Source organism: Crocuta crocuta, unplaced genomic scaffold, assembly GCF_008692635.1.
Source record: "Crocuta crocuta isolate KB4526 unplaced genomic scaffold, BGI_CrCroc_1.0 scaffold15, whole genome shotgun sequence".
NCBI classification, from domain to species: Eukaryota; Metazoa; Chordata; class Mammalia; order Carnivora; family Hyaenidae; genus Crocuta; species Crocuta crocuta.
In genome coordinates, this window is record NW_027530508.1 from 854,940 (window position 1) to 927,028 (window position 72,089).

A 72,089-nucleotide genomic window follows, 5' to 3' on the forward strand; every position below is an offset into this window, starting at 1 on the left:
ATTCCAGGTATTGATAACCATTATGAGAAATACATGCAAAAACTGGTTCAGAAGCTATGACTCCAGTAGGGCTTGGTCAACAGCCATGGGGAATAACTAACCAGGACATAGCACAGAGAAATAAACAAATGGAAATACAAAAAGACAGATTGGACATAAACATAATGGATTAAGAAGCAGCAACATATTGCTAAATAGGAGTTGCTTTACTTGTCTATATAAATTTCATTATTTTATTATTTATTTATTTTTTAAATTATATTTAATTTCTTTTTGAGACAGAGAGAGACAGAGCATGAGCAGGGGAAGGACAGAGAGAGAGGGAGACATAGAATCTGAAACAGGCTCCAGGCTCTGAGCTGCCAGCACTGAACCCGATGCGGGGCTGGAACCCAAGAACTGGGAGATCATGACCTGAGCCGAAGTCGGACACTTAACCGACTGAGCCACCCAGGCACCCCTATTTTATTTTTTTAATGTGTATTTATTTATTTTGAGAGAGAGTGTGTGAGCAGGGAGGGGCAGAGGGAGAGAGAGAGAAAGAGAGGGAGAGAATCCCAAACAGTCTCCATGCTGTCAATGCAGAGCCCCACGCAAGGCTCAAACTCAGGAACTGTGAGGTCATGACCTGAGCCAAAATCAAGAGTCAGACACTCAACCACCAATCAGGCGCCCCTCCATATAAATTTTAGAATAATCTTGTCTGTATGTACGCAAAAAAATCTTGCTGGGATTTTGATAGATATTGTGTTAAACTCGTATATCAATTTGGGAAGAATTTATGTCTTTACTATGTTGATTATTCTAATCCATGAATATGGAATATTTCATCACTTATTTATATTTTCTTTGACTTCTTTCATCAGCATTTATAATTTTCAGCCTTAAGTCTTCTTTATGTTTTGTCAGATGTAAGCCTAATTTAATTGTTTCATTTTTTGAGCAATTGTAAGAGGAATGACATCTAAAATTTTTGTTTTCCATATATACATTACAAGGATGTGGAAATTAAATTGATTTTGGGGTGTCAATCTTGTATCTTGTGAAATTGCTACATTTACTTATTAGTTCTGGGAGGTCTTTGGAAATTCCCTGGGATTAATATTTATTTAAGCCATCATGTCATCTGCAAAGAGAAGCTGTTGTATTTCTTCCTTTCTGATATTTTATGCCCTTTATTTCTTTTTCTGTCCTTACTGTAGTGGCTTAAATTTCCAGGATAATGTCATATAGCAATAGCTTATGTCTTTTGCCAAACTGGGAGATTTTCAGCCATTATGTCTTTGGATACTTTTTTCAGCCCCACTCTGTGCCTCTTCCCTTCTGGGATTCCCATGGCACGGATACCACAACTTTTGTTATAATCCCACATCTCTTTGAGGCTCTGTTCATTATTGCCAGTCTATCTTCTCTCTGTCATTCATTTTGGGTAATTATTCTTGTTCTATCTTCAATTGCAACCAATCATTCCACTGCTTTCTGCATTATTCTATTAAGCCCAACTATTACAGTTTCATTTCAGCTATTGTAAATTTCAGTTGTAAAATTCCCACTTTGTTTTTCTTGGTTTCTGGGTTTTTTTTGTTTTTTGTTGGTTTTTTTTGTTTTGTTTTGTTTTGTTTTTTGCTGAGACTTACTACTTGTTTTCATTTGCTTCAAGCATGTCCATAATTGATCATGAAGCATTTTTATGATGGCAAATAACCAGATAATTCTATCTAATCATCTGTGTCAATTCAATATTGGGATCTGTTGATTGACTTTTCTCATTCAGTTTGAGCTGTTCTTTTTCTTTTCTTTTTTTTTTTTTAGTTCACCTATCTGTTTTCTTTTTTCTAAATGTTTTATTTATTTTTGAGAGAGAGAGAATGCGTGCATGCATGAGCATGGGAGGAGCGGGGGGTGGGGGAGGGGAGGGCGAGGACAGAGGATCCAAAGCAGGCTTTGTGCTGACAGCAGAGAGACTGATGCGGGGCTTGAACTCACAAACTGTGAGATCATTACCTGAGCCAAAGTCAGACAGACACTCAACTGACTGAGCCACCCAGGGGCCCCTAATTTGAGATATTCTTGATTCCTAGTATGATATATGTGATTTTTTTTTTAATAGTTTATTGTCAAATTAGTTTCCACATAACACTCAGTGCTCATCCCCACAAGTGTCCTCCTCCATGCCCATCCCCCCCTCCCCCCACATCCATCAGTCCTCAGTTTTTGTCAGCATTCAAGAGTCTNCAGCACTCTCCACAATAGCTAAAACATGGAAAGAGCCTAAGTGTCCATCAACAGATGAATGGATCAAGAAGATGTGGTTTATCTATACCATGGAATACTACATGGCAATGAGAAAGAATGAAATCTGGCCATGTGTAGCAACATGGATGGACCTTGAGGGTGTTATGCTGAATGATATATGTGATTTTTAAGATTGATCTGGACATTATGAGTACAATTTTTTGAGACTAGATTTTATTTAAATCTCGTGTTTTAGCAGGCCTCTGATGACACAGCTCTGGTGGGTGGATGGGGTGCCGTCTCCTTGCTCCCAGTCAGGTTTAGAAATCCAGGCCCTCCAGTCAGCCTCCAGTGACACCCAGGTTGGAAGCCATGCCTCATTAACACATGGTGAGGGTGGCAGTCTAGGCTGTCCACCTCATTTCCACAGACATTGGTGGGGGGAGGCGGATCCTCATTACAGCTGAGCAGTGGTGAACATCTTCACATCCTATTATATCTCCTCTGACACCACACTGGCAGGGAGGGACAGGGCTGCCTCGATATTGCCAGGTGTAGAGAGTCTCCATGTGATATCCATTGGCAACGTGGAGGGGAGGAGTTGTTAACCTCAAGTCTAGGCTCCCCATTTGCTCTTCTCCAAAGCGACATGGTAATCGTGTGACACATAGGAACACCAGAAGAGCTAGACCATCTCATAACAACCTTTCAAGGGTACAGTCTAGAGACTTTTCTGGCAGTGGTGGAGGTGAAGACATATCAATTTATCTGATCAAAATACAACGAAAATAGCCATCAGCAACCACAATAGCCTTCAAAACACAGAAAAGAAATTCTTTATATTTAGACACTAGAAGGCACAGTTCTAACTGACTCATTGCTTAAGAGAAAAGCACCACGCCGATCATCAAATATTTAGGAGTGAATGACAGTGGAAGAAAGCAGATCTGTGAGGAGGCAGCAATGGAACTTTGGGACTGATTCTCTCTGGTGCTTAACTGTTCTTTTTATCAGAGAATGAAGCAATATGTCTCCTGTCTCTATTCTGGGAAGTTTCCAGACACGATCTTCACGTTTCAACCATTACATTTTCTTTTTTGCTTGTATTTTTACCAATCACAGATTTCACTTCCAGAAATTCTTTTTTTGTTCCCTAATTGTTCTATTTAAATAACAGCTTGTTCTTATTTTATACTTGCAACATCCTGTTATGTGTTTCTGTTCATATTAACTTGAGTGTGGTGGAAGGCACGGTGTCTTTAACACTAACTCTGTTTCATTCACGGAATTACTTGTTTCCCCAGGAGTCTGTTATGTTTTGCCCTCCTGGGTTTCCATTTTCATACTGTTAGTTTTCTTCATATGTGTCTTAGTTTGGTTATCTCTGAAAGCAGATCTTGAGACAAGGATTGAAGTGCAAGTAGTCCGTTTGTTAACCAGCCAGCCACTGCTGAAGGACATCTGAGCCGACTCCGGTTTTGAGCTATAACAAATAAGGTTGTGACAAACATTTGTCTGGAGGATTCTGTGTGAACATAAATGTTCATTCCTAGGGACAAATTCCAGAGTGTCATTGCAGAGTTACATCTTAATTGCACATTACTTCTGTAAAGAAACTATCACATGGCTTCCAAAGTGGCTAAACCATTTTATATTCCCACCAGCAATGCACAAGCGATGTGATTTTTTGCACCCTTACCAGCATTTGGTGTTGTCACTATTTTTGATGTTAGCCATTCTGGTAGGTGGATACTGATAGCAGTTGTGGATTTTTTCTAATTATTTTCTAACATTTATTTATTTTTGAGAGAGAGAGAGTGAATAGGGGAGGAACAGAGAGACACACATACAGAATTCAAAGCAGGCTCTAGGCTCTGAGCTGTCAACACAGCCGGACGCAGCACTCGAACCTGTGAGCTGCAAGATCATGACCTGAGCCAAAGTTGGACGCTTAACATACTGAGCCACCCAGGTGCTGCATCAGTTGTGGTTTTAATTTGCATTTCCCTGATAGCTAACAATCCTGGACATCTTTTCATGTGCTTATAAGCCATCCATACAACCTCTTTAGGGAATTTTTCATGTCTGCTGTCTATTTTCTGATTGAATTGTCTGCCATTTACCATTGAGTTTTGCACATTTTTTTTCATATATTCTCCATCCTTCTGCTTTGTCAGGTCAATGGTGCACAAATATTTTCTCCCAGTCTCTTTTCAACTCATCACATGAGCTTTCACAGAACAACAATTTTTGACAGTATATATATACATATATATGTATATATATATATACACATAGGATCAAACACTATGTAATATTATGGGAGATAATTTTTTTGCACTTAATATTTCCATGATTCATCAAATTGTAGCGGTGTTACCTTTATGTTGACAGCCATATGATACATTATTGTGTGAGAACGTTGCATTCTGTTCATCCAATCCCCAATGATGGGCATTTAGGTTGTTTCCAGGCTTTGGTTGCGTGAACAATGATGAAATGTACATCTTATACATACTTTCTTCTGTATGTATGAAATAATTTTTATTGGCGTATGCCTAGGAATGGAATGATTCATCCATAGAATGGGTTCAAACTGCGGATGGGGCTCAGCAACCTTGTCATCTGTGGCCATATTTACCTCACACCCAAGCCTTTTTACTCTTTCTTATGCCTCTACTATTGACACTTTGCCACCTCTATTTTTCATTATTTTTTTTAATTTTCACATTAGTGAAAGCTAAGACATTTGGAAGACTAACAGATGGTGATAAAATGCCTGTTATCCTCTGTTGCCGTCATTTAATAAAAGAAACAAAAAATGAGGAAGACTCTAATCTCAGGATGAAGGATGGGTCTTCCTAAGAAAAGATGGCTGGCACCCACACTCACATCTAAAAATGAAGATATTTGGGGCACCTGGGTGGTTCAGTCTGTTAAGCATCCAGCTTCAGCTCAGGTCATGTTCTTGTGGTCTGTGAGTTCGAGCCCAGCATCAGGCTCTATGCTGACAGCTCAGAACCTGGAATCTGCTTTGGATTCTGTGTCTCCCTCTCTCTGCCCCTCCCCCGCTCATGCTCTGTCTCTCTCTTTCTTTTTCTCAAAAGTAAATAAACATTAAAATAAATAAATAAATAAAAATGAAAATATTTTAATTATTTGAAAACAGAAAAAATACACATTTTTAGTTTTATTTTTATATATTTAAATTTAAATTTTTTTTAACATTTATTTATTTTTGAGAGAAAGAGAGAGAGAGAGAGACAGGATCTGAAGCAGGTTCCAGGCTCTGAGCTGTCAGCACAGAGCCCGAAGCAAGGCTCGAACTCATGAACCATGAGATCATGACCTGAGCCGAAGTCATCCACTTAATGGACTAAGCCACCCAGGCGCCCCTTAAATTTTTTAATTTTATACTTTAATGTTAGTTTTATACTATGTATGATATAATTTTTTCTTGATGGAAGTGGGCCAGTGTGTGGCAATATATTGGGCAATAGAAAACATATTACTGATTGAATTTTCAACTTCTTTAGGTAAATAGTTTTTAGCCCAGTCATTGTCAAAAATGGAGTTTCAGGTTTCCTGGGTAGTTCAGTGAGTTGAGCATCTGACTCTTGATTTCAGCCCAGGTCATGACCCCAGGGTCATAGGATCGAGCTCCGTGTTGGTCTTCATACTGGGCATGGAAACTGCTTGAGAGTCTCTCTCTCTCCCTCTGTCTCTCCCTCTACAGCTCATGCTCCCTCTCTCTCTCTCTCAAAAAAAAAAAAAAAAAGAGTTTCATATAGAAACAAATGAAAAAGATGGAATCAACACTCAAAGTCACTTCAATGTTTATGTGTCAACTTGCCTGGGCCACTAGCTGCCTAGATACTCATTCAAACATTATTCTGGATGCATCTGTGAGGGTGTTTTGGGATGAGTTTAACATTTGAGTTGGTAGACTGAATAAAGCAAATTGCCCTCCCTCACCTGGGTGGCCCTCACCTAATCCATTGAAAGCCCAAATAGAACCAAAATTCTGACCTTCCTTGTGAGTAAGAGGGACCTCCTCCTGCCTGGTTGTTCGAGCTGGGATATCAGTCTTTTGCTGTCTTTGGACTTGAACTGAAACATCAACTCTTCCTAGGTTGTGAGACTATAGCTTCCGGACTGGAACTTACACCATTAGCTCTCCTACTTCTCAAGACTTCAGATCTTTAGACTTCGCCTCCATAATTGTGTGATCTGATGCGTATAAATAAATAAATATGGAAAGGTATACATACATAATTTGCGTATGTATACATATTTATTATAAAGAATACATTTGGAGTGCCTATGTGGCTCAGTCGGTTGAGAGTCCAAATCTTGATTTTGGCTCAGGTCATAATCCCAGTGTCGTGAGGTTCTCTCTTTCCCTCTGTCCCTCTCCCCTGGTCAAGCTCTTTCTCTTTCTCTCTCTAAAAAAATAAAATAAAATAATAAATTTGATTTATTATAAAGAATCACCCAATTATAGAGGCTGAAAAGTCTCAAGATCTGCAGTCAGAGAACCAAGGGAGCTGATGGTGTGAGTTCCAGTAGGAACTATATAGAGATATACAGATACCCCCTTGGCTCTGCTTCTCTGAAAAACCCTGGCTAAGCTACCATCTTAAGCCATCTCATTCAATTTGGAACATTCTAGGTGCTCCAGAGAAATAGGGAACAATGGCCCTGTGGTCCTCCTGCCTTTCCCCAGCAGAGCTGGGAACTGAGAATGAGGAGACAAGTCTGATATTCCACTTGGGAGGCTACTGGGAAGATCTTCAGGGCTCCCCTACTTCCCAACAGCCCATGAGGTCTGTGAGGCTGGGGTCCCATCTGCACGATGCGGCGTGTTCAAAAATATGTTTGAAAGGGTGCTATAAGCCTCTAATACGCAGAAGGATATTTGGAACTCGTTGCTCCATTGAGCGAAGGCTACTTCAGGTGACTTCTTATCACCTCCAAATCATCAGCGATAAGAACAGAAGCTTCCTGCTGTCGTGACTTGACATTAACATATACCCGTAAGTGGAGATACACCTCTGTCTACCTCCTCTTCCCATCCAGGCTGAGCTGCGACAGCCTCTGGCAGACCTCCAGCATCCTGCCTTTTTCAGATTACTTCCTACACTATTTTTCTAGAAACTGTTTTCTCAAATAACCTAAATCCTTTTGCCCCATACTGGTCTAAAGCACCATTTAGACTAAGTTTTCAAACAGAGCATTAAAGTGGTTTCATAGCAACATTACAAAATTATCTCTCAGACTGTCTGATAATTGTCATTTTGGTCCAAGGGAAACCAGAGACATTACCCAGGGACACAGAGGGTGGGCGGCTAGGAGAGAATCTTCAAGGCCAAATTCCTGGCTCGCAGTTCTGAATTTGACACACCTGACCTAGCTGCATTATTTCAGACAAGCTCAGCTCACACTTTCTTGAATGGTTTTTGCATCCCTTGGTTTAAAAAAAACAACCTAACATTCTTCAGAAGGAGCCCTTGAAACACAAAGCTTCTCAATTCTCCCTTGGTGGGCAGTAATTTTCCTATTCAGTTTGTGCTATGTGGGGAAAAATCGTTACAGTTCTAGAAATGACCATTTTTAAATGCCAGCACCGTGCTGGGTATTAATTGAGGCCCTCTGAACAATGGATACACCTGGATGCGGGTGGGCACGGCAAGGAAGGCTGCTCTTAGAGTCCTGCTCTCAGATGAAAGAGCAAGTCCAAAGCGCTTGGCACCAGGAGGCTATGGGGAATGTGTTCCCAACCTCCAGAATGGTTTTATGTTAAAACCATTAGGTACACAAGACTCTGATGTGTCACCAGCATGCTCTCAAAACACTCAGGGAAAGCTGCTTCCCTCTTCTCAGAAGATACAACAAACTTCTAAAAACTGATTTTCTTACTGTTAAAAAAAAAAAAGACTAACATGGAACGCAGAGTCATAGACTCCAGTGTCCTTGGGGGTCTGGACAGAAGCTGGAACAATGTGGCAGAGTCAGGTATAAGACAGTGGATCAGTCCTTAGGCGTGTGACCAGTAAGCCCAGGTCTGCTGTCACCTACGGCCAGTACCTTGAGGCTGGAACATCTTGAGTCTAAAATAGCTTGCGCCAACATCATGGCGACCAGCCGCCCCAGTTTCTGGAATACCTTCCATTTGCATTGTGTCTGAACATTCGCTTCAAAAGCTTTTCCTTGAGGAGAGAAAAGGGGAAGCAAAAGGTGGGAAGTGGACGGGAAGAATGGTGCATTTTCAGAGACCCAATGGCAGCCTACAGTTTTGCTCTGATGGAGGGATTTTAGGCACAGGTAGCAGGTGCGGTAGGGAGTCGATGACTTCTGCCTGGAGTTGGGGGGGGGCATATTAACTGCTCCCTAAATTCTCTGAATAACCACCAGTTGCCCTCTCTGCCTAAGCTAGCTCCAAAGGGTGGTTGGGAGGAAAGGTGTTTTACAGTGCTGCTCAAACACACGCATGCACAAAAATCACCTGGAGGGCTCGTGAAAACACACATTCCTGGTCTTCACCTGTGAGTCAGCAGGACTGGGGTGGGATCTAGGATCCAGGGTCACAGATGATGCTAATCCACGGACCATACTCTGAGGAGCCCTAGAACAGGGGTCTTGGGACATTGCTCACAACTAAATAACGAGGGGCCATCTCTTTTGTGGACTCACCATGCTGTCTCGCTCTGTCGTCTTTCTTCTGTCCTCCTGTGGCTAGAATCTCATATATTTGCCTCCTGGCGGTTGGAGAAGAGAGAAGAAGAGAGGGTGGAAGGAGGGGAGGGAGGAAGGGTGGGAGGGAAGGAGGAGACATCACCACGCTTCATTCTGGAATGCTGCACCTCATTAACAGCTTTCACTTCAGGGAAGAGGTGGCCCAGCTGAGGCCTCTCTACCAAACAGCGGAGGTCAGGGGCCATTTCTTTATGGGAAGCGTGTTACTACCAGTGGCTTCTTCCAGAAAGATTAGCTTCTTCATATTCAAAAATATTTTGAGCCCTCTTTAAAAAAAAAAAAAAAAGCATCAAAACTGTTGGCAAGCCAGAGAAAAGGCAGGGTGTTGTCTTGTTTTTAAGAAATCACCATGTTTTCATACTGACTAGAGAGCTGGGAAAGAGGAAGCATCCTTCTAGGAAAGTCCTGCAAACAACAAAATGACAAACTGGGTGAGGACTGTAGCGTCCCAGACCTGGGCTGTGGGGAGACCCAGCTCTTGCTCCAGAGAGTGAGTGCCAGTAAGGAGAGACAACGACTGTCAAATGAAGAGTGGGTGACCACAACAGGCCCAGGACCTGCGACGGCCTTGAGGAGGTGCAGTGGGGTTGGGGTGTGTTGTCCAGAGCCACACTTCAGGACCAAGGCACTTGCTCCCTCAGCTGCCAAGACTGTTGACTGATGATAGCTCACACCTGAGCCCCCCTCCCTAGGACTTGGACTCAGGGCCATCTCCCCAAAGGTGACATCCCTCCTCAGGGGCAGCCATTTCTAACGGCTGACCAATGCAGGGCTTCAACGACTGGATCCCTGTGGTGGTTCATTTCTTGTGTCATCGTGGCTGGGCCACGATGCCCAGATATTGGGCCAAACATTATTCTGAATGTTTCTACAAAGGTTTTTTTTAAATGCGCTTTTCTTTTTTGGATGAGATTAATATTTAAATTGGTGGACCCCATGTTTGAATAAAGCAGGTTGCCCTCCATATTGTGGGTGGGCCTCTTCTAATCAGTTGAAAGACTTAATGGCTGACTTTCCCCAAGCCAGAAGGAATACTGCCAGCAGACTACCTTTGGACTTGAACTGCAACAGTCCCCTAGGTCTCTAGCCTGCTGGTCTACCCAATCAGATTTTGGACTTGTAGCTTCCATATTAGGGCAATTCCTCCAATATCAATCTCCTTCTTTTCTAGAATACTTATTCTTTTCATCCCCAGCCTGAGGGGTATATTCCATGTCCTATTCTGGGATTCTGAAGTTAAAATGATACCAAAGGCCACACCCCTCGTAGGAGTCACTTCATGACAAAAGCGTGAAGGAAAAAAGTTATGCTCAGGGCCATCTTTCCTTTGCTCATCTCCTCCTGGTTCAACGCCCCCTTCATCCATTCAGCCCAAACATCCGCTCTTTTCATGAGGCACATGACTCACACAAGGAAAAGCAATCACAACCAATTCATACCATGGAATGCATATCCCTTCCAGAACTTTATATAGCTTAACAAAAAAAATGATGCTTCATCCAAAGCAAGCTCTTCTAACAGATGAACTCAGGTTCTGAGAGGAGCTGAAGTAGACACCCCGGCCTTTCTCTTTTGGTGGCTTACATGTCTGTTCCCACTAAACTCATTTTCCTTCAGGGGACCCGATGCTTGGGAAGTTCTGATGTTTCTTCACAAAAACACCCATGGTCCTGCCTTTTTTCTAGTCTCTGTGCATGGTCGTTTTTAAGGAACAGAACCCAGCAGAAAGCCACATCAAGGAAAAATGCAACTTATGAGTTCAGGGAATGCAAAAGCCAAGGGGTGAGGCCGAATGTTTCTATCCTGGCTACAGCCAGTTTCAAGGAGACTTGAATACCTGTCCCCCTTTCCCCATCTCTCTCCCTATTTGCCTCTGGGGTGAATTCCTTTTCCTGCATTCTTTCTTCCTGCTACAAAGCAACCTCCCGTGGCCTTTCCACCTCCTCAAAGTGCATCTCAGAGGACCTAGAGACCCTTTGTCGTTCACAACCCACATCTACCTCAGCAAGGATCTCTGATTCGCTAGGTTATACGAACAATGTTCTGATTGGCCAGGTTGAGTGCATGCTCCCACCCCTTGGCTGACCAAGCTCTCCAGGAACACCTTGTATGGAGGAAGGGCAGTTTCCCAAAGAGTGGACCTGGAGATAGACGCAAGAAGAATATCTAAGCCTTTGTGACCAGAGAAACTGGCCTGTTTGGGATCAACGATGCATCATTATTTTCTTCCTCATTAGTGCTAGAGTGTGGGATATGGAAGCCTACACTGTTCTATCTCCCACATTTGTTCTTTCTCTAGTGTTCAGGCAGTAGGTCTGGGGCTGGCTGGGTAAGAGAGCTTAGGACTTTTTCTTCACAGGTCCCAACGTCTAGATTTGGAGAAAAGAGCAGAAAAGTCCTACGTTGGATTCAAATTTCCCGCAGCTTCTCCAATCTGACTGATACCAGAGAGTTCTGAATCAGGTGGACTGTTGGGTATTTCACAGCCATTGGTGAGGCTTTGGTTTTCATTTGTATCATGACCCTCCATCACCAGAACCCAGAACGGAGAGGGGGTGATTTGGGGGCCGACACCCCCAATTGTTTATTAGCTGATATCTTCTGTCTTTACTGCTTCCCTAAGAACAGGGACTTCTGACTTGGCTTCTGACTATGGCTCCCACTATACCCCTAGCACATAGCACAGAGTGGGTGCTCAATTATGTATACATTAACTAATGAACAAGTTTGGCCAGAAACGCATCCTTCAATTTTGTTTTCCTTCTTAATGGTGACACGTTGACAAACATTGGAAGCAAAGTGTGTAGCCCACTGGAAATAAAAGCCGTACCTTCCTTCTGCCAGAAATTCTTTGCAAAGTTTCCTTTGCCAGAGAGCCCTGTGTGGGAGTTTTCTGCAAAGCAATAAATAATAACTTACACCCACCCTCCACAGGCACATTTCATTTTATTGGCTAAATATAAACAAGTAACTGCAGGCTTCTTCAGGGAGGCCCACGCTGTATCTCTCCACCTTCCCTCGAAGGGGCTGTGCCCCTAGCCCTCCAGCCTCCTCACTCCCCAGAAACAGCCCCCATGGGACCAATCTCCCAGATTCCTGGGGTCAAAGGACCACTGATTCTATTAAATACCAACATGCTGTCGCTTGGACCACTGATTCTGTTAAATGCCAACATGCTGTCGCTTCATCTCATCCTGCAGATAACATCATTCCTTCACACACAGAAAGGCTATGTCTCAGAAGATCCCTCAGGGATGGCTCGAATTCCAAGTACCCAGAAATGAGGCAGAACCGAAAATTAGCATTTCCCAGAGAGACAATACTGCTGCTCAGTGAAGGGAAAACTCCCCCCGGCTTTGGTGCTGCTCTTCTCCTGTCACCTCCGAAAAAGCACCTCTTTTATCTCTTAAGCTTCAGCTTTCCAGATCTATTTTCAGAGAAGTTCCCCATGACCGCCCCTTCCCTCATGTGGAACGGCTCCTTGTGGACCCCTAGGCTCTTGACCTTGGAGCAGGATCCTTGGAATTGGTGGAATGTGTGTGTGTGTCTCCCCCAGCAGACTCTGAGAACATCGTAAACAGAAACCATGTCTTATTTATCTTTAAATCCCCAGAGCCTAACACATGGCAGGCCCCTCCATAAACATGCTCTAAATGAATGGCGGGTGCAAAGATGTGTACGTGCGCACATGAATGAACGCCCCCTCTCCTGTTCTTTCTATCCATCATATTGTTGATTCATCACAACAAGTCTACAAATAAGAATATCTGTCCCTATCATGTCCCCATTATATAGAAGGGAAGACTGAAATCAAAGACGTTAAACTACTTGTGTAAGTTCACCCAGTGAGAAAATGGCAGAATCATGATTCGAACCCTGAGGAGTCTGACTTCCAAACCAACCCCTCGTCATATCCCTCAAGAGATCTTCAAGCCAGTTGAAAGTTTTCTGGCCCCAGTCCTACCCAGTGGCCAGTTATTTGCTCAGAGGATTGTTTCTATACAGGCTCACCTGAACATCAGTCTTTCTAAGATGGGAAAGAAGAAGTGAGGAGTGAAGATGGGGATAATAGATGGGTAATAGATGGGTAAGAAGCAGGACTAAGTGCTCTCACATCCTGTAAGCATGCTGTAAAATAGAAATCTTGTGGGGCGCCTGGGTGGCTCAATCGGTTGAGCGTCTGACTTCGGCTCAGGTCATGATCTCACAGTTCGTGGGTTCGAGCCCCGCATCGGGCTCTGTGCTGACAGCTAGCTCAGAGCCTGGAGCCTGCTTCGGATTCTGTGTCTCCCTCTCTCTCTGACCCTCCCCTGCTCACGCTGTCCCTCTCTCTCTCAGAAATAAATAAAACATTAAAAAAAAAAAAAAAGGAAATCTTGAGTGAAGCTGCAAGGCAAGTTCATTACTGAACCACATGCAGCTGCTATGACCAGTTACTTAATGCTCTTCAGTGGTCGGGAGAGAGACAAGTCTTCCAGAGAAATGAAAACACCCTGATGGAAGAATGTGGGAATGAAACGGACTCAAAACACTTTCTCTGCTCCAAAAAACCACACACTGTAAGAAAAAAAGAATCACTGAAGATGCCAAGCTGTTTCCATTTCAAAACCGTGTCGCTTGTACCCTGCTCACCCCTTAGACTACACCACTGCCACCTCCATTAAAAAAATATTTTTTTAATTGACATACAGGATGTTTTTTAAGGTACATTTTGCTCCACTTGACAGATTAGCTCATCTTTTGAACAAAGTGTTAATCGTCTTGGGGGCTTCTTTGCATTACTTGCAAATTGAAGCCTCAAGAGCAGGAGCCAAGATTTTGAAGAATGACAGGAACTAGTGCAGACAAAACACTCACTTCCACTTGTCCCTCCCACACCCATAGCAGATCTTTCTAACGGAGCACAGCATTGAACTTGCACGAGGCCCCAGAGCTATTGTTAACACATTATTGCAGGTAGGCTCTAGTAATCTGCTAGAATACCATGCCAGACAATCATCCTACCATTGCAGGCAGCAGAACACAGGTCGACTTAGGAACTAGGGTGCCTGTGCTCCAGCTGTGGCTTTCATCGAATGGGTATAGGCCTGGAAACAAGTAATTGACCCATTCTGGCGTCATTGTTTTCATACATAACACAGAGTTCATAATAGCTGTACCAAAATTGGTCCAGAGAAATAGATGGCCCCAAACTGCAAGAAGGACAGAAAAAATATATACAATGAGTCTATCACAACCTGGAAAATGATACTGAGGCCACTTGGTTAAAAATGTTGACTAGAAGGTTGATGGTATCAAATCTATGAGGGGGAAAAAAAAAAGATTGTAAGCAACATCAGCCAAAAAACACGGGCAAAGAGTAAACTCTAGGAAAGCTGAGGCTTTAGAGAGCTCCAAGCCAGAAATTAATAGACACATGGAATGAGCGAGGGTTCTCAAGAATTTGCCAGTGTGGTTATTTGGGGAAGAGGGTGTTTTAGCTTCCTGAGGCTCCCATATGTACCACAAATTGGATGACATAAGCAAAAGAAATGTTTTTGCCTCACAGATCCAGAGGCCACAAGTTCAAGACCAAGGTATCAGCAAGGTTGATTCCTTCCGACGTCCATGAGGTAGAATCGGTTCCATGCCTCTGCCCCAGCTGCTGGTGGTTGGCCGGTGATCTTTGATGTCCATTGACATATGGAAACATCACCCTGATGTCTACCTTCATCTTCATGTAGTGTTCTCCCTGTGTGCATGTGTGTCCAAATTCCCCCTTTGTGTAAGGACACTAGTCATATTAGATTATGGCCCAGCCTGATGACCTCATCTTAACTAATTACATCTGCAATGACCCTATTTCCAAGTAAGGTCACACTCTGAGGTACTGGAGGTTTGAGCTTCAGCGTATTAATTCTGGGTGGGCACAGTTCAACCCGCAACAGGGAACTGTAGTCAGAGCCACTCAATAGCTGGGTCCTCCTTTTCCCCTTAAGTAACAACAGCTGGGTATCTGTCCTTGCACCAAAACGGGAGATTCCACAGGATAGCCAGAGGAAGCATAGAGTCGCAGGTGGTCACTGACCCCTCAGAGAGATGCAGAAGCCCCCCTTCCACGAAACAATCTTTTAGCAGAACTAACCCAGGACAGAGTCCCATCTTCCCTTTCACACAACCACCCGCAGAAGCCTATTCATCACAGGCATAATTTTAGAAAATCCCCCAGCCGTGTAATCATAACAGTAATAGTGGATCAAGACAAGCAGGGTTTATCCCAGGCATGCAGTGATGTTATAACAACTGAAAATGTATTAATATAATCACATGACCTACTACGGGTGGGAGACAGAGTCTACAAATATCTCAATAGATGCATATGATCAATTGCATTCCTCGTCCTGGTTTATATCCTTCCCTGTATCCACACTTCCTGCCATAGGAGTTTGAGTTGCTTCCTCCAGAGGCCAGGTATATCTCCCCCATCTTCACTGGGCGGGCTTTACCATGTGACTTGATTTCCCCACTGAGATTGGGTGGAAGTGAGTGTCCCAAGCCTAGCTCTCGGGTGGTATCATTTGTTTCTGCTTGTCTCCTCTTATACTTCTGCCATCACCATCCGCTGGCTAGGTCACTGGACCAAGAAGGATAAGAGACATTTGAAACAGTCTGGATTCATCCTGAAGCTTAGAGCCAAGCCAGTCAGGCTAGATTAGCCGCATCCTAGTCAACCCACAAATGTGTAAGTGAGAAATATAATTATTGTACTAAGCCATTAAGTATGGGTGATTCTCGCACAATGTTATTGTGCCAATAGTGGACTGATACGATGCAGAAAAGGCCTTTAATAAAATTCAACACTGGCCTCTGGTCTAAAACACACCCCCACACACAGTCTCACAACTAGCTGCCAACTGTATTCAGCTAATAGTAGAAAAAAAGCTGCCTTAATCTAAGAAAATTTTAAAGGCTTTTTTTTTGCAAGAAACTTCAAACAAGCTGAATGGTAAAACATTAGAAATAGTCACATAAAAGTCAGAGAAACAAGACAGAGATGCTAGCCTTCAGGGATACTTTGCAATAATGCATCCTAGACAAAGAATAAAACAAGAGAAAAATAAGAGGCATAGATATTGGAAGAGAAGTGAGAAAAAATGTCTTTGTTTACAATATAGCTGCTCATCTAACAAATATAAATCGGCCAAAAACCTTTTAGAACTAACACCAGAGCTGAGTAAATGACCAGACACAAGATCAATAGGTGAATTTCAAAAGTTTCCTTCTACATGAACAAAAACCAAAGAGAGAATTAGAAAGAATTATGTATATTTATGTACGTACATATTTATACATAAAGACTCCATTATTGATGGCAGTGCCTTCCCAGGCTGATTGCTATATTCAGTTCACTCCCAAGCATGGCCCCATATTATATTTCCTTTTGAGAGGAGCTAACATACCGATTCCAAAACCCATGTCAAAGAACAACATGTATGCAAAATGCCAAAGTAATGAATATAGTGGGGACAGGGGGAAAGGGCTCATGCATATCCCAAAATGTATTTAAGGAAAATTTTTTAATTAAAATTTTTTTAATGTTTATTTATTTCTGAGAGAGAGAGAGAGAGAGAAACAGAGACAGAGCAAGACCGAGAGAAGGGCAGAGAGAAAGAGAGACACAGAATCTGAAGCACGCTCCAGATTCTGAGCTGTCAGCACAGAGCCTGATGGCAGGGCTTGAATCCACGGACTGTGAGATCATGACCTGAGCTGAAGTCACATGCTTAACTGACTGAGCCACCCAGGCCTTCTTATTAAAAAACAAGGATGGGGGGCGCCTGGGTGGCTCAGTCGGTTAAGCGTCCGACTTTCGCTTAGGTCATGATCTCGCGGTTTGTGGGTTCGAGCCCCGCGTCGGGCTCTGTGCTGGCTGCCAGCTCAGAGCCTGGAGCCTGTTTCAGAGTCTGTCACTCCCTCTCTCTCTGACCCTCCCTTGCTCACGCTGTCTCTCTCTCTCTGCTAGAAATAAATAAAACATTTAAAAAAAAAAAAAAACAAGGATGGATTCTTTTCCAATCCAACTATGTTTTATTTACACTCAATATATATAAGGCACAGAAAGATTAGAAGGAAAGGAGAGATATAGATACAAGGCAAACAGCAAATAAGGAAAGCTTTATTAATACCAAACGCAATGCAGTTCACTGCAGACACCTTAGTAGAAATAGGCTTAGTGTGAATTAACGCAGGAAGAGAAAACTATTCCAAATTTGTATGCCTCGACGCCAAAGCTTAAGATGGGCATGCTTGTGGTGTATTTTTATGCCATTAACGGCAAGAGCAACCTCAATAACACAACTTGGTGTGACTTTTCCTCCTTAACACCCCCCGCCTCCCCAAGTCCCACTTCCCGAGGAATGTCTCCAAAATAAGCCGACTGCACCTGCAGCGTTTTCAGGCTCTGCTTCAGGGAAGCCAGGCAGGCAGAACCCAGAAGGGTGGGTGTTTTAGGAAATGTTCCTGAGGAGGGAAGACACAGCCCCAGAAGATTGGACGGGGTCTGGGAAGAGGAATGGAGGCGGCAGAGCAAGTACCCAAGCCTGGAACAGGCCTCAGGCAGCTCACTGGGGAAGCAGTCAGAGTTGGAGGATGTCTGGGGAAAAGGCAGCAGGGAGGGGCCCCCAGAAAAAGAGAAGGGCCATGCGGACGGCCCTCGGCATTCTCTCCTCCTGTCAACTCCCGTCTCTCTGAGGTCCTGACAGAAATTCCACCCCCTTCTCTTTATGGCTCCCACCCCACCTCACAGTCCAGCAAAAGCTCAGCCTCGTGCAGAAATGCCACCCTCGCTTTTGGGCACAGGTATGGCAGAATCAGAGGCCTCTAGAAAGCTGACTTGGCGTTTCAATTTGTTGCCATAGATAACTGGAGTCCCTGAGCAGCCAACACAGACTAGCAGCCACCGGCATCATCTTGGCGGGGCGGAAAACCCTGCCCCCACTCTCTGCCTTTCTGGACTAGCTTCCCTGTGAGGAAGCCCTTGGGCCCAGCGGCGTGGGTTCCAGCCCCAGCCGTGGATGGCCTCCTGGCTTGGTGACCCCGGGGTAGTCACGGACCCTCAGCCACGATTCCCCAGCTGTGCAGTGGGAATAAGAGCACTCAGTCCCCTCCCCCTCCCTCAGGGGTTTGCTTCTGTGAAGTCCCATGACGCCGGGGTTTGAAGTGAAAGCAAAAGGCTCTGTTGGGAACCTCAATTTATATACTGAGGTTCCTTTTTCCATTCCTAAAACATTGATAGATGCCCACTTGATGTTGGACTATACGCTAGGCATTGTGGGAAATTCCAAATGCGAAGGCCCCACAGCCAAGAGCCTGGCTGATCTGCCTCTCTTCACCTGAACAATTAGCTACATTCTCGCCCCTACCCCCATCCTACCTCAAGCTCTAACCAGGCAACCTTGACTCCATCCAGCTCTTCCCCCAGGGTATCGACCCATCTGCCGTCAGGCTCTCCAGCTGTACTGGCTCTTCCATCTCGTCCCCCAGTGCCCTCATTCTAAAGAAAAGTCTATCTTTATCTTTGCTTTGTCACGTCTGTCCCCAGCATTGTCAACCAAGCCATGCTCTTGGCTCTCAACTCAGTCCAGACCAGGAGACTGCAAGCTGCTTCTGCAAAGGGTTGGACAGTAAATATCTTGGGCCATGTGGTACTACTCAATTCCGGCATTACAGCGCACAGGCAGCCATAGACAAGACATCAACATGTGGGCATGTCTGTGTTCCAATAAAACTTTGTTTAACAAAGACAGGCTGGATTTGGCCCGCAGGCTGTAGTTTGCCGACTCTTGATCTTGGCAGTGCTTCTTAAATGTTAATGTTCACATGAATCACCTGGGAATCTTGTTAAAAAGCAGTCTCTGATTCAGGAGGTCTGGAGTAGGGCTCAATAGTCTGCATTTCCTTTTTTTTTTAATATTTATTTTTGATAAGGAGACAGAGCATGAGCAGGAGAGGAACAGAGAGAGAGGGAGACACAGAATCGGAAGCAGGCTCCAGGCTCCGAGCTGTCAGCACAGACCCTGATGCGGGGCTCAAACTCACGATCCATGAGATCATGGCCTGAGTCAAAGTCTGACACTCAACCAACTGAGCCACCTAGGCGCCCCTCAATAGTCTACGCTTCTGACAAGCTCCCAGATGGTGCTGATGAAGCTGGTCTCAGGCACAAGGCTCTAGATGGCTATGTTACAGGTACAGCCTGTTCGACTGCCATTCCAAGCCCCTCCTCTCGCTCCCTTCGAAGAGAGAGGCTGGAAAAGCCACATAAGCACTTTCTGGTCTTCCCTTATAGTCAGGGGGTCCATGTGGGCCAATTCTGCCAATATGACGAAATCAGAATGCTGGATGAAATCAGAATGCACCCTTCTCCCCGTCCTGAGTTCTCCCCAGTGTGAGAGTTAAGACAAAGAATGGCATTTGCACACTTGAAATATCACCCTTAGTACTTATAAACGCTGTTACTGGGGAAAGCATGGTTTATCGTGAAATGGGACTGTCAACTGAATTACAGAAAGAGGCAGACTGACCGGTCCCATGTGGATGGGACCCAGACCCTATCTGGGTGGAGAGACGGGGTAAGACTGATGGCCCAGAGGAGCAGCAGAGAACTGGTACCTGTCAACAGGCTCCCTCCCTAGGGGAAAACTGGAGTTCACTCTTCCCAAATTTAGCAACAAGCCGAATTCCACCTCCCCTGGGATAGGGTAAACAGAGGGCAGCGAGAAGCTGGAAGTGTATCCCAAGGAATGACACCATTTCAAGTGAGGCAAGCATATCACGCCCTCTCCAGCAGCCACCACCTATTTGTTCTATTAACGCGTTGGGCTTAACTATGATATTAAACCTTCAGCCAGGAGCAGGTGTGTGGTCTAATGGGGAAGCCCCACACCCACATTCACGAGACCGTCACAACCACTTTTCTCACGGGATGATGACAACTACTTCTTTGCCGTGGTATTTTCTTGGGAACCCCAGTGCAGAGTTTCCATGGTCCCCCACAGGGTCTGAAATGTGTCAGAAGAGTACGTGAATTCAACCTCAAGGTCATTCTGGACCCAGGACCCAAATTCATCCTCTATTCTATTTATGGCCCAGATTGTATCCATTCATGTTGTCCACACCACTAATCAGAGTTCATGGATTCATTCGACAAATATGTAATGAGCACCTGCTTTGTTCCAGGCTGTCTTTTAAGTGCTAAAGATGCAACAGTGAACAGAGATGAGCATGCCCGCCCTAACACAGCTCACATTCCAGCAAGGGGAATGGACAAGAAACAGTCATCATATAAATAAATTATATCACATATTTGACAGTGGAAAGCATCATCGGAAAAAAAAAAAAAGTAGAGCAGGGAAGTGGGATCAGGAACGCAGGGAGGTAGGGGAGTGTTGCAGTATACAAGGCAGCCAGAGTATACACTGGAATTAAATAAAATAAAATATTCTTTAAAAGGTAGGCAGGCTAGGTCTCTTCTTTCAGGAAGATTACATTGAGCAATTACTAGAAGTGTACATAATTAGAGAAAAAGGGGTGCCTGGGTGTCTCAGTTGGTTGAGTGTCCGACTTTGGCTCAGGTCATGGTCTCACGGTTCGTGGGTTCAAGCCCCGTGTTGGGCTCTGCGCTGATGGCTAGCTCAGAGCCTGGAGGCTGCTTCAGATTCTGTGTGTGTGTCTCTCTCTCTGACTCTCCCCTGCTAACGTGGTCTCTCTCTCTCTCTCTCTCTCAGAAATAAATAAAACATTAAAAAAAATAGATAATTAGAGAAATGAATCCTGTTCAGGGGGACAGCCATTGCAAAGGCCCTGGGGAATAAGCAGGTTTGACCTGTTCAGTGAGGAGCAGATTGGCTGGACTGGAGTGACTAGAAGAAAGGGGAGATCAGAGAGGTAATGTAGGGTCACATCCCAAGGGGTACAAATGACCCCAAGGAGGAGGCTCTTGCAGGTGAGAGAAGATGATAGCCTGGGCCAGAATGATTAGCAGTCGAGGAGGAAAGAAGAGACTGAACCCTGGATAATTTTTCAAGGTAAAACCAGTAGGATTTCTTGGCAGGCTGGGTATGTGAAAGGAGAGTCATGGACTCCATGGTCATCCTTGCACTGAGATTAAATGAAAATATTAAAAGATACTTGGTCTTGGGGACACCAGGAATGGCAGAGCGAGGAGCCTGGCAGACTCTCTCCACACAAAAACAATTATTTAAGTTGCAAAAAATATTTAAAAAAAATTTTTACGGTCTCTAGAATTATCTTAAGAGCATACAGTAAGTAGAGAAACACTGAAGAAAATCTATGAAATCTCAGTAAGGACAGCAGAGTCCATGGTATTTGAGCCACAACCTGCTCTCTGCTCCCCACCCCCTCCACCTGTGTTATGGAAACTCTGGTGAGTGTGGCCAAGAAGGCATGGTCTCCCTTCTCCCTCAGTTCCCAGACTGGGGCTACAGTTTCACTCTAGAAGGGCCAGGCTCCAGTGTTTCTTCAGCCCCGTGTTACAGAACCGCTGTTCTGGGTGGGTGCGGATGAGGGAGCCCATTTGCCCCATCTCACCCACCAGATGGAGATTCCATGCTGATAGGGGAAAGATAAGAAGACAAGAAGCTACCACCCCTCCCCAGGTCAGCCTGCAGAGCAAGAGTGTCACCCCAGCTCTAGGAGAAAAGGGCCATTGTCCTCACTCCAGGTTCAGTGCAATAGCGCATTCTTCCCAGGGGAAGAGACAGGCCAGAGAAGGAAGAGCTCCACAGTACTGCCCGGGGGAACTGACTTTATTTGGAAGAGAATGTGGAGAATTCCATGTTTAAGGGTGTTGTTGAAACCCAGGAAGTCTTGGGGAAGGGAAATGGAGAGTGCGCTGGTACCTCCATAATACTGGTAACAGCGGTGAAACGGTGAATGACTAAAAGTTTAACCAAAAGAAACAAGAGACAGCTAAGAAGAAGGCTCCTGGTGTCCCAGTTGACCCTGGGCATCAAGCTGGCCGTGCACATGTGGCAGTCTGTGTGTGGGAGCAATCAAAGCGAGGACGTGGGTCAGACCTGTAAGCAGTCCCCAGTCCACACACAGGTTAATCCTGTGCCTCCCAGTGCAAGAGTTTAAGCACAGCCCCTGATGAAACACTGGCTGAACAGTGACCCAGGGGAGCTCCCTGGAAGCCAGGAAGAAAAAGAAAACCGCACACATCCCTAGAAGTCTTGACAAATGCATCCAAGTCAAGGCTGGATGCCTTTCAGGAGTGATGAAGGAGAAACTTCCAAGCTAGCCCCTGGCTGAAGGTGGACCCAAACCATAGATTCCCTGGACTGTGACAGTAACCTCGAAGCTACGCAAACACACACACACACACACACACACACACACACACACACACACCCATATGCACATACCCTAACCGGCTAAAGAAGCCTAAGCACAAACATTGACCAATAAGTAGCTTCTGTGGATTCAAGGATGACCCTCTAGGTCCCCAGAAAAACAAATCTGAGGCCATACAGGGCAAGGGAAATAGATTTCACAAAAGTAGTTGAGCCAAGTCACTAATCGAACAAACAACAATTATAACCCCAGAAGAGGAGGGGAATCAGGAGCCAGAGTTACTACAGTATATTATGTAAATATCCTGAGGCGAAGTGACACTAAACAGTAATTTAAATCCACACAGAAAAATAAAGAGAGCCAGTAAGGTAACTGTGGAGATAAACTATAAAAGATGACATAGTGGCATATTTCTTCTCCTGTCTTTAATTGATACAGAGAGTGGCTGCATAAAACAGTATGTATATAGTTGTATTATTGGCTCCATGAAGTGTAGAAATATAGTGTATTTGACAGTACTGGGAACAAAGATACATTGAAGTAAAGAAATTAATCCAACCAGATGATACCTGGCATCCATAGGAATGAATGAAGAAAATTTGAAATGGAAAATAAGATTAATTTAACAAAATGTAGATATATATTAGTTTTCTTGTCTTAGCTTCTATCAAAGACATTCAGTTATGTAAATTAATAATTATAGCAATGTGTTTCTGGGTTTGTAACACAGAGGTAATATTTGTGACAATAACAAAATGAAAGGGGGCAGGGCATGGAGCTCTACAGCGGAAAAGTTTCAGAATTCATTGGAATAATGCCAGTAAAATCTGAAGAAAATTTGATAAGAAAGCTGTATATTATAAGCCCTACAGCAACCACTACGATAATAACTTTAAAAATATAGTTGAATAGGGGCGCCTGGGTGGCTCAGTGGGTTAAGCGTCCGACTTCCACTTAGGTCATGATCTCACAGTTCATGGGTTCGAGCCCTGCGTCGAGCTCTGTGCTGATAGCTCAGAGCCTGGAGCCTGTTTCAGATTCTGTGTCTCCCTCTCTCTCTGACCCTCCCCTGCTCAAGCTGTCTCTCTCTCTCTCAGAAATAAATAAAAAAAAAATTAAAAATATATAGTTGAATAGTCATTAAAGTAATTAAAATGTTATTCTCTTAATACAGGAGACAGTAAAGGAGGAACAGAGAGGGACAAAGAGAATGAGGCATAGAAACCAAAAAAAGCTAAGTTGCAGGTGTAAATACAGCCATGTCAGTAAAAACACCAAGTGTAAGTGAATTAAGCTATCCAATCAAAAGGAAGAGATTGTGGGATAAAGCAAGATCTCACTATGTACTGGCTCCAAGGGACACATTTTATTTTCTTAACTGTCTTTGTTAACATTTTATTCATAACAAAATGTTATCATTTGAATGATTTTTAAGTGTACAATTCAGTGGCATTAAGTATGTTTACATTATAGGGCAACCATCCATCTCTAAAATATTTACATCATTTCAGACATAAATTCTAAGCCTATTAAATAATAACTCTCCATTACTCCCTCTCCCCAGCCTCTGGCAACCACCATTCCACTTTCTGGCTCTATGGATTGGTTACTCTAGGTAGAGTAGAATCACACAGAATTTGTCTTTTGGTCTGGCTTATTTCACCAAGCATAGTATTTTCAAGGCTCATCCATGTCGTAACAGATATCAGAACTGCACCCCATTTTACAACTAATTAATATTCCATTCCTTTGGTGAGGGTGGAATTAGATATTTGTTTATTTACTCCACCTTATTGAGGTATAATGGACAAATAAAATTGCATATATTTAAAGTGTACAACATGACAATCTGAATTATGTATACTTTATTAAATTATTACTATAATCTGGTTAATTAACACATCCATCACCAACTAAAACATAGTTATGCTTTGTTTTTGTTTCGTATGTATATAGGTGAGAATCCTTAAGATCTTCTCTCCTAGCAAATTTCAAATACACAACACAATATTATTAACCACAGTCGTCATTCTGTGCATTAGATCCCCAGAGCTTATTCTTCTTATAACTGAAAGTTTGTTCCTTTTGACCAACATCTCCCCATCTCCTTCGCCTCCTACAGCCTAATAACCACTATTCTACTTTCTGTTTCTGAGTTCAACTTTTTTTTTTTTTTTGAGATTTCACATTTAAGTGAGATTATATAGTATTTGTCTTTCTTTGGCACAATGGGGAAAGAATAGTTCTCTTAACAAATAGTACTGAGATCATTGGAATCCACAAGGAAAAGAATGTATTACACAAAAATTAACTTGCCCTAAATGTTACGGCAGAAATTGAAAATCTGAGAAGAAATCATACAGGCAAACTTCATGACCTTGGGTTGCTGATGCTTTCTTAGATATGATACCAAAAGCACAAGCAATGACAGAAAAAATAACATAAATTAGACTACATCAAAATAAAAATTTTTGTGCTGCAAATAAATGTTGCGTGTGTGTGTGCACGCGCGCGCGCGCGCACACACACACACACACACACACACACACACACACACCAGAGGAAAAGGTAATCCACGGAATGGGAAACAATATTAGCGAATCATATATCTAAAAAGAAACATACCAAGGATATACAAAAAACAACCCAATACCAAAAAGACAACCCAATTTAAAAATGGGTGGGGGTACCTGGGTGGCTGGCTCAGTCAGTTAAGTGTCCGACTTCAGCTCAGGTCATGACCTCACGGTCTATGAGTTCATGCCCCACGTTGGGCTCTCTGCTGTCAGCACAAATACTGCCTTGGATCCTCTATCTCTCTCTCTCTCTGCCGCTCCCTCACTAGTGCACACGCTCTCTCTCTCGCTCTCTCTCTCTCTCAAAAATAAATATTTTTTAAAAAGAAAAGAACAGTTCTTCAACATCATTAGTTGTTAGGGAAATGCAAATCAAAACCACAACGAGAGAGCACTTCATACCCACTAGGATGGCTGCATGGAGGAGGGCACTCGTGTGGATGAGCACTGGGTGTTATGTGGAAACTAATTTGACAATAAACTACTTGTAAAAAAAAAAAAAAAAAAGATGGGCAAAAACAAGTGTTGGCAAAGATCTGGATAATTTGGAACCCTTGTGCGTCATTGGTGGGAATTTTAAATGGTTTGGTCACTTTGGAAACAGTTTGTCCCTCACAATATTAAACACAGGGTTACCATATCCCCCAACAATTCCACTCCAGGCTTATAATCAAGAGAAATGAAAATATTCTACACAAAAACTTGTCCATGAATGTTCACAGCAGATTTATTTGTAATGGCCAAAAAGTAGAAACAAGCCAATGACTAACGAATAGATAAACAAAATAAGGCATATTCAAACAATGGAATGTTATTCGGCACTAAAAAAGAATGAAGTATACGATATACACTACAAAGTGGATGAACTTTGAAAACATGCTAAGTGAAAGAAGCAAGTCACAAAATACCACATGTTATAATTATATGATTCTATTTATTTAAAATGTCCAGTATAGGAAAATCTATAGAGCCAGAAAGTAAATTAGTGGTTGCCTTGGGCTCGGCAGAGGGTGTGGGGGGAATGGAGAGGGCTAATGGGCACAGACTCTCTTTGAGAGGTGATATATACTATCTGAACTTACATTATGTTGGGGCACCTGGGTGGCTTAGTCAGTTAAGCATCTGACTTCGGCTCAGGTCATGATCTCACAGGTTCATGAGTTTGAGCCCTGCATCCAACTCTGTGCTGATAGCTCAGAGCCTGGAACCTGCTTCAGATTCTATGTCTCCCTCTTTCTCTGCCCATGCCCCACTCACACTCTGTCTCTCTCTCTCTCAAAAAGAAAGAAATAGTAAAAAAAATTTTAAAAATAAACTGACATTGTGTTGATGATTGCACAACCCTGTGAGTGTATTAAAATTCACTAGATTGTATACTTTAAGTGGGTGATATCTGTAGTAGTACATGTATTATATCTCATTAAAGATGCATATGAATATTCATATAAAGATGTTCCAATAATTAAGTGCATAGGCATTCCAATAGTATAATGCTAACAGGGGCACCTGTATGGCTCAGTTGGTTAAGCAGCTGACTTGGGCTCAGGTCATGATCTCATAGTTCGTGGGTCCGAGCCCTGCATTGGGCTCCTCACTGACAGTATGGAGCCTGCTTGGGATTCTCTCTCTTTCCCTCTCTCTCTACCCCTCCCCTACTCATGCTTTCTCTCTCTCAAAAATAAATAAACTTTAAAAAATAATATAATCAAATAAAATGCTAACATACGTGATGCTCGAAATTTGAAAATTTCATAAATATTAATCATATCCAGCCCCGCCCCTTACCTGAATTCCAGTCCACATCGCCTACTGCCTGTGGCTCCCCACCTGGATTTCCTGTCGGCCCCTCATGCTCACAAACTCCCCTCAGATCTGGTCCTCCTCTTAGGTGCCCCTCACCAGTGACAGCATTGCCATTTCTGCAGGTTTCTAGACTGAAAAGCTCAGTACCCACCTTTGACTCCTACATCTCCCTCGTTCATAAGTCCAGGTGATTTCACTTCTGCACAAGGTCACCCACTTCCTACTGCCCCTCCATGCTGGCCGCTGCTGCCTTGGTTCAGACCCTCAGTTTTGCTCCTGTGTCGGGGATGACCTGTCACTTTTCCCATCCTCCCGCACCAATGCCAGGCTAACACTCCCAAGAAGGGCACCAGCCACATCACACCAAAGCTCAACACCTCTCAGTGGCTCCCTGTGCTTACTGAGTAAAGCCCAAATTCCTCCTTCTGGAAATCCGGGACTTTCTCGGTGCTTTCCCCCCGATTTTCATCTATCCCCGATGATTCCCTTCACAAATACTTTACATTAAAAACCATCCGCTCTTCCCTTTGAGTGTCACGAAAACTCCCCTTTGCCCTTGCCCATGCTGTTACATGTCACTTCTCCTTGTCCACGAACGTCCAGATGCCTGATCATGCCCCTCCAAGAAGCTCTGCTCAAGCTGGTGGCAGCGTCTCCTTGTTTACAAGACATTCTATCATATACCAATCAAGCCGCAGATAACCGTCTATCAGATATTGTAACCCTCAGGTGCATCCCATCTTGTACTGCTATCTCTAACCTCGTTCTTTACTTCATCTCTTCTTTTCCTTCAATGTTGCAACCAGTCATAACATGGGATTCTTAGGGGTCTAATCTGTACTCGGAGCTTCTAGCAGAGGGCCAGGCACTTAGCACGTACTCAGTAAATATTTGTGGACACAAAGCAGAGAGAAAAAAACAGAAATACTTCCTGGCTTTACGGAACTTACAATCTCACGTGGAAGCCAGACATAAATTATGTTGATGCAAGACAGGAGGAGGGAAGTTTATGATAAATGTGTCCCTGGGTGCTATAAAGCACAGAGGTGGCATTTAACATAACTGAGAAGAACAAGATTGGGGTGGGACTCTAAGAGATGGATTTAGGATGAAGAGCATTGCAGATTAAGGGAATCGCATCAATACATACCCAAGGAGAAAAGTGTCAAACACATTTGCGAGAGGTGAACTGTGAGATACGACTGATGAATAGGACGCATTCTCGGTTGAAAGGAGAAAGGGTTCTGTAGCTGGAGGTGAGCCTGGAAAATGATGCTGGAGACAGAGCACAGAGAGTGTACGACTCCAGGCTAGAGAATTTGGACTCCACTCTGCAGGCAGTGAGCAGCCCTAAAGATACTTAGTTGAGCAATGAAAGAGCTCGGGGGTTAAAGGAGACTGAAAGGCCACTTCCTATAAAGCAAACCGTGTCTCAGTGAATAATCAGCTGCTGATTTACCTGATTTGTAAATCTCGCTGTTCAGCTCCGGGTGCCTTGAAACACGGGGGCAGATGGTGATTAATTTTCAAAGGGACAACAAAGAGTTTAGCTCACTTCTTTAAAAAAAGTTGTTAAAACCTCTATTTTCTTAAAGCATACGTAAGTTAACCAAAGACTCCAGGGTAAGTTTCTGTTTGGATAATGTTTATTTTGGTACCTTGAAAGCTTGGCAGTTGTTTAGAAATTCAATTACAACTCGCCTTTAAACAAAACCACCCTTGGGAATGGTGGGTTTGAGCTGATCTCAATATATTAACTTGACATTATGAGGCGGTTACGCTGCAGGTTCAGGGTTGATTAAATCTTAAAATGAGCACAGAACAGGCGCCGAAAGCACACACTTTGTTTAATTGGCTCTTTCAATAGACGAGACAAAGGGGGAAGAAACAGCAACATAAATGGAGGCTATTTTTATTATTGTTTAAAAGGAGACCTCCTCTGTGTCAGATGGGAAATCTAGCATCAGCTCTCATGGTGTTTCTTCAAGACTGTGGATGTAAGAAAAGTGCAAATTGACAGGGCTAGAAGGAAACTGAGGCTCCAAGCCACATGTAAGCCAGCTGAGAGGAAGAAAGGAATGTTAAATGCTGATGTGTTCAATCAAAACTTCAATTTGCTCTAGCAATTAATCATTGTATATGCATATACACATATGCATTTTTTTACACTTGATTCTTAGCCAAATGGCCAAGAAGCGATACAGATACATGTTTTAACCCATGGCAGAGATACTTAGATATTTATTGTTCACTGATAATAATCAAATGTTTCCCAGGCTCCTTTGCTGGTTAGATGGAGACCACGTGACTAGCTCTGGCAGAGGTGCTGAGAGCAAAAATGAGGTTATACCACTAGTGAGCTGAAGCATTCAGGAGCCCGTGTCCTCCGCCGTGACTTCTCTTCCTTATTAGAGTTGTCCCAGAGGTCCTGGGTTCTAGGTGACTCAGCTCAGTGATAGTAGAATGTACGTCAACCTAGGTTCCTGAGCAAGAAATAAAGCTTAGTTACGTCAAGCCACTGAGATATTAGGGTTTCTTTGTACCACAGCATAGCTTCCCTATTCTGACTAACCCATCCCCAGTGTCTACCCTTTGTTTTCTTGGGCTGGATCCCCTAATTTTTGGCTGGACACGTAGCTACCCAAAAAGATTACTCTTTTTCAACCTCCAGAAGTGGCTGAGAGAAGCAAGATGTTTAAAATCCAGCCACTCGGGGGAGCCTGGGTGGCTCAGTAGGTTAAGCATCTGACTTCGGCTCAGGTCATGATCTCACAGTTCGTGGGTTCAAGCCCCACATCGGGCTCTGTGTTGACAGCCAGCTCAGAGCCTGGAATCTGCTTCAGATTCTGTGTCTCCCTCTCTCTCTCTCTGACCCTTCCCTGCTCACGCTGTCTCTCTCTCTCTCTCTCTCAATCTCTGGAATAAATAAATAAATAAATAAATAAATAAATAAAATCCAGCCACTGGGATGTAAAATGACAGTATTGTCTCTTCCCTAAGAATCAGCAGAAATATCCCCTTTTCTCTTCTTCTTTGGCCTATTCTTTATTGTGCTGCCTGGAGTGTAAATGCTGCCATCTTGGACAAGGGGTCAAAGCCACAAAAGGAGCAGCAACAGGAGAAGAATCCTGAGTCCCGAGAGCATGGAACACTGTACCAATCGTGGACAGCTTGCCCATATTTTCATGTGAGTGAGAAATAAATGTATACTTTCTTTATGCCATTGTTGTTTCCAGAATCTTCCATATATTTAGATGTTGACTAGGTTGCCAAATTATCTGTCTTTCTCACTTCTTCTGCAGATGTCTGGGAAGTAAGTGGCCAGAAGTGAAGGCCAGAACCAGCACTAGGGCTGCCCAATAAAGTGGATATTTTAGACAGATCACTCAGGTTGCCTAGGATAGCCTTACAACTCTTCGGGCAAAAAGTTCCTGGAAGAAGTAGAGAACATGTGACAACATATGTATGGTTAGTAACAGAGTCTCTGGTTACCTTACCCAGGAGGCAGAGGCCATAACTGTTTAATAACAACTTAAGAGTCCATTTCTCTTCTTTTTCCTGACACTGGGGTCAATGCCTGGCAAGAAAAAAAGCCACTTCCTCTCTCTGATTTGACTTTATTTATTTATTTTAGGTTTTCCATTTGGGAGATAAACTTCTCTCCCCCATTTTGAATAAAACTCATTGCTACTTATTTCCTGAGTGTCCACCCATTTCTTACTTTTTCCCTTCATGATATGGTCCGTTCCACATACTGAAGTCTCAGTGGGTGTGAACTTTCCTTATTCTTCCTGTCGATTTCACTCCCATAATTTATGGTTCGATATGGAGAGACCTGTTTTGCTATGGAACAGAGTAATTCCCATATCCAATAAGGGAAAGCTAGGAGGAAAAGCTCCAACAAGGCAGGGATTGTTACCCGCCCATCTCTAGTACCTTGAAAAGTACCTTGCATATAATTAGGAATTCTATAAATATTTGCTGAATTTAACATCTAACAGTCTTCTGTGCTTCCCTCACTACCACTCCACTATTTTCTCCTGCGTTATATCAGCTTATGTGTATTCAATGCACTGAAATATCTTGAGTGACCAACTGCCAGAGTCTAAAAATATATAAATATCGAACTTAAACGAATAGGCACCTTTTTTTTTTAGCATAAACTTTGTATTAGAGGATTTTAAGCAACGAATAAATTAAAGCGTGAGTTTATTGTAAACCATACTGCGTTGAGAATACATTGCTAGGTGTACTAACTCTACCTAGAATCATGCTGTGGATAAAAACCACCTCCCAAAGTCAGGGGTATACAGCAAAAAGCACTGAGTTCTCAGGCCCCCACAGCTGCAAGTTGGCTAATTTAAGGCTGGCTCAGCCGGACTTAGTTCCAGGCTACAGGCCAGGTCCAGATATACTCTACGTGTCTCCATATTTTCCACGCGGGGTGGTTACCCAGGGAATGCTCTTCCCACGACAAAAGGCATTGAGCACCAAAGGCAACTCCCAACTGCGCAGGCACTCTGAGTATACCCTGTCTGCTAACATCCCATTGGCCAAAACAAGTCACATGATCATGATCAGCGTCAAGGGGTCAGGGAGTAACTCTGACCACTAGGAAGCGCTAGCAAGGGCATGGAGGTATACAGGAAGTGGAGAATTGAGATCAATGATTCATTCTATCACACCAGGTTTGATAAATCTCAAACGTGAAATCTGGCTATTTTCTGATATAAATACATCTCTATGAAACACTGTGAACTGACACAAGAAAGGAATGTGGAACATGAAATCCCTAGAACTTAGCTCAAGGGTCCCTGATTCTGGAAAAGATTCTTCTGTGTTTTTTTTTTCTTTTTATGTTTATTTTTGAGAGCACGCGCGCTGGCGTGGTGTGTGTGTGTGTGTGTGTGTGTGCGCGCGCGCGCGCACGCCAGAGAGAGAGGGAGACAGAGAGCCTGAAACAGGCTCCAGGCTCTGAGCTGTCAGCACAGAGCCCGACCCAGGGCTTGAACCCCGGAATGAACCCCGAAATGGTGAGATCACGACCTGAGTCTAAGTCAGATGCTTAACCAACTGAGCCTCCCAAGCCCCCCAACATTCTTCTGTTTCTGAATGAACAACACATGCTGGGGAAAGGTGGGAAAGGTGTTCTTTGGGTTCAAACCTTCTCCCGAACTTATCGTTTCCAGATCTCAGTCCTAATTCCATCCTTGTCCAGAGATTTTAACTCTTCCCCAGGGGAAATCTTCGCAGAAGTGAAATCAAAAAATTTTATTTACTACCTTTATTCTCATTGGGATGATGGTTCCATGTCTGATTAAAAAGAAAGAACCTTGAATGCTAGAAAGGGGTATAGAGTTATGGAGGGTAGGCAATAGCAGAGACTCCCCAGACTCTAATCAATAGTGTGGGTCCTTTGACATCTGACCCACCAACGGCTCCCCAGCCTTGTTGACTGCTGCCTCCCTACTGTGGTCACTCTAGGGACCCTTGATCTGGGGTCCTCAGATGGGACAGGATTTGGGGGGTCCCTGAACTGGGGTGAAAAAAAACCTTAACTAATGTGTAGCTAAACTAATATTCCATTAATATAATAACACTTAGCACTTCCCTCAATTATGAATGTAGGTAACAACCCACAGTAGTATTGGCAAGACCCATGCTTTTGTCAGCAAATCACACATTTTTTTCATATCCCATGATGCTTGAACATACCTTTGTGAAGATATCTTTAAAGATACTTGTGTTTAGCACTACTTGAAAGATACATAGTTATTAAATCCACTACTAGATATGGTTCTGTAATGTGTTATGCTATATTATAAACATGTCTTGCTAATATTTTGAGAACTGTATTTGTAATCTCAGTATTTTGTGTCATGAATGTAAAAACATGATACTGAAATAAGCCCATCGGCTTCCTCAGACTGCCATTGAATGAGTGAGATTAAGAACTCCCTAAGGCTTCCTTCCACAGGTGAGGTCTCTATGTAGGCCCTCGGGAGATGCATTGTGGGTTCACCATGTGCCTGTTGGCAACAGCAGGTGCTGTGCCCAAAAATATCTTGGACATATGGTTTCAGTTCATTCCCTTTTATCCGTATTTCAAGCCCTTTCCCTTTTGATCCCTGCGACTGTCCTCTGCAGAAACTCTCCCAACCCCACTCCAGTTTCTTCTTATAGTTTCTAGGAAATCTGTAAAAATTTCTTTTTTATCATTCTTTTATCATATCTTAGTCTCCAACTACAAGGAATGGCCAAAGTGAGTTTTACTTAGCAATATCTCCGTATTTCATTTAAAAAATTTCCTCTGATCATGTTACATCTTTTAAGCTGTCACCAGGGGAGAGAAGTTCACCCCACTCCCTTGTCTAGCAATTCTCACCATAGGAACTGTTGCCTGCTACTGACACAAAGTCTTCCCTCCATTAAGGGTGGTCTGCCTTCCTCCCCAGGTCCACTCTGAGACAGTTTCACGCCCTCTCCACAGAGTCTTTTCTCCTCTGTACCAAGTAGCCACTGATTCTGCAAACACGGCAGTGACCTGCTTGGTCTCCACACTTCGCCTCACCCTTGTCCCTCCGCATGCCATTGTGAGTATATGGAGCCCAGATGGGAGAGTGGCGCATCACACATCTTCCACGTGCCACCCAACTCAAGACTTTGCTCATTTCACTGGGGATACATCATGTCTGCCTGGACCATCAAAGGTGAGTTTGTTTTATTGGTGCTTCATAGATGACTAGTAGGGACGATCCAGTCAACTAACCATTCATTGATTCACTTCACATTCAGGATCTTGTACAGAATGACTCTATCTAGCCATTTTTTTTTATCACTACTTGCTATGGATTGAATGTTTATGTATCCTCCTCCCCAAATTTCATATGTTAAAATCTTAACCCCAAGATGATGATATTAGAAATGCAGTCCTTGGGAGGTGATTAGGTTCTAAAAGTGGAGTCCAAATCAATAGATTAGTGCCCTTATAAAAGAGGCCCCAAATTCGAGCCCTGTGTTGGGCTCTGTGCTGCTAGCTCGGAGCCTGGAGCCTGCTTCGGATTCTATGTCTCCCTCTCTTTCTGCCCCTCCCCTGTTTGCATTCTGTCTCTCTCTGTCTCTCAAAAGTGAATAAATGTTTAAAAAATTTAAATAATAATAATAGGGGTGCCTGAGTGGCTCAGTCAGTTAAGCATCCGACTTTGGCTCAGGTCATGATCTTACGGTTCATGGGTTCGAGCCCCATGTTGGGCTCTGTGCTGACAGCCCAGAGCCTGGAGCCTGCTTTGGATTCTGTGTCTCCCTCTCTCTCTGCCCCTCCCCACCTCAATCTCTGTCTCTCTCTGTCTCAAAAATAAATAAACATAAGAAAAAAAGAAAGAAAAGAAAAGGAAAGGAAAGGAAAGGAAAGGAAAGAAAAGAAAAGAAAAGAAAAGAAAAGAAAAGAAAAGAAAAGAAAAGAAAAGAAAGAAAAGAAAAACAACAAAAAGAGACCACAGAAAGATCCCTCCCTCCCTTCCACCATGTAAGGACACAATGGAATGTCGCAGTCACAACCCATAAGAGCGCCTTCACCAGAGTCCTACCATGTTAGCACCCCAATCCTGGGCTTCCAGCCTCCAGAACCATGAGAAGCAAATTTCTGTGGTTTATAAGCTTCCCAGGCTGTGGTATTTTGTTAGAGAAATGTGAACAAACTAAGACACTACCTGTAATGGACATTATGACGTAACACCAGATTCCCCGTCAGAACTTATTGTCCCAGCTGCTGAGAGCGCTTCTGGCTGATTTCCCTGAGCCGTTATCTCTTCCTGGAAACTACCCTTGGCTGGAGAGAGCTACCTCCTCCAAGAGGACAGTCACATCCAATGACTGGTCATTGGGGGTTATAGAGGCTCAAGACTCCGCTTGTGACATCAGACAACCGTGAAGGGCCATTCCAGGCTCAGAGCTCCGCACTGGTCAGCTGAGGCCTTGGTTGAGACTGCGCTGCAGTCCAACTTCTCCCAGCACCTGATCCTGATTCCTTCCCTTTCACAGAGTGCGATGCCCAGAGCTCCAGCAGCTCCGTATGCTAAAACCTCATCTCAAAGTCCACTCCTGGGGGACCCAACCTGCCGCGCTCCCTCACCCCATTCCAGGGCCCTAACCCCACCAGCCCTTAAAGATTCCACTCTGATTTCCTGTTTATTGCCATATCCCCAGTGCCCTCTAGAGGGCTTGGCACAGAGGAGGAATTTAATAAATGTTTAATAAATTGAATTTAATCTGCAAATTTGACCAGCCTGCCAACAGTACCCTCCTCCGAGCCTTGTCTAGTAGGAATCTTGGCAGACTACAGGCTGTTTGCCAGTCGGTCAGAATAAACAACTTGCTACTTAACCGTCTAGTAGTGCTCTCTGAGAACCTTAAGGGTCCCGGCAGGTGTCCCAGGCCACACAGCCAAACAAACACCAGAAAGCCAGTGCCAAGAGCCTGCTTCCCTGGGGTCCCTGTCACCCCAGGTCCCAGGCCTCAGTGAGACCAGCTTAGAATAGAGAAGTGGGCACCCAGCCAAAGCACTGCTCTTGCTCTGCCAGAGGGTCTTCTCTCTGAGGCTGATGCTTAGCCTTTCATCTTGTTTTGCTTTATCATTAAGTCTGGTTTTTAACCACATTATTTTTGAGCCATATGAATTTGTTATCATTTGTTTCACATGATCAAATATTGGGTATTTCATATATGCAACCTGAGTGTAATGCAGCTTAATTTTTGATTATAAACATTCACTCTTACTGTATCTAATTTGTCCTAAAATTTACTTTTTTGTATATTAATTTAGACCTTTTTTTACATCTTACCACTTTGTTCTTTTATTCTTTTTGTTTTAGCTTGATTTGTCATTTTATTAATTAGCATATCCTTTTAGAAATTTTTTTTAATGTTTGTTTATTTTTGAGAGACAGCAAGAGACAGCTTGAGCAGGGGAGGGCAGAGAGAGAGGGAACACAGGATCAGAAGCGGGCTCCAGGCTCTGAGCTGTCAGCACAGAGCCCGACATGGACCATGAGATCATGACCTGAGCCTAAATCAGATGCTCAGCCGACTGAGCCACCAAGGTGCCCCTAATTAGCATATCGTTTTAAATTGGCTTCAGATAACAAAGTCATTTTCTGTCACCACCACAATCAAAGAGCTGAGTTCCTACATGAGTCTCCTTATGGCCCTCAGGACTACTGGGAATGTGGCAATTGGTCTCTCCTTTAGGAGAAGACGGTCTTCTTCCTAGCCACCTATGTCAATTACTACATATGTGGAAACTAATTTGACAATAAACTATTTGTAAAAAATAAAATAGAATAAAAAAAATAAAACTAAATAAATAAATAAAAACCAAAAAAAAAAAAAAAAAAGAACTTCCAAAAGATAAATAAAGAAGTGAAAGCAAAAAAAAAAAAAGAAAAGAAAAGATAAGGGGCACCTGGGTGGCTCAGTCAGTTAAGTGTCCGACTTCGGCTCAGGTCATGATCTTGCAGCTTGTGAATTTGAGCCCCACATTGGACTCTGTGCTGACAGCCTGCTTTGGATCCTCTGTCTCCCTCTCTCTCTGCCCCTCCGGCGCTCTCTCATGTGCAAGCATGTGCTCTCTCGCTCTCTCTCAAAACTAAATAAACATTTAAAAAACGAAAGAAATGATAAAATATTAATCCATGTGCTTGACGCTTACTTTAGGGCACTGGTTCTCAATCTTAGCCATACATCAGAGCCCCTTGGATTTTTTTTAAATTCCAGTGCCATTAACATACAGTGTTATATTTTTCAGGTGTACAATATAATGATTCAACAATTCCGTATATTACATAGTGCTCATCAAGATAAGCATACTATTATCCCTTTCACCTATTTCACCCATCCCCCCCAGCTACCTCCTCTCTGGTAACCATCTGTTTGTTCTCTATAGTTAAGATTCTGTCTTGGTTTGTTTCTTTTTTCCCCTTTGTTCATTTGTTTTGTTTCTTAAATTCCACATATGAGTGAAATTGTATGGTATTTGTCTTTCTCTGACTTATTCCACTTCGCATTATACTCTAGATCCATCCATGTTGTTGCAAATAACATGATTTCATTCTTTTTTTTTTTTTTTATGGATGGCTGACCAATATTCCATTGTATATATCCCACATCGTCTTTATCCATTCATCTATCAGTGGACACTGGGCTTCCCTAATTTGGCTGTTGTAAATAATGCTACAATAAACATAGTGGTGCCTATATCCCTTTCAGTTAGTGTTTTTGTATTCTTTGGGTAAATACCCGGTAGTACAACTACTGGATCATATGGTAATTCTATTTTCAATTTTTTGAGGAAACTCTAAACTGTTTTCCAGAGTGACTGCACCAGTTTACATTTCCACTAACAGTACATGAAGGCTCCTTTTTCTCCACATCCTCACCAACACTCATTTCTTGTATTTTTTATTCTAGCCATTCTGACAGGTGTGAGGTGATATCTCATTGTGGTTTTGATTTGCACTTCCCTGATGATGAGTGATGTTGAGCATCTTTTCATGTGTCTGTTGGCCATCTGGATGTCTTCTTTGGAGAAATGTCTGTTCACATCTTCTCTCTTTTTTATTTAGATTGCTTTTTGGGTGTTGAGTTGTATACATTCTTTATACATTTTGGGGTACTAACCCTTTATCAGATACATCATTTGCAAATATCTTCTCCCATTCAATAAGTTGTCTTTTAGTTTTGTTGATTGTTTCCTTAGCTGTACAGATGCTTTTTATTTTGATGTAGTTCCAATAGTTTATTATTGCTTTTGTTTCCCTGGCCACAGGGGACCTATCTAGAAAAAAGTTGTACAGCCAACACCAGAGAAATGACTGCCTGTGCTCTCTTCTAGGATTATTATGGTTGCAGTTCTCGCATTTAGGTCTTTAACACATTTTGAGTTTATTTTTGTGTGTGGTATAAGAAAGTGGTCCAGGGGCGCCTGGGTGGCTTAGTCGGTTAAGCGTCCGACTTTCGCTTAGGTCATGATCTCGCGGTTCGTGGGTTCGAGCCCCGCGTCGGGCTCTGTGCTGACTGCCAGCTCAGACCCTGGAGCCTGTTTCAGTCTGTGACTCCCTCTCTCTCTGACCCTCCCCTGCTCACGCTGTCTCTCTCTCTCCTCAAAATAAATTAAAAAAAAAAAACATTAAAAAAAAAAGTGGTCCAGTTTCATTCTTTTGCATGTAGCTCTCCAGTTTTCCCAACCCCCTTAGTTGAAGATGGATTTTTTTTTAATACTAATGTTCAACCATTCTCGATCACATGAGAATATTGGAGTGGAGTCCAGGCATTAATATTTTTTAAGCTCCCCCAGGTAATTCCAGTAGCTGTAACTTTGAAAACCACTGATCTATGACTACTTTTCAAAGTATGGTCCATGGACCTGCAGCAACAGCATCACCTGGGAGCTTATGAAAGATGCAGAACTTGGGGCACCTGAGTGACTCAGTCGGCTAAGCATCCAACTCTTTGTTTCAGCCCTGGTCATGATTTCACAGGTTCATGAGTTCGAACCCCACGTCACTGCACTTTTAGTGCAGAGCCTGCTTGGGATTTTCTGTCTCCCTCTCTCTTTCTCTGCCCCTCCCCTGCTTGTGCTCTCTTCTCTCCCTCTCTCTCTCTCAAAAATAAATAAATAAACTTAAAAAAAAAAAGGCAGAAACTTTGGCCCCACTTCAGTCTTGCTGAATTCTAATATGCATTTAGCAAGATCCCCCGGGGATCTGTATGCATACCGAAATTTTAGAGGCATTGATTTAAAACACACTTTGATGGGGTTTGCATTTTAATCCTTCTTTAAAAAACATCTTTGATCTGAAGATTTGAGGGTTCTGCATCTCAAATATTTGCAAGGTTAATCATTTCCATTCTCTTTTTGATTTACGTTACCCTGTAAGAGATAATAATTTGGCTAATTGATGATAAAATGCCTCTCTCCCGGTTTGACTAAATTGTTTCTAATTAAAGAGATGCAGAAACTTGAATTGATCAGAAGTCCTCTTGCAGAGAGCATCGTGTTTCTTTGGGAGGTTTGCCTGGAGAAGCCTGTTGGGGTGGAACAGAGCAGCCGTGGGCAGGACCATCGGCAGGTGCCAAAATCTAAGTGGAGGCAGAAAAACACTCTGCTAAAACAAGGACAGAGTTGGCTCCTGAGAGGGAGAGGAGAGAAGGAGAGAGGAAAGGGGGAGAGGGAGACACAGAGAGAACTTTTAAGATCACTGGAAGATGGGTACAGGACCCCTCAAACCTTCCATAAGGGGAATAAACCTCTGGGTGTGGCAACAATTTGGGGGAAAACAGTGAAAGGTCTTAGTGCACGCAAGTTGTTACATAGGAACAGAGTAGAGATTTGATGTTTGGATACAGAAGTTGGGATCAAAAGGACCATGAGGAAGGTGGCCCTCTAAGGTCCACAGAAATCGCCCAGGGAATGCTTTGGGCCATCAGATGCTGTGACCTTCGGGTGCTGAGTCCAGTTTGTTTTGATCTATAGGAGTGGGAAGGCCTTAGCTGAGGGGTGGGTTCAATGTCTTGCTTCCCATCAGATCGTTGGAGACAGGATAACCCTCCCCACGCCCCCACTGACCGAGGCTGCCTGGAAATGGTAGGTTTGACTCAGGCTTGTTTGGGAAAAGCGAGCAATTCCTGGCTTCCCCCAGAAGCTCCTGTCCCTGAATGATATTTCCAACCACATTTCTACTTCTCAGAGGTCACCGAGGACAGTGAGAGCTCTTCCCTGTCTGACTCCAGGCTTCCTAAAAGTAGGTGCCATGGTTGCTCTTAAAGCCTTGGCGAAGTTGGGGCCGGAGCCTCCAGCTATTGACAGGATGCTGTGCTGGGGAGCACTGCATTCCTTCCTCCAACTGGGAGGACCTGAGACTGTTTCCTCTCGTGGAGAGAAAGCTGGACCATCTCTGCAACATTGTACCTCCTCCAGGCTTTTCTCACTCAACCAAACTTATCATTCCCTTGCAGCAGGCTTTGGTAGGAAGCAAGAAAGTGTTTCCCTTCCTCCCCTACTCAGTGGGACTCAGGACAAGCCTGGCCCTCATACCCAGCATGCTTCTCTTCAGACCGCTCATGCCCTGGCCAAAACACGTCAGCAGCAAGCACACCATCCTGGTGCCAAGGGGGTGTTTATAAAAAGTGTCCAGATGCTTATTCCTCTCTTCCAGAAATTGCCTTCTGTCTGATCCAGTTTACGGATTTGTGCCAGAACACTGGGTCTTGAAAAACTATAAAGAATATTTATCAACATCACCCAAAACTTTTCTCCTTCAACCATCCCATTCTTCAACACCCACCCCCCCCAACAAGTACATTCTTCTAAATTCTTAGGAATGGGGATTTCAATACATAGATATTCCCCTTCTTTTCTTCATTTTTCTTTTTTTTTTAATGTTTTATTTATTTCTAGGAGAGAGAGAGAGAGACAGCGTGAGCAGGGGAGGGTCAGAGAGAGAGGGAGTCACAGACTGAAACAGGCTCCAGGCTCTGAGCTGGCAGTCAGCACAGAGCCCAACACGGGGCTCAAACCCACGAACTGCGAGATCGTGACCCAAGCGAAAGTCGGACGTTTAACTGACTAAGCCACCCAGGCGCCCCTCTTCATTTTTCTTTTCTCTTTCTTTTTTCCCCTGCATTTCTTAATTGTGGTAAAAATATACCTAACATAAAATTTACCATTTTCCAGTGTGCAACTCAGTGGCACTAATATTCGATTTCGATGTGAACTCAAATTGGGATTGTTGGCCATCTTCCAAGACCTGCTGCTTTGTTGCATCCTTCTAATTTCCAGCTTTATTTTTGCTTATAGGACAATGGCCAGAATGGTTCTCTCTGATGAAAAGTTTGTCATCTATTCTGACTTAGGCCCCCTGCTATCATGTTGGTGTGTCCAGCCAGACAAGGCTGACTGGCAGGTCCCTGGGAAATCTGTGCATCTCAGTGAAGTGCTCGTTTGTCTTTGATGTGTTCTTTCTCTCCGTCTCCTTTACTTCTCTCTCTCCCTCTCTCCATGCGCCCCCCTTTCGGTTTCTGCCTTCACCTGTGAATCATAATAAGTGAGGACTCAGGGTGATTTCTGAGTCCATCCAGATAAGTCTCTGAAGGATGTAGTATTGTTTAAGTAGAAAAGGAAGGCAAGGTATCTGGAGTGGGATGCGGCAGAACACAGACAGCTAACTGCAGATTTAGTGCTCAGGACACACTGATTAAAATAGGACATAAAAGAGCTCTGAAACATAAATTTGAAGAGGGAAATTAGCATTAAGATGAAGGTGCCAGAGTAAGAGAAGTAAGTTTCATCCTGAAAAAAATAAGCAACCATGGAAGGCGGATGAGCAGTCTACATCAGTCTGGGTAGGGAAGAGCTTGTCCATAAAGAAGACTCGCTGTGGTTTGAGTTGCAGGCATCCCGGGTCTAGGCTCTGTCATTAGAGTCGGAGAGGAGGGACCCAGGGAGTTGGTGGGTGAAACCCAGGAAGGACCAACCCGGAGAAGGTGGTTGGTGACTGGGAGCTGTGGGGAGGAGAAAGGTCTCTAAGGGGAGCTCCAGACAGAGAGAGACTGAAAGAATGGCGGAGCAAGTCGCAGACAGAGACAGCATGCTGAAGAACTAACTTGAGTGATGGAGCAGATATTTGTCAGTCCTTGCTCATCTCTCTTCCATAGTCACCTCTCCACACTGAAGGGTGCACCTTGGGAACACCTGCCACCCATTGGTGGTGGGCTTTTCTGACCGTGGGAGCCCACTCAGCCCACACATAGGAGCAGTCTGAAGTGCTTGAAAGTCAGTTACCCCAGCAGCAGCCCTCTATCCATAATGGACAGGAGTGGTATACAAATACTCCAGCTCCCTCACCACTCAGGTGGGGAGACTCCGAAGTGCACTGTCTCCCAAAGTTCTCCAATGGGACTAAGCCTCGGTTGCCCACTTGGAATGGACTCAGTGACCCATTCTTCATTGGCTGTCTTCCTTTCTCTGTCTATCAAAGTTTCCCTCACCTCACAAATAAGTTATTCACACCCTAATCCTTGTCTCTGGCCTCTTTCCAGGGGAGCCCAACCTGAGGGAAGCTCCCCTTCTGGTGTGTAACCAGAGCCCCTCAAGGCCTGTCAAGGTGTGCAACACTGAGCCCGGGGGTCTCCTCTCCCCTGCAACTAGCCCTTTACTGTGGTCTTCCTGGTCTGGTTCACCCAGCCAGGGGAGGAAACGGGCACAGGGAACTCCACAGAGGTAGGGCATCTTGACACATGTGCCACCTGTACAACCAAGTCCATGGAGGAATTCAAAGCCTGGAGGCCCCTTCACCATGTTGCAGGGAAGACGGTATGGGCACCCAACTAGGGGCAGCAGGTGGAGTTCTCTTGCGAACCTATCATGATGCTGGGATTGTTTTGTTTCTCTTCATCAGACTGGAGTCTTGGGGACTTTATGGGTCATCTGTCCACCACCTCAGCAGTGCTCTCCACTCCTAACTGTAAGGCAGAGGAAAAGGATTTATTATTTTGATCAGAAAGGAAAAGGAAAGTGATATTGGGACTGCTCTTGATAGCACCAAGGCTGCCTACTCTCCAGCCAGCCCTCCAGCAATAAATGGCCGGGGATTGCCCATTAACTTGCCTTGGTGCTGAAGAAAAAGCCAACGAGGTCCCAGGCTGCTCTCCACATCAGCTATTGCCAGGAACTGGTGCTGACCCCAGTAGCTTACTAGAAACTAGTGTGGTGAGGAGAGGTCATCTGGATGCAAATAAGAGATTCCAGACCAATGAGTGGGACACTGTTGCTAAGTCCAATCTCAGTCCCTCTCAGGCTGAGCTAGGCCCTGCGACTGGGGCTGAGCAGCCATCTGAACTGTCATGGGGGCTACAGGCCCTTAAAAGAGGTTCAACTATCCTCTCAACCTGGCCCCTGACACCACGCTGCCCATTTCTCAGCTCCTGTCAGGGATGATGTCAGGGAGTCCCCTTGCCTGACCTCACAGTGATCCCCTAGCTGGCATGCTCCTCTCAGTCCCCTCCCTGCTGCTCCCTAGGGGTCACAGGCATGTTCCTGGAGCCCCTCCAAGCCCTACAGGGCCCATGGGAGGCTGGAGCAGGGCTGGGCAGGGAAATCTCAGGGCCTTTCAGCACAACCAAGCCTCACCATCATTTTCAATTTATCATGACCTCTCCCTGGTGGTGCAGGCCACTCTCCGAGGAGGGCTCTGCCTCCTCCCCAGCGCACAGCAAGGTACTCCTGTCTGCTCTGGAGTTTCCAAAGCTGTCCCATCAGGTACCTACATACCCCACCACCAGTATTTTGACCAAGAGGGAAACAAGGGAGCAAGTCTGTGCTCTCCAGTTCCCATCCCCCCACCCATAACTCCTTTCCTGGAGTCCAGAAAGGGTCCTGACCCTGCCTTCCCCACCATGTGACATACCTGCATGTCCCTACACCATGACTTAGAGCGGGACATCACCGAGTCTTCCCACTACTTAAAGAGAAACTTCGGGGAATGTAGAAAACCCTTTCATGTCTCAACGAAGCCCAGCTCTGGCAAGCACAAATACGTGCCTTCTACAATTCTTGTTCTGAAGTGGACTTCCTTGAGAGCTCTTCCTGAGCATCAAAAACAAAACGCTAACTCCTTTGTCTTCCTCTGGGTTCTGCTTCACCCATGAATCATACCAAGTAGAGGTCCTGGGAACAACAAGAACTGTCAGCAACAAGGATTGCATCCTTGTGTGTAGAGGGTTAATATCAGATCTGGATCTGCTTGGAAGTGACCTTGACCTCCCTCTTCCCACCGCCTTGTTTCCTGGAACCAGGGAGTAAATATGAAACATTGCACACTGGCTTGCAGGCCTCGGGCCTACTAGACTCACATAGTATGAAAAGCTGATGAAAAGCAAAAGCTGTGGTTTTTGTGTCAAGGTGACCTGGGAGCCCACTGTGACAGCCATATACACCCCAGGTGGTTAAGGAGGCCAAAGAAGCTGTGAACTTGGGGGGGTCTGCTGGCTCTCCTGATATGGAGAGGCTAGGTATCCTGTATCTCCATTTCTCTACCCTTCTATGAAGATAAGCCTATTGATCAGGGTCCTCCAGAGAAACAGAACGGACGGGACGTGTGTACATGTAATAGAGAGAGATTTATTTTAAGGAATTGGCTCATATGATTGTGGAGGAATGATGAATCCAAAATCTGACGGGGGAGGCCGACAGGCTGGAGACTCAGGGAAGAGTTACAGTTCAACTCCAAAGGCAGTCTGCTGGCAGAATTCCTTCTTGCTCAGCTGAGGTCAGTCTTTGTCCTATTAAGGCTTTCAAGTGATTGGATGAGGCCCACCCACATGGAGGGCAATGTGCTTTACTCAAATTCCACTGATTTAAATGTTAATCTCATGGAAAAAAACACCTTCACAGAAGCATTCAAAATGTTTGACCAAATATCTAAGCACCGTGACACAGCCAAGTCGACACAAAAAACTGACCATCATACTAAGTAACCATAGTAAACACAAGGCGATTGATTGCATCTCGTGTTTTTGATTGCCAGCTTCTATCACGACCATGATCATAACCCATAACTCCTATCTAAGTGCAATCACTGCTGGTTCTCTAAGTGCCATTCTGCTCCAAGGGTCTATGAGAGGCACACTGGCCCAAGAGGGGACTGTTTCTCCCCCACTGACCACTGGCATCTACAGCCCTGTCTGCAATTATGCAGGGAGACTTGGCTCTTGTTTTTCTTACAGACCACACAACAGCCAAGCTTGGGGATGGGCACCCAGCATCCTGCTGACTGCCCAGGAGTCGCCCCTTGGCTGGCCTTGAGAGGCCCTGAAAGAAGGTCCACTACTCACTGAGAAGACAACAAATGCTCAGCTGTGGTCTTAAAAATGAACATCCCCTCTCATGATGTACAGCACTTTACAGTTTGCAAAGCACCTTCACATCCACTGTCAGTTTAAGCCTTCCCAAAGCACGTGAGAAAAGTCTTGGTTCTGGCCTCTACTGCTGCCTGAGGCAGTTAAAGATGGAGCGTTCCGGATTTTCTCCGCCAGCTGGTCCAGGGGCTGCCCTAACATGTTGTGCTTACTCACGCTGGCACAGACATGCAGGAGATCGGGAGGCGGTGGGGTGGGGGGATGAGGGGAGGCTCAGAGATGGAAGACGTCAAGAACCCCTACAGCTCTGAGCCCCTCAACCTCAAAGATACCCCAGGCTGCCACTCAGCCCTGAAGACAGAGAAGCAAGCCATGCCCTGGCACTCAATCAGCCACTGTGTCCCCAAAAGGCCAGGATGTCTGGTCTGGCTTAGAGCTTTGAAAAATGGACTTAGCTCGCGTTATCAAGAGCGCTGGCACATGGCCCCTGGAAGTTATAAGAGCGCTTCAGCCTCTCAGTTGGCAAAACAACATCCGGAAGCCCCAGGTTCTCCATCTGCTGAGCCCCATCCAAGCCAAGTGGACAGACAACAGGGTAGCACAGACACAGCTGTGGTTGTGTGTGCTTGTGCGTGTGTGAGTGTCTGTGAAGCTGTGCACGTAGACATGTGTATTTGTGAGTGTTTGTGAATAAGCATGAGCATGTGGATAAGTATGTGTGTGGTAAGTATGTACCAGGTATGGGGAAAGTGGGGGGGGGGGGCATGAGGTCAACTTCAAGCACATTTGAAACTTGAAAATCCAGCTGGAATTCCTCATAAACAAAGCAGAGGGCCAAGCTCTCAGCAAGACCCCTAGTTCACAGGTAAGCCTGTGGTCCCTGCCCTCAGAGAACATCTCTATGGAGGAAATGGACACACAGCAAATATGCAGATCCTAGGATGCCGTGGGGACTGTTAAAGTTCAGAACCAGAGTCAAGGTAATAAGAGAACTTCCCCGGGCAAGACTGTGCATGTGGCCCCAGAGCTGGACGGTCGTGGGGGAGACGGTCCTGTCCTCAGACTACTGCCGGGTCAGCCTCTGAGACAGCAAACAGACCAGAGATCAGGAGCACCAACGGGCCCCAAACAGGTGTGACACGAGAGAGGGAACAAGCTGTGTGAGGCCTGGAGAAGCAGGGACATGGCTGGCCAGAAAGGCTGGCCAACAGTGACCGTGGGCTCAGCTCTACAAGGAGTAGGTGGTCAGGGCACAGAAAACCACTCTTAGTGAGCAGCGGTGACTGTCAGAGCCCGGGTGAGTGGCCCCCACCTCTCTGCTTCTCATCGGTCCCAACCTGGCAGGAAACATCGTAAGCCCAGAGGTGGGTCTGTCCTTCACGTCTGTGGGGTGGTGAGACAAGCGACAAAGGGAGGCCCCTAACGTGCAGCCCACACCCCTCTCACAGCAGCCCTGCAGCACACTGGGCCTTGCCTGCACACGTGTGGACGACTCAGCCTTCAAGTCCAAGCTCTGTCCATAACCCCGCCTCCCGGAGCATGCTTGCCAATGGCACGGGCTAACCTTGGGATGACAGACCCAGAGAAGATGGCCACACAGGGCACGTGGTGGGATGAGGCCATTTATTTGTTTTTCTTTTTCTTCTTTTTTCTTTTGTGATTCTCGTTAGTTAATATACAGTGTAGTCTTGGCTTTAGGAATAGAACCCAGTGATTCATCTCTTACATTTGACATCCAGTGCTCATCCCAACAAGTGCCCTCCCTAATGCCCATCACCCTTTTAACCCACTCCCCATCAACCTTCAGTTTGTTCTCTGTATTTAAAAGACTCTTATGGTTTGCCTCCCTCTCTGTTTTTATCTTGTTTTTCCTTCCCTTACCCTATGTTCATCTGTTAAATTTCTCAAATTCCACATCTGAGTTAAATCCTATGATATCTTCCTCTGACTGACTTATTTAGCTTAGCATAATACCCTCAAATTCCATCCACGTTGTTGCAAATGGCAAGATTTCATTCTTTTCATCACCAAGTAGTATTCCATTGTATATATAAACCACATCTTCTTTATCTATTCATCAGTCAACGGACATTTAGGCCCTTCCATAGTTTGGCTATTGGGTTTTTTTTTTAATTTTTACGTTTATTTATTTTTGAGAGAAAGACAGCAACAGACACAGAATGTGAGTGGGAGGTGGGGACAGACAGAGAGGGAGACAGAATCTGAAGCAGGCTCTAGGCTCCAAGCTGTGAGCACAGAGCCCAATGTGGGGCTTGAACTCATGGACCATGAGATCATGACCTGATCCGAAGTCAGACACTCAACTGACTGAGTCACTCAGGTGCCCTATAGTTGGCTATTATTGATAGCCCTGCTATAAACATTAGGGTGCATGTGCCCCTTCGATTAGCATTTTTATATCCTTTGGATAAATTCCTAGTTGTGCAATTGGTGGGTCGCAGGGTAGTTCTATTTTCAATTTTTTGAGGCACCTCCACTCTGTTTTCCAGAACAGCTGCACAGCTTGCCTTCCCACCAGTAGTGCAATAAGATTACCCTTTCTCGAGCCTAAGTGTCCATCAACAGACGAATGGATCAAGAAGATGTGGTTTATCTATACCATGGAATACTATATGGCAATGAGAAACAATGAAATCTGGCCATGTGTAGCAACATGGATGGACCTTGAGGGTGTTATGCTGAGTGAAATAAGTCAGGCAGAGAGGGACAAATACCATATGTTTGCATGTATCGGAGGATTAGGAGGAATTTAACGGAGGACCGTGGGGGAGAAGAAGGGGGGAAATGGTGGGGGAAAGGGAGAGAGGCAAACCATGAGAGACTCTTGAATGCTGACAAAAACTGAGAACTGATGGATGTAGGGGGGAGGGGGGATGGGCATGGAGGAGGGCACTCGTGGGGATGAGCACTGGGTGTTATGTGGAAACTAATTTGACAATAAACTATTTGTAAAAAAAAAAAAAAAGGATTACCCTTTCTCCACATCCTCGCCAACATCTGTTGTTTCTCGGGTTATTAATTTTAGCCACTCTGACAGGTGTGAGGTGGTCTCTCATTGTGGTTTTGATTTGTATTTCCCTGATGAGAAGCCATGTTTAGCATCTTTTCATGTGTCTGTTGGCCATCTGGATGTCTTCTTTGGAAAAGTGTCTATTCATGTCTTCTGCCCATTTCTTTACTGGATTATTTGTATTTTGGGTGTTGAGTTTGGTAAGTTCTTCATACGTTTTGGATACTAACCCTTTAAGAATGAGGACATTTCAATAGAGAATTCCAAAGTCCTGCTTACCCTGAGTGTGGCCTGGAAGTAAGGGAGGTGACAGGGTGTCAGGAATCCCTAGTGACCAGGTGTCCTCTACAGCAGGACTGCTCAAAGCGTGTCCACAAAGCACTGCCAGCCCCAGAGCCATGTGTTATGGGCCCATGACTAGGTTAGCATTGAATCTAGGGAAGTGTTTAGGAACTTTGTAGCAATTTGACCCCTAATTTTGTCTTTTGACTCCAATTAAGCAAAAACTGAGACTTTGTTTTGTGTGGTTTTCTTTTACGATTCACTTCTCTAGTGTAGAATCACTTCTACATTTTTATTGTATTTTATGAAAGCTTTGGTCCACAGCAGATTGGGAAAGTTAAAACCTGGTCCTTCAGTACAGAGAGTCTGAAAAGCTCTGCCCTGCAGCACAGAACAAGGTCAGAGAGCCCAGGTGCCCAGGTCTAAGAGCTGCACTTCCTGGAAGTATGTCTGGGGAACAGGCAGCCCAGTCTCTTTGCTGGATATTCAGAGGCTGGCCCCAATCAGCCAGTCCTTCTGAGTGAGGGCAGCGGGGCCCTCCAGAAAAGACCACCATGTAAAAAGGCTCTCACAGTGAAGACTGGGAAAGTTCCTGCAGGTAACACCTGTGCTACACACAGGAGTCCCAATACTTGAGTCTCTGCTGAGTCACTTGCCGGTTGGGCAATCCTGACCCAAGGCACCTTCCCTCTCTGAGCCTGTTTCCTCATCTGCAAAATGGTACGAGTATTAAACAGGATAAAGCGTATGAAGCCTTCGGGCCACTCAGCTCATATGAGTTATTAGGAGGCTGTGACTTCAGAACCAACTTTTCCTGCAGAGCTCATACCCAGGATGGCAGGATAGACCCTGGGGGGGGGAGTAGGCATCAATAGGCCAGACCTGGATCCATATGCCCTCTCCCTAGGAACCTGGTCTCTGGTGGCCCTCAGTCCCGCCAGCCTCCTGGATCCTTACAGTCGCAGGGCCTGCTAACAACTCTGCAGGGAACACTTCTACCCCACGAGGCCTGAGTCATTGCTCCTGTGAGCCCCCAGAGAGGGACGAGGTTAGCAGGAACCTAAGATCCTGCTAGGAATACAGACATTTAATGTTTCCCATCTGGTGAACTCAGGAGCAACAAATTCTAGACATATTACTCAGCCCCCACAAGACCCTGTACCCAGAGATGGAGAGAAGTGGCAGGGCTGAACTGGTGAGAATGTAAACTTGGAGGTCAGAAGATCTGGGGTCCAGTTCTGACAACACGGTTCACAAGCTGTTTGTCTTCAGGCTAATACTACGGAGGATTTGTCTTGGGTCAGGTTTTCCAGAAGCAGGGTCTAGGACTGAGATATTGGGTTATTGGGTGGAAAGAGGGGTTCTCAGCAGGGGACAGAGCTGAACTGAGGTATGGTCTGAGCTGGAATCTAGCTTCAGAAGCCTGACCACATGTGGAGCTCTGGAGCACAAATGGCCATGGAGTTGTTCTTCCCAGAAGCAAAGAGGCTGAGCTGTTACACCCCCAAGTCAGTAATTCATTGACCAAAGAACGCTCCCAGGTGTGGTTATACACTCTTAGGCTTCTTCCACAGGGCAGCTTCCACCAGCCAAGATCAGTCTCCCAGAGAAGATCCCAGAGGTAAGCTCTCAGTAGCCAATGCCTGCAGCTACAGGGGGTGGGCCCTGTGTCCTGGGCACCAATAATATCTACTACAGAGTTGTTGCAGGAATTAGTGAGATGGCTGAGACGAGCACAGAATGTCTACACACACGCGGCACTCAATAATGCCAGTTGCGTTGTGTCACAAGATTGGAATTCTAACACTGGCTGTGCGATATTGCTACTGTTCAATATTCCTAATATTGGCAAACACACTCTTCTGGTACCTTTGCCAAGTCCTTTTACCACCCCATTCCCCTTAGCCTAAATCACCCTATAAAGGGGTGTGTGTGTCTCATGATTGTTCTCTAAGGTTTCTTCTAACACTCAAGTTCAGAACTTCAAGTTCTATGTGCTTCTGGATTAAAGACCCTGTTTTAGATCCTCTTAATCTCCCAGATTTAGTATACCAAGAAATACAGTGAAACATTTCTGGTAATACAGGAGGTTTCACAGAATGCCACCCATCCCGACCTACTTGCCCCAAATTCCCTATGTCCTTACTGGTCACCCATGTTGTCTAATTTTCCATCATTCCAAAGGGTTTCCCTCTTTTTGTAGGGCCTGACCTCTCCATGTTTATTTATATTTCCAATGCCCTTGAGAGGGGTAGTATATTTAGTATGTGATAGCTCAATGATTAAAAAAATAAGCTAAAAGGTGTAATCATGGGCTCCTCCACAACTGGAGGATCCTGGGAACTAGTTGAGAGGGAATCAAAGAGGGTGGAAGTTCTACTGACAATGGAGTCGAGGACGAGTGTCTGTGGCAGAATACAAATCATGGAACATTCTCAGCTCTATTCCCACCACTTACACCCACACCACAGCAGTGCTGTTCTGCTGGACCCCAGGCAGTACTGGCCTCTTCTTCTTTCCCTTCCGTCCTTTTCCACACACCAAAATTGATCTCTCCCATGTCCCAGCTCCTAACCATGCTAGGTTCTTTGCTCTCTGCCAGGGACTGAAGGTGAATGAGCAGATGGGTTAACCCAAGACATTGCATGATCAGCAGCAGAGGGGAGTGAAAGGACCTTTAGCACTCAACTGGGGGTTACGCTCGGACTCTATTCCCTCCCCTCACGTGGCCTGGTGGACCACTGCACTATTTGTAACCATGGTCTGTTGCAAATATGAACAGAAGTTTTTTCCCTCCCTGTGCCTCAACCCTTTCAAAGTGACTTTGCTGCTCCTTCCATCAGGAGGCAAAGTCTCCCTTCACTCCTTGTATCTGAGCTTGGCCAGGTGACTTGCTCTAAATAATAAGACAAAGGTGATACCAGCAGTGACTTGAAGAGAGCTGTGTAGTGGGATTTTTTCTCTTGCTGCTCTCAGGAAACTTACAGCCACCATCCTGTGAGCAAGCCTGGGCTAGCTTTCTAGAGGAAGAGAGACCATGTAGTTCAGTTACCCCATCATGCCAGCCAACAGCCAGCCCAGTACCAGTCACATGAGTGAGGCCACCAAAGCTCAGCTGACTGCAGACTCACAGGTAAGTTAAGCAAGATCAACAGAACTGCCCAGCTAAAATTATTGACTCAGAGAGATCATGAACTAAGTATATTGTGTTGTTTTAATACACTAAGTTTGAGGATGATTTGTTATCTGCCAATAGCTAACTGATACAATAACAAACATGCATGGTTAGTCAGAAAGGCAGAGAAGCATGAGACTGAGTCCTTGGACAGGACTTTACATTTCTCTCTTGGTTATCCCACAGTCTTGGTTGAGCCATCAGACTCACACACCAGAAACACACACACACACACACACACACAGCCTCAGTTTCCTCATCTTTGAAATAGACACAGAGTAACTGTCCCTCTCAGGATTGTATTGCTTCTTATGTGGCCCCAGAACATTGCCCATCCTCAGTCTTCCAGGTTTCTTCTACTCATAGCAGAAACCCCTCCCTCCATCACCCCCACTGAACCCCAAGGGACTCCAAGAGAATGTGTGACTTCCACCATAACCCAACCACCCACCCTTCATGGTCAATCTAAGAAGGGTCAGAGGGGCTTGGTATCTGGTGGGTGTGAGTGTGGGAACAGATTCTAGAAAAATTTATGAAAAGCAAAACACAAGCGTCTCCCCTGGGAAAGTAATAAGGAAACACTCAGCTCCAGTTGAAAGACAAATTTTTCAAGAAGGAAAGTTTATTTAGAGAATAGCCAAGCCCCTAAATCAACAAACTGTGGCCTTATCTCTGAGCATGTGGGTCATTATGATTCTCTCTGCTCTGCTGACCACTCTTGGCCAGGCTGGACCTTGGGGCAGAGCCCTTGGGCCCAAGGTGGCTGAGGAGGCAGGGCCCTGGAGACTGAGCCTTGGGTCCTGTCATGTGCTGAGAGCCAGGGTTGGGGAGGAAGAGGTGCCAGCAATGGGATGCTGCAGGCTGCCCTATTGGCTTTTATTTTTAAAATTCCTTATCATTTCTCTAGAGACTTTTTTTTACTGCCTGGGGCTGTGTGCACATAGGCTGTGTGCCACTATCATCCTTTTGTGTCCCCTGGGGCCCCACGCCACACGTTATTGCTCTGTGAAGACAGAGAGGCCATATGCACTATGCTAGTTTTCAGGACAGGTTTTTAGGACTGGCCAAATGTAGACAAGACTTTTTTAAGCAAACCTTATATTTGACAAGTTGGTAGACTTAAACAGTAGATTCCATTCCAAGGTAAATTATTCCATTTTCTGAAGAATTTGTAGCTTGATAAAAGTACCACATATTTATTCTCTTTCATGGGATGTAAACAAGAGCCTCTTACTTGACATTAGAGACTTTACTAAAACTAATCTACTCTTTGGAGACCACCTCGGGGTCAAAAGCAAGGATCTCAATTAGCAGCAGCATGGAAAGACACCACCTGCAAGGCACCTGGGGTCCACATGTGGCCCACCTCCAGGGACAAGTGTCGTGGCCTCTGACAAGGACCTTCCAACTCTAAATATCTTGCCAATCTGCTCCCCAAACTACCTTCTCCAAGGCCTATAGCCTTTCCTGAGACTTGCCATCTTACTGACAGGGAAGAATTCTCTTATTTGGATCCTCCTGGATGCAAACCCCAGGCAAGGATTCTAGGGCAAGTAGTTTATAGGAAAATTATTCTGATAAATAGTGTTTGGGGGATGGGGAAGAGAAATGGCATGGGGAAGGGAAGACAAAACAGTCAATACTGCTTATTATTACTTATATTGAATATAAATATGAACATATCTACATACTATACACATATTAAAAGCAATGGTCCAATCCCTCTCTATCTCACCTGTTGAAGAGAGAGATTCATTCTAGAGCACAAGGCAGGAAGAGTGAGGAAGTGAAGGCAGAAATGCCACTTCAATACAGGAGAAAGATCACTAGACTAGGTGACAAGGGTCCTGGTACCAGTCCTTGCACTACCATTGGCTTGATATTCTTCCTGGGCCTCAGTGTCCTCATAGGTGAAATGAACTCATTAGATGAGAACCATTTGATCTTTCAATATTCTGCAAACATATTATATTAGCAAGGAGGCAGTTGCAGACACTGAAAACTACTTGAGCTCTTTTAAGCAAAAGTGGATTGAATGCAAGAAACTAGGAACTTAGAAAACTTTAGGGAGACTGAAACAACACAGCTGAACTAGATCAGCAGAGGAGCTGCGTCCAATGCCACACACATAGGAATACGACACCTCACTGGCACCAGGCATCACTAGCCCCCTGTGCAATACTTGTACTAGAGTAAGGGCATACTCTCTAGACCTCCACACACACAAAAACACGGATGCCCTGATCCCTGCCTCTCAACACCCATGAAATTAGTGACCAGACACCAGAATGCACTGCAGAAAACCCCAGCATCTCAACGACCAAAGCCTGCTAGCCAGAAGAACCAATGGAAGCAGTAGAAAGTTGGCCTCTGTTTCAGTCTCATCCAGAACCCTAGCTTCTGGGGAGTCTGGCAAATGTGAATTTTGATTTTCCAGCCCCTCCATATGCAAAGGGCAGTAGAAGGAAGTTGACATGGATGGTGAGCCCAATGCACTATATCCCTCACAGGTGCTCTGTGGCAATCACTTGAGATTCAGAGAGGTATTGGACATAACCCTGTCCCCAAAAAGCTATAGTCCAACTATGTGGCCTAGAAGTGCAATACAATGGTGCTGTTACCAGTTAAAAGTCAGTACTGAATGATGAGGGGAAGAGAGGCAGGAAAGGGCCCGAGGCAAGGGGGGTAGACAGTTGTTTCCAGGGTGACAAGAAAAAGTTCAGAGAGGAAAAAGTGTGGCTCCTGGAAGGTCAATTAGGGAGAAAGGCGATCTAAGGGGAAAAGGAAATAGAAGCAAGGGCACAGATGGACACTAATCACTTGAGAAACAGCTGTGTGCTATGCAGGGCCAAGGCAGGAGGTGCACGGGGTCGGGGGCCCGGCCACAGAGGTGGGGAAAGGTGGACCTAGCAAATGTTGCAAACCATGCAGAAGACCTTAGAGGGTGTGAAACACCAGTGAAAGATTTTAAGCAGACAAGAAATATAGGTACAACCAATCTGGTAATCAGGATCCCTGTAAAGAGAAACCAGAATTCTAGAAGTCCAAAAGACTGAACCAGGAGATTCAAGGAAAGACAGACTAAGAGTAGAGGGACAGGAGTGCAGAGTGGGCAAAATCATAGGGAACTGACTTCTGGTCAAAAGTGAGTTTCTGCAGGCACAGCTATACTCAGTGCCTCATGTAGCTGGGTCAGGGGGCGAGGCCACAGGTCAAAGTCAGTGACCAGTGCAGTTTCACTAAACAAGAATACCCCCAGTGACTTGTCCCTTCATGGAACGCCTGCGTTACCCAAAATAGATGGAAAGTTCTAGAGGTGAGGAGTGAATTGGGGAAGAGAGAGAAGGCAGGGGGGAGACAAAGAGAAGGGAATAAAAACAAAACTCTGTGACTCGGTGTATTCCTAAACCATGCTGACTGGGACGAGGACATAGTCCCAGATCAGAGCCCAGCCCCTGTGCCTTCTTTGAGAGCTGAACTTGGCCCCTCAAATCCGGAGTAGCTTTCTGCAGTCCCCTGTGACTTGCACAGAGACCTTTCTCAGTGATTTTCACCCCCAGTCTTTGGGAAGCTTATTTCCCTCCATGAAGAAAGAGAACTGTGTCTCCCTCATCCATTGCCCAAGATCCTTTGTCTTTCATCACCAAACACTTCTTCAAGCTCACAAGAACAAGCGTGCTCCCCTGGGAGCTTCTGAGATGGTGACTGGGGGCACATAATCTAGTGGAGGAGGGATCTCAGGAGAATGTGAATAAGAGAAGCAAATGGGGCAGAGGATGGAGCTGAGCAAGAATGTGCTCTCAGCTGGAGTCTAGCAGAGAGCTCCGGGCATGAATGGCACCACAAAACAGACAAATTTTGAGGTTAACAGGGCCAGTCTTCTGTATCATGTCAACTCTTGGCTGAAAGCTGCCCTTCCCCAGCAGGGGGCATGTTCCAAGAGGAGATAGCTCCCACTCAGCTGAGGGAAGTTCTCGGGAGAAGGAGCTCCTTGTGAGCCTTTAGCAGCCAACACAACCCCTCCACAGCAATGGAGAAGCCATACCCTGTCCTGGTAAAGAGAATCTGGGCAGGACACCAACAGCATCCAGTGCAGGTGAAATGCTCATTTTGCCAAGCTCACTGCACTGGATCCTTTTCTCCTCACCATGCCTGTCTCCTAGGAGACTCCCTGTAAAAATCCAGAAGAGCCCTGACCTTGAGGAGAACAAGTGAAGAGTACAAGTGGCCCCACGAGCCTCTTTCACGGGACTATGGATACGCCATGAATCCAAGCAAGTCTTCCGGAACAAAACTTCTCCCACCTTCCACTCTCTGGCTCAGCCCAGGTCTCAGGAACCTGTACCCCCCACAGCAGCTGGTCCACAGATGAGTTCACTAAACTTGCTCTGTGGTCTCACAGGTATTTAGTTTGGCTGCCCCAAGCATGGAGAGAGATGTTCCTCCCAAGTTGAGAGAGCTCTCTGAGATAGCTTTACATGAGCATAGTTCTTCTGGCTAAGCTGCAAAGTAACTACATGAGCTGCTTCTCCAATTCAGGATATGATATAGAACACCTTCTTTTGTATTGTCTTAATTAATCATTCAAGACGGGTTAGTAGAAGTCCAACATCTCTGTCTCAAGCAGGCTCCTCCTTGCAAATTTTTCTAAGGAACTTGGAGCCTGAATCAGCTTGAAGAGGGTTAATTCTTGCTTCCAAATGCCAACAGGAGAGAGAACTGGAGTCTCACTAACTTCTGGGACTGTAACTTCTCATTTTTTGGTCAGTGTCCAAGACAGTGCCTCTGCATCCTTGTCCATGGCTGATGGACTTCCCTGACCTGGATGCACGGAAGGTCTCATATTTGGGATCCAAGCCTGCAACCATCTTAGTTTACAGCTCATGCTCACTCGCCAGATCCCAGGGATGACCACTATGTTAGAGGGCTCCCACCTCCACACACGTTGGACAGAGCAAGCTCTCCCTCACCAACCCCTTGGTCTTCATATCAAGTCCCATCTTCAGCTTAGTGAATTCCAGTTCTAGAACCTCATTGCTCCTCCCAGCCCCTGGGCTTGGTCCATCCCAGCAGGTTTCCATAACTTGGCATCTCCAGGAACAGATGTTGAAATCTTTGTCCTTTTCCTCATGAAAGAACCTGAGACCCTGATGCAAATAAGCTCTTCTAGTAACCCAGAGCTCTGCATACCAAGAGAAAGCTTTCCCTCCGCTCCACAAAAGACTTAGGACAGGTACTCTGTAGTCCTCTTCCATGTTGTTCATTCAATGCTCTGGTTCTTCCCTCCTGGCTCAAGATAGAATTGCACTTCTCTGCCCTCTTGTGGTCCAGGTGGGACATGTGATCAGTTCTGGCCAATGAGGTATAAATAGAAGTGACATGTATCACCAGAGCTGGCTACATAATTTATAGGGCCCAGTGCAAGATAAAAATGTGGGGCCCTGGTTTTTAAATTCTTAAGATTTTGAAGATGGCAACAGCAGAACATTAAACAAAGCATGGAGCCATTCTGAAACTGGAGAGGCCTGTACACAGCTTACATGCCCATGAAGCTGGCTCCACTTGCCACTTGCAAGTTGGAGCATTTAATTACCTATGTGAAACGCTCCAGAGGCCTTTCTTTTCCTCCAAAAGACCAGCAACATTTGAGATTGTGGCTGCTGCATCAACCTGGGCCCCTGACAGCTACCAGGAGCAGAGCTCCTCCCCCACAACCCATAATGGACAGGTAGCAGAGCAATAAATAAACCTTTATTGTTGGAGTTGTTTGCTATTGCAACATAAGTACCCCATCCTGATTGAGGCACACCCTAACCCTAGTAGGTTTCTACTAGGCATATTTTTTTTTTAATAGTTTATTGTCAAATTAGTTTCCACATAACACTCAGTGCTCATCCCCACAAGTGTCCTCCTCCATGCCCATCCCCCCTCCCCCCACATCCATCAGTCCTCAGTTTTTGTCAGCATTCAAGAGTCTCTCATGGTTTGCTTCTCTCCCTTTCCCCCACCATATATTTACCCCTGTAACACTGCCACTCATCTACCCTTTCCAAGACCAAAAAGATAATCGTCTGTCCCACCCTGTCAATCTCATGAACAGCTAGCTCCTTCACTGGATGAAACTCTGTACCTGATTAAGAACCACTTGCATAACTTTTCCAAGGCATCTGACCCTGGGTGAGCCCTCAGTAATTGGAATTCTAGACATTCTAAATATTTTAAAGTTTTCCATCAAAGCTCCTTGGACTCCTGTTGTACTCCACATTATAAATGTCAACACAAAGGACCCTAAACAAAAAGCATTAACTCACATAACTGGAAATGCAGAGGTAGGGTAAGCTCTGGCCCCATTTCTTAGAGATATTCTCAACTCTGTCCTCCTCTGAGGGGAGTTTGTTCCCAGGCTCCCTTCTCAAGGTGGCAAAATGGAGCCTAGCAGAAACCGGGGCAGTGCACTGCTTTGTTCAAAGTAGTGGAGAACACAAGGAACCTTTCACGTAACCTTAAAAGTCCTTCTCTTCAGCCTCATTCGACCCAGTTAGGTCATGTATCCATTCCTGGACCAATAACAATGGTTAGGGGAATGCCAAGTGCTGATTGTTTCACTCATCAACATTTATTGAGCATTTGTTGAGTGGGGGGCATTATTCTAAGTTCTGTGATGACAGGAGCTTAAATGTGGCCTATGGAAATATATATCAAGAGAGGAAGGATAGGCTTTCCATAAGTGGCTTATACTAGTCAGAACTGTCCCACCCACTTCCCATCCCCGACTGGGCTGAGATGCTTACTTCAGTGGCACGGATTGGGACAGTGAGAGTAAGGTGCAGGCTACAAACACAGTGTTGGGGTTCTGCCAGGGGAAGGAAGAGGGAGTGGATATTGGGTAGACAACCAACGATGACTGCTCTACTCCTTTTTCTGAAAAGAGTCATTTTGTGACGCACAGTAAGACCTAATTTTACAGTGAAACAGGCTCCAGCATAAATTGCAAACAGAAATGTCAATAGTGCAAACTCTTTTGCAATATTTTCACAATATGTAGGAAAAGCTATAAAAATTTCATATCTAAGTGATTTTATATCTAGTGATTCCAAATCCCCAGATTTGTTAACCAGTTGCCATAGCTCTCTTCTCTCTCTCTCTCTCTCTCTCGTTCTCGCTCTCGCTGTCTCTCTCTCTGTCTCAAATCAAAGCCAAGCTCCCCCCTCCCCCACTTAATAGGCAGTCACCCTTCACTGTTGTGCCACCCTCACTTCCACCAGCCAAGCCTTTAAGACCCCTGTACCTCTCCTCCCTTCCTCTCTGCCTTGTCCCTAAACAGTCTCTTCAGATCTCCCAATTCCTTCAAGGTTTGGCCATGACACCAACCTCAAGATCCAGGGCTCTTACCCTCATTTCCAAAGGGACCACTTGCTGATCTTAATTATTTCGTTGTGGAACTAATGCTCACTCATTATAGAAAATATGAAAAGATAGAATAGTTGGAGCGCATGGGTGGCTCAGTTGGTTAAGCGTCCAACTCTTGATTTTGGCTCAGGTCATGATCTCATGGTTTGTGGGACTAAGCCCCATGTTGGGCTCTGCACTGACAGTGTGGATGGAGCCTTCTTGGGATTCTCTCCCTCTCTCTCTCTCTCTCTCTCTCAGCCCCTCCCCAGCTCACCTGCATGCATGCGCACACGCTTCCTCTCTATCTCTCTCAAAATAAATAAATAAACTTTAAAAAAATATATAGAATAGTCAAATGAATGAAAATAATCATACATACCCAGAAAATATTTTGGCCTCTATCCTTTCAGCCTTATTTCTATGTATTTTTACACAGTTGAGATCATGGTGCATCTATAATTTTATGTTTTGACTTTCATTCTCATGTAATATTTATGCAATATAACATGCCCCATAGTTACAAAATCTTTACAAAGATCTAGTGATAATCTGTCCTCAGACAGTCTGTAGTTCATTCGGTCTTTCCCTTTCTCTTGAATATTAAATATGTTCCCAGTTTGTTGCTACTATAAAGATTATGAACATTTCAAGCAAGAGCCTTTTACCAAATGGCCTCCTTGAAATCGATTCCCAGATATGAAATGACTAAATCGTTAGATATAAAATTTTTACAGCTTTTCCCACATGTGAAAATGTTGCCAAGAGGTTGCACTGTTGACATTCCTATTTACAATTTATGGAAAAGCTGTTTTACTGCAAGCATTAGCTTCCCGTTGCTGCTGTAACAAACTTCCACCATTTAGGGGCTGAAAGCAATGTAAATATGTTCCCTTACAGTTCTGGAGGCCAGAAGTCCAAAATCAGTTTCAATGGGGTAAAGTCTAGGTGTCAGCAGGGCTGGCAGCTCTAAGGGGAAAACCACTTCATTGCCTTTTCCAGCTCTAGGAGGCCACTTACATTCCTTGGCTTGTGACCCCTTCCTTGAATTACTCCAGTCCCTTGTCCCCATTACCGCATCTCCCACTTCTGTTCTACAGACAAATCTCTCTCTGCTTCCAGTTTATAAAGACACTTGTGATTACCCTTCATTTCCACCTAGATAATCCAGGATAATTTCAAAATCCTTAGTTTAATGAGAATTGCAACATCCCTTTTGCCCTATAAAATAACAATCAAAGCTTCTAGGGATTAGGACATGGATGTCCTTGGAGGTCATTACTCAGCCTACTGCCCTATACTCTTGCCCACATCGGGTATTCCTGTTTTTCCTTTACTTTGGACTAATTTGATGTGTGGGACATTAAAATATCAATGATGAGGGAATTCACATTTTATTATTTTAGTCATTTAAATCTCCTCCCTTATGACTTGTCTGCTTCTTCATGTATCTGTTGAGATATTAAAATTATGCTTACCAAATTCAGAGTTATTTTTACATATTAAGAACATCAACCTTTGGGGGGGCGCCTGGGGGGCTCAGTTGGTTAAGCATCCAACTTTGGCTCAAGTCATGATCTCCCAGTTCGTGGGTTCGAGCCCCACATCAGGCTCTGTCCTGACAGCTCAGAGTCTGGAGCCTGCTTTGAATTCTCTCTCTCTCTGCCTCTCCTCTGTTCATGCTCTGTCTCTCTCTGTCTCTTAAAAAACAAATAAAATGTTTAAAAAAGTGTTTTTAATTAAAAAAAAAGAACATCAACTTTAGGTTTGGTGTGTATTGCCCATACTTTAATGTTTGTGTGTTTTCAGCAGCTATTTTTTTCTTGTATATCTCTTTAGCAATTTGTGTTTGATTTACAGAGGTTTTCTCCGTGGGGGAGTATAGTTCTATGAGTTTCAACAAATGCACAGTGTTAACTGAACTCTCTCTTGATATTGGTAATATGTACACTCTTCTGTTACTATTTTGATTTCTGTTTAATTATGATGGGGTGGGAGCAGGATGGCCTACAGACAGAAATTTTTAATGTTATCTAATAAAATTTGTAACTTTTATGATTTCTTCCAACTTTTTAAACCTTATTAAGTATTCCCCATCTAGAGATTTCTTCATGCTTTTATAGTCTTTTTTATATTACATTTGGTTCTTTAATCCATTGAAATTTATTTTGCTGTACAGTAAGATGAGACTCTAAATTGATTTTTTCCCCGAAGTTGTAAAGCTATTGTCCCAGTACTATTTATTGAATAATCCATTTCTTCCCTACTGTTCTATGAGTCCTCCCCTGGGAGACATTTAAAGCCACAATTTCAGGAGGCTAAATAAACTCTTACAGTTTTTTTTAAAAACTGAATTTCCTTGTCCTGAAACACAAAAGAAATCTATGCTAAGTTTAAAAACTTTTCTTATTAATTGTTAACAGATCCTGGATTCCCATGCCAAAAATAAATTAAAAGTAGTTGGTTGCTTTAAGTCATCAGCTTTTCTTCAGCTCTCTAGTGGAGGTGAAGTGAAAAGTGACAGGTTTAGCCAACTACGTAGTAGTTATCTGTGGGGTCTCAAAAAACTTCTGCCTAAAATTTTGTACTTGGAGATGGACGGATGGTAAAAAAAATTTTTATTTGGTACACACACTTGGTGTGTGTACGCGTACGTGTGTGTGTGTGTGTGTGTGTGTGTACTCTAGTGTTTGCTTAAGCCCTTGCTCCCCAAACTTTGATTTCCCCAACCACCAGCATCAGCCTCAACTGAAAGCTTTTAGCAAGTCAGGATCTCAGGCCCTGCCCCAACTTGCTGAATGGAGATGTGCATTTTTAAAACAATTTTTTAAATATTTATTATTTATTTTTGAAAGGGGGTGAGGCGCAGAGACAGAGAAGGAGACACAGAACCTGAAGCAGGCTCCAGGTTCAGGGCTTCCAGGACAGAGCCCAACACGGGGCTTAAACTCACCAACCATGAGATCATGACCTGAGCCGAAGTCAGAGACTCAACCATCTGAGCCAGCCAGGTGCCCCGGGGGGTGTGCATTTTAAGAAGATCCCCCGGTGATCAATGAGTATGTTAAAGTCTGAGAAGCCTGGGCTTCAGCACGGCCTTACTGAGTGATTTGGCTAGGGTTTTCATTTTGACAAATTCTATCTGCAAAGCATGGTCTTTTAACCACAGCAAAAGAACAGAGACCCAGCCAGGTAAGTCATTTAGAGGAAACCAAGAAGCATCAAGGCAGCTCCACAGACTGAGTTGTGTGGTGCTCCCTTCAACCTGAAGAGTTCCTTGGTCATCACTCCTGTTCTCTACCATGAATGCGACTCAGCCTCTGTCCTACCTTCATACTTTTCCCCCTAATATAACTTCCTGATAAAATTCCATCAAGGGATGATCTGAGTGCTCTAATTATTTGCTTTACTCCAGGAAGCAGAACTTTTCATGCCAGGCTCTCTCATGGTCAGCCTGGGTATTGCCCACCCTTGGGTCCCTTCCTTATCAGCAAGGGTGATACAATTTCCCTTAGAAGGGCCCATGAGTGTGGAATGCCCAAATGTTTTCACACAAGGTCTTCTCAAACTTTAAAGAAGATAGCACTGTGGTCCATCATAGCCTGAGATCTGAGCTCTGTGCCTGAAGATGAACACAATGTGTGAAAACATTCATAACTTCTCCCAAAAGCACTTTTGTGTGTGATTGGGTAGAGACTTAACTGTCCCTAAAGTAAGGAGTTGCTATCCCACCCATATTTATTTTTGTATTTGACTATAGTTGACACACAATGTTCCATTAGCTTTAGGTGTACAACATAGTGATTCAACAAGTGTATACATTGTGCTATGTTCACCACAAGTGGGCCTACCGTCTATCTCAATACATTGCTATTACAATATCATCGGCTATATTCCTTGTGCTGTCTTTTATTCCCATGACTTATTCATTCCATAACTGAAAGCCCCTAACTCCCACTGTTCTTCACTTACTTTGCCCCCCCACACACACACCCCACCCCTCTGGCAACCATCAGCTGTCCATAAATCAAGATCACAGTCTTGTCCACAAGCATTCATCATTTGAGCACTAAAACAAACCTGATGTAAACTTTTGACCTCCTTCTTTTGCCCTGGTGCTTCTCTCTGGTACTGGGCTCTTCCGTCTTCACCCCACATGTAGGTTAATGTCTCAGCTACTCTAAGCTGCTTCCCTATCAAGGACACAAGAGCGTGCTTTCCAGGTGGCAGGGGAGGGCAGAAGCTGATACTTCCAAGGGCTCCTCTCAGGCCTGGCCTCTCCATGCCAGCATTCAGAAGTCATTTTGGCCAAATAGGACACAATGGCTAGTGACCATTTACTGAGCATCTGCCAAGCTGAGGGAGAGACAGGAGGAGATCTAGTCCCTACCCTTGGAGAGCTCACCATCTGCTATGAAGATAAGCCAACCTACAGCAAAGAGAAAAGCAATTGGACAAATAAGAGTTTTTACTCAAAAGTAACAAGAGAGGAGAGACCAGGTAGTCTGGCCAGAGTGTTTACCTTAACATTATAACACTCACAAGTGTTCATTCATTCATTTTGTACGCTAATCCACTCATTCAGCAAACACGTGTGGAGCACTCAGTGTCATTTAATCCTCAATACATTGAGGCCTCCTGAGAGGCAGATAGTATTATTATCACTTTACAGATGAGGAAACTGAAACCTGGAGAGGCAAAAATTACTTGCCCAGGGCCACACAGCTCACAAGTGATAGGGCTGGGATTCACCCTGGGGGCTCCTGCCTGATTCCTGAGCTCCCAATCTCAGCTGGTGTGCCATCGGCTCCTTATCCAGGGCTGGGACTCAAAATAGCAGAGAAGGAGGGCACTCCTGGAAGAGGGTGGTGTAAGGAAGTTTGCTGTTGGGAAAATGAGAGATATTTTCTCCAGATAGACTATGAACTAAATTTGAGCATTTACTGCCTCCTATACAAGGATCTGGAAGGTGATAGACATTGGGCTACGTGTCGAGATCTAAAGGCCAAGTAAAAATGGTGAGAACTTGCTTCTGAGTTTTATTAGCTTGTGGTGGAGGCACACGAAGTCCTTTAGGCCTCCTTGGGGGGTAGAAGGTGGGCAGAGGGGGCAGGGAGACCTAGCCTACACAGGTGAGCTTTAGCAGGAATGAGAACTCCCCCAAGCTGAGTCCAGTCTCCAAGCCAAGGACACAGAGCTGGATGAAAGGCAGAGACAAGACTGAGCTCTCCTGTAACAAACCTCAGCCCACGTCTCAGCAGGGTAAATGACAACCAGAACAAGGACAGAGGAGCCAGAGGGCCTTAGAAAGACCTCAGAATCCCTGTCTTCCCAGTATTACCAAGGCACGTGAGCCGATGTCCATACACCCCAATCCATGTAAGGAAGAAGAGGCAGGGTAGCTGAGGGTAGAAGCAATTTTATTCCAAAGATCCAGGCATTAGTTAAAATTGGGGGCGGGGAGGGGGACCTGGGTGGCTCAGTTGGTTAAGCATCCAATTTCGGCTCAAGTCATGATCTCATGGTTCCTGAGTACAAGCCCTGGCATGGGGCTTGCTGCTGTCAGCATGGAGCCTGCTTGGGGTCTCTGTCTCCCTGTCTCTCTCTGCCCCTCCCTGCTCATGTTCTCTCTCTCAAAAATAAATAAACCCTTAAAAAGAAAAAAAGTAAGGGCGCCTGGGTGGCTCAGTTGGTTAAGCATCCAATTTCGGCTCAAGTCATGATCTCATGGTTCCTGAGTACAAGCCCTGGCATGGGGCTTGCTGCTGTCAGCATGGAGCCTGCTTGGGGTCTCTGTCTCCCTGTCTCTCTCTGCCCCTCCCTGCTCATGTTCTCTCTCTCAAAAATAAATAAACCCTTAAAAAGAAAAAAAGTAAGGGCGCCTGGGTGGCTCAGTTGGTTGAGCGTCCAACTTCAACTCAGGTCATGATCTCACAGTTTGTGGTTTGCAGCTCCGCATCGGACTCAGTGCTGACAGCTCAGAGCCTGGAGCCTGCTTCGGATTCTGTGTCTCCCTCTCTCTCTGCTCCCACCCTCACTCAGGCTCACTCTCTCTCTTTCTCTCTCTCTCTCAAAAATTAATAAACATTAAAAAAAATTTTAATTAAAAATAAAGCTGGGGATGGAGAAATCAGCTCCCTTTAACCAATACTGGGTGGGTAGGGGTTCGTATAAGAAAACAGTGACTACAGACAAACCACCTTTTCCCTGATAAGTGAGTAGCTGGTGAGTGTTTTATAAATCTGCCACACATATAGTGGGGTCACATCTGATGCAGAGGTTGGTGTCTAAAGTAAAATAAAATCATCCAGTGTTTTTAAATACCTTAAAAATCTCTTCAAAGGTCGCCACACTGGCGACCAGCCCAGTCGAACTCTGGAATGGAAAGCTGATTCTACAATTGAGCACTGGAATGAAAATGCACATCTTGAAACTTTGCACTCATCATTGAGCAGCTGGACCCTGGGAGGGGTCATGAGGATCTGAAGGTCACTGCAGCCCAGCAGAGCAAGTGTCCCCATTGTGACAGGGAATATGGTCATGGAAGGAGGAGGAAGTGACATCTCAGTCATGTGTGTGACGTCTTCATAGAAGATAAGCCCAGAGGTCCTGGAACTGACACAGCAGCCTACAGGCCAAGAAGAAAGGGTCCTTGCAAGGAAGTTTCTTCTCCTACAGACATTTATAAATAAGTTCAACAGCCATCTGCCTTAACTGCTTTGACCAACCTGCTGTGTGATCAAGAAGGCATGAAACAAGGGGTCCAGCCCACGCTTCTCCAAGCCCACACATCACAGCTAACTTCTACCTCCCACTGCAGCAATGCCAGTGCGGCTGCAGCACTGACTCCAGCGGTAGACATCGCCTGATCTCCTCCCTGGAACTAAGGTGCTGGAGGCCCACATCTGACACTTGAAAGGAAAGCAAAGCTGAAGTGTGACAACCCTCTTCCACAAATATAAGTCATGGTCTTCTCCCTTCATCCGTGCTTCTCTCTAATAAAGTCTCGCTGTAGGAAGAGCAGATTGTGGAGGGCGTCAGGAAAAGGGAATCTGCTGGCTCTGTTGGACTGTGTGAATCCCTGGGGGCTCAGGTGTAATTCAGCCCAAAGAAAAATACTGGATTACCATTAATCTGAGTAGGTAAGGACTAAGGATTAATTTAAATACTGAAGACACATGGTCTTACTTGTACTCCCATACCAAGCAATAAATCTTGCCATCATAACTCCCATTATATTATTGTGTTATTTTTGTAGATTAAGGCTCAGGAGTGGCCCTGGGAGCCCACATTGTCTCAAGTTTGAAATTCATTCATTCATTCAACAAATATTCTCTGTGTTTGGCACCAGGGTTACAGTATCCAACAACAACAGCATCGAATTCCTCGATCTTTTTTTTTCTTTTCGAATTCCTCGATCTTGAGAAGTTGATATACTGTTGGGAAAAACAAAAAATAAACCAATTCTTTTGTGTGTGTGTGTGTGTGTGTATATATATATATATATTTCATATATCAAGTGGGTGAATAAGGCACTAAAGAGTGCCAGTAGGGGATGCTGTTTATAAGAATGGTCAAAGAAAGTCACTCTGAGTAAGGATCCCAAATAAATGAAGAATGAGTCATGCTGAAATCTGAGAGAAAACATTCCAGGTAGAGGCAATAGCAATGCAAAGGACCTGAGGTGTGACCTCCCTTGGCAGGTTCAGAAAAGAGCAAGAGGGGAGTGTGGTTGGATCAGAGTGAGCAAAGAGAAGAACAGTAGAAGCTCATGTCAGAGTGGTGATGAACCCCTGCCTTGTTTGTCATGGAAAGGCTCCATATTTTACTCTCTGAATGAGAGTAAATCTCTGAATGAGATAAGGCTCCATATTTTACTCTCTGAATGAGAGTAAATTGCTGAATGAGAAAAGGAGCCTTTGGTGGGTTTTGAGCAAAGAAGAGTTTATATACAGATGTGACCTACAATTTTAGAAATATAAATCTGCTTCTAGTATGGAAAATGAGGTTGGCAATAGTGAGACCTGTGGGAAAAGCAACTGCACTCATCAAGACAAGACAAGACAGTAGCTCCAGCCAGGGTGGTGGCAGTGGAGAAAGAAAGATCTGCTCAGATGTTGGATATATCATGAAAGTTGAGCCAATAAGTTTTGCCACCATATTGGATTTGAAGGATTAGAAAAAGAGGGGGTCAACGATAACTTTAAGGCCAAGCTAGACTTCAGTTTTTAAGAACGGCAAATATTTATTTACTCCAATTTCCGAAAAGCTCTGGAGAAGGTTGGCTAGCCCGACAGGCTTTCCAGCAGGAAGGAAACAATCAGAACCAAGCTTGGGCCAATGGCTTAGGGGTAGCACCCAATAAGAAGAGTCTTCTGGAAGGAGGTAGAGCTCAAGGAAGTAAGGCTTCAGCAGCATGGGACAGGGTTGTGCAGTGAGAGACCTGATCACTTTCATAATTTTCCAGACCTTCCCTAAAATTGCCAAACTATCAAAATGCTGTGTGTGGTAAGATTTCTGTGGCTGTGGGCTTTGTGCCAGGTCTGTTGGTGGGAATTTGAAGAAATTGGTAGGGAGTGTCTGGACTCTCAGGAGCCATAATATTGGGGATTCCATCCACTTATACCCTTAGCAGGGCCTCTTCCTTGCCAACATCAGAGTTCTAAAATATATTTATTCAAGTGTTTTACATGGGCATCTTATCTCCTCACCAAACTAGTAGGAGATAAGATGGAGATGACTTTACACTATTTAGACCCTCAGAGACTTATTCAAGCTCCATACAGAGCCCTCAAACTGAACCTGATTGCATTAGATTAGCTTGGATTCCATAATGCTCCTGGAAACTTTGGCTTAAAGTCTAGTTCTTTCATTATCTTAGCTTGGAGTCTCCCAAAAGCAGACTCTGAAACAAGAATTGCCATGTAAGTGGTTTATTTGGGAGGTGATCTCAGGCAGCACCAAGAAAGGAGTGGGAAAGTAAGATAAGTTAGGGAAGGCTGGCCATGCAGGGGACATCACTGAGCAGGTCACCACAGTGAAAACCTGGGAGCTCACTTCAACTGGAGAATTCTTAGGGATAGTATAGAACACACATCAGAGTGTCCCACGTAAGGGAGAGGAAGCTAGAGTGTTTACCCACCAACTCTCATCTGTCATTAGTTCACGGTTACTCACAGGACTCCTAAGCTCCAGCATTCCAGCCTGCCTTATATAAGGCAATTTTAAAAATTAAAGACCCTCCTCAAACAGTCTCAAGTCCTTATAGCAGAAAGTTTTAGGAGAGAAAGGGAATAGTGAGTACCAAAGGGATAACATGGGGAGGGTATCAATAGCAATTGCAAAACAAATTTTCTTCCTTTTAAGTGATAAAGACAATGCTGGCTCACAGAAAAACTGAAAAGAATGGCCGCATCAGTTCTCTCTCTCTCTCTCTCTCTCTCTCTCTCTCTTTCCATGCTGTTGACTCTCCTTAGTATTGTCTTCACTCTGAGCATCTCTTCACGTCTTCATGGGTCAGTGGCAATAAGACCATAAGAACAACTCCAACCTAACATCATCCGACATCATCCTCACATCCAGAAATCCCAGAAGAAAGGGATTTGCCTTCCCAAAGCCTTCAATAAATGTCTCATTGGACCAGCCTGAGTCACTTGCCCATGCCAATGAAGGGCCATGGAGATGAAATAAGGCCATTTGAAAGTCCAGGACTGTGTACCCACCCAAGAGCCTTAGAGGTTGGATTTAACTCCATGGTAACAAATAAACAATATGAGAAATCAAAGGTCCATAAAGGGATAGAGATTTGTTCAAAATCACACAGCCATTATGGGTAATCAATAAGAGAATGATGGACCACCCAACAGAAAAATGGGCAAAAATTTTGAACAGGCTTGTTTTGAACAAGCCCTTCACTAAAGAGGAGAACTAAATGGTCAATAAGCATATGAGGTGCCCAACCTCATTAGTTATAAGGGAAATGAAAATTAAAACCATAATGTCATATCATTACACAACCATTATGATGGCAAGGATGAAAAATACAAAAAGTACCAAATATTAGCAAGAATACAGAACAATTGGAAATCTCATACATTGCTAGTAAGAGTGAGGTTGCTGAAAACATTTTGAAAAACTACTTTGTATTAGCTATAATGCTAAATACATGCCTATTCTATGGCCCAGCAATCTCATTTCTTGGAACATGTGCAATGGAAATGCAAACATATATCCATCAAGACATGTACAAGGATGCCACGGTAGCTTTATTCATAATAGCTAAAAACTGGAAATGAGTCACACATCCTTCAAAAGCAGAATGAACAAATAAGCCATGGTATACCATAAAATGAAATACTGTACACAATGAAAAAGAATGGCCTGTTGCTGCACACAATGTGGATAAATCTCACACACACAATGTTGGTGGGAAAATGACAGACATAAAACAATATGCACTGAATAATTCCATTTATATGAATTTCAAGAACAGGCAAAATTAATCTATGCTATTAAAAGTCAGGATAGGGGCACCTGGGTGGCTCAGGTGTCATTATCTCTTGCTTCATGGGATCGAGCTCTACATCTGGCTCTGTGCTGACAGCCTGGAACCTGCTTGATATTCTCTCTCTCCTACTCTATCTGCCCCTCCTCAACTCATGCATGCTCCTTCTCTCAAAGTAAATAAATAAACTTTAAAAAAGAAGTCAGGGTAGTGGTTACCTTTGAGGAGATAGTGACTAGGAAGAGAGCATAGGGTAGAGGATTTGGAGGTGCTAACTTTTGTTTCTCTGAGTGCTGGTTACATGGGCAAATTCAGCTCATGAAAATTCATCAAGGAACAGTACACTTTTGGCCACTATTCAGAATGTATGATAGAGTTCAATTTTCTTTAATTTCATGAAAGACAAAAAACTATCCATCCTGTTAATGAAAGAACTGGAATTAATAAAAGCAAGGCCTTTCTGTCCCAATCAGAAGGTTTTCTACCAAACAAATTCCTCAGCACACATTCAAGGTCCCCTTTAACCACCCCCAATAAAGCTGATCTGTGTTCCACCTTATTGGAGAATGGATTCCCATTGCCTCTCTTGTCTTTACCCATGTATGAAGTCAGCTTCCCAGCCTGGCCTGGATCTTTCCCTTGGCAGCTGTACCACCCTCCCTGCTCTGGGTGGGAGGTAACTGCCAGGATTCCAGCCTCCCTTTTCACCAGCTCTTTCTCTTCTGGAATTTCCTTGAGCCAAATGTTCTTTGAGTCTTTGGCTGGTCTTGCTGAGCTCTTTCCAACTCCTGTTTAATTCCTTCAATGGGTAAAAGTGTTCCAGATTCAGGATGAACAGATGGATGCATGAAAAATGAAATTCACATAGTCATGAAAGACTTTGGTCCTCATTGCCAAGGTCAGATTATAGAATCCCCTAGAATTCAGGCCATAGGAGACCCTCTACCCCATAGGAGATTTGGGATCTTGTACCTCCAGATGTGGGCAGGCTACACTCAGGGACCCACTCTGTCTTCACTGGTCTCCTTGATGTGATAGCATCTGTTTCTGGAATAATATGTGAAATTGGACTTACAAGTTAATCTAATAGCTGGGGTGGGAAAAATTAGTCTATGGCCAGTGTGAGGTGCTTTCTGAAGCCAGGACTGGAGGTAAGTCTGAGATGGGATCAGAGGTCCATCCATGGCCCCAGGGGGTAGGTCATAACCACCAACTCAAGTTTCCCTCAGTAAGGAACATATCAAGTACTGTGTCAAGACAAAGCTATGCAGATGCCCTGGCAAAAGATGCCCAACCAACCACTCTGACTCAGAAGAAGATGTGGGTTTTGGCTGGCAAAAGTGGTACTTTCTCCCAATGTCCAAACTACTTTGTAGTAAACTTTATTTTTTTTTTTTTATTTTTAGGAGAGAGAGAGAGAGAGACAGCATGAGCAGGGGAGGGTCAGAGAGAGAGGGAGTCACAGACTGAAACAGGCTCCAGGCTCTGAACTGGCAGTCAGCACAGAGCCCGACGCGGGTCTCGAACCCACGATCCGTGAGATCATGACCCAAGCGAAAGTCGGACGCTTAACCGACTAAGCCACCCAGGCGCCCCTGTAGTAAACTTTAAAGTCAAGGCACGTCTTTTGGCAATACTCAGGGCCTAACAAGCTTCAGGGTCACCCCAAGTTCATTTCAATTTCTTTCCTTTTTAACAAAGAGCTTACCCTGAGAAACCCTGCTTCCCAGGCCCACCTGACTCTTCCCTTGAACTCAGACCTACCTCCAAGTGCAGCCCCTTAGGTCCTCTGGCCCTCAAAACTCATTGTCTCCCAGCCTTCATCATAAGTACAGTGAACCCCAACAATCTGGGAAGGTTTCAGGAACCTTACACCCACTGGTTCTCATATTGAGGCCATCTACATGGTTTGGGTGACCCTGGATGCACACTCTGAGATAAGGACTCAAGTGCAAGTTTAATCTTGGAAGAAGTGACAGCAGGAAACACTTGTGGGAGAGTTGAGAACCAAAAAAAAAAAAAAGAAGAAGAAGAAGAGAAAGCAGCCCCAAAAAGGGGTTATATTATCCAGCAAGTTACCACTGTAGGCTTCTGGAGTTACCCCCATTGTGGAAGCCTGGGAGGGCATGCAGAACACCCTTCAGAGTTACCTCAGCTGAGGATGAGGAAGCTGTCGAGGTGTCTTTCCTGCTCTGTAGCTCTCGGGCAGTTCTTGATTGCCCTATACACAGGCCACATGCACTCCCAAGCCAGAAAAGGAAGTCCTGGGGCAGAGTCACAATGTTCACCGTAAGCAGCTTTTGGAGTGCAGAGTGAATGCTGCAGGGGTGTGGGCAGGGCACCAACAACATCCACTATGGTCCTTATAATCGTATCACCAGCACCCATCATGCCAGTGTTCACAAAGAACTGACCAAGGACTTGGCCCTGTGCATGGCTGTGCCATGGGGACAGAGAAGAAACTCAGTCCCCAGCTGGGGGCAGACAAAGTTCACATGTGCAGCAAGAGCCAGCATCCAACCGGATGGCCGATAGCCCCTGGTCTGATATATGACCCTTATGAACATGCACTATGGAGGAGCAAGAGTAGGAAGAAGACCAAGTGGAGCTGCATCTACACCTGGCCTTGAGCAACGCACAGCACTGCACACACAGAAGGAGGAGAGTGGGCTTGCAGGCTCAGAAAGGGTAAGGGGGCGAACAAGGCTGGGAACGAAGGTACAGCTAGCTGTGTGTAGGGCTGGCAAGGTAGGTCCAAAAATGTTTAATCCTCCAGCCAAATATGCATTAGCTCCCTCCGTGCACATGGTGCGGAAAGCAGGAATGTTGGTTTGATTAGTTATCCATTCTGTTGTGGTCATCATTATTTATGGATTAGAGGGTAAAGAATTATCACGCAGTGCCTTAACAGCAAGAATTTGGGAAGTTAGCTCGGATGAAATAAGTGATAGGGGTCCATGGATGCTGGTTGGACAGGGGAGTGGCATGATGAAAGAGTTGTTCACATTTGTGGCTGTGCCTCCATCAGGAGGAAATCAGGTGTCTTCCAGGGCCTGTAGACCTAGTAGAGCGTCT

At 44.6% G+C, this 72,089-nt stretch overlaps 1 long non-coding RNA gene across 1 annotated transcript; it reads right to left on the minus strand.

Moving 5' to 3' along the window:
• Positions 1 to 28,946: 28,946 nt before the first annotated feature.
• Positions 28,947 to 34,375, minus strand: LOC144233872 (uncharacterized). Its single transcript, XR_013335788.1, has 2 exons — positions 34,310 to 34,375; positions 28,947 to 29,206 (listed from the first exon to the last, which is right to left on the minus strand). It is a non-coding gene; the product is annotated as an uncharacterized LOC144233872 (long non-coding RNA).
• Positions 34,376 to 72,089: the final 37,714 nt, after the last annotated feature.